This window comes from Camelus dromedarius, chromosome 35 (assembly GCF_036321535.1).
Source record: "Camelus dromedarius isolate mCamDro1 chromosome 35, mCamDro1.pat, whole genome shotgun sequence".
NCBI classification, from domain to species: Eukaryota; Metazoa; Chordata; class Mammalia; order Artiodactyla; family Camelidae; genus Camelus; species Camelus dromedarius.
This window is the reverse complement of record NC_087470.1, coordinates 8,855,884-8,927,972: the sequence shown is the minus strand read 5'-3', so window position 1 is coordinate 8,927,972 and position 72,089 is coordinate 8,855,884. Positions and strand designations below refer to the sequence as shown.

Sequence of the window (72,089 nt, the reverse complement as noted above, 5' to 3'; positions counted from 1 at the left end):
ATAAATCTTGAATTAAAAAACAGGACTGCCAGGTATCAGCAGCAGGTAAAGGCAGCAGACTGAGATCTGAGGAGAGCTAAGGTTTTCTCAGATGTGCTGAAAGTCCATCACACCATCTGTTTCAAATACTGACATTTAATAATGTTTTTGTCTCAGCCTTTCCTCTCGTGCAGTATAGTCAAGGGTCAGGGAAATGCAGTGGCTGCCCTGAAGTATAAGAGCAACCTCATTCATCATGAAAGGTACTAAAGAGTTTTAGAGATAAAAGACTCAGGATTCACCACACTTTCTAGTGGGTGTCATTATATATGAGTTGAAATTGACCTGGTTCAAAATCACTCAGTCATATTATGAATTCCTAAAAACATCCCTGATGTCACATTATGGAGAAAGTAAAGGGCTTAATAGACAGGTGTGGAGTGGGCAGTCCTGAAATAGTCCAGAGATTTAGTCTTCAGGTTTTCAGGTTTTTTAAAAATATAATCCAATGTGTAAATCTATATGCTGTGTGAAAAACAAAAAATTAGGGTAGGACTTTCCTTTTTCATTAACTACAAGCCAAGTAGTCTATGTCCTAATTGAAAGGGCAGTTGCCTCAGGATAAGGAAGATCTTTGAATCCCACTTCTGTATCTCTACTCACTGACCTCGTTGCTAAAGGACTATTTTTTTTTCCTTAATTTATTGTTGTATCCAGTCAATAAACAAAACACTTTAAATCTGTTTAGGTTCTTACCACAATCATTAGATATAGGTATTATTCTCATTTTAAAGATGATAAAACTGACATAGAAAAGTTAACAACAAACTTGTCAAAGTTAAGTAGTAAAACCAAAAACTGACCCAGGGGCTGCACTCTCCACTCTGACTTATGACAAAACTCAGGCTTTGGACTATTTAGAAAGAAGCCCTCACTCAGATTCTGCTCTCTCTTTCTGTAGGACCTTGGGCAAGTTACTTAATCTCTATAAGCCTAAATTTCATCTTACAAATGGGAATAACTTACTTTTTAACATTTTTCAAATGATATGCTGTAATCCTTGTAAAGAATCTGTCACATAAGAGACATTTAATAAACAGTAGCTCCTTCTATTTTTCCTTCATTTACATCTTAACTATCTGTCATCTTGGGTCAATGTGTTGTCATAAAATGAGGAAGCTTTTTTTTCCCCATGTAATTGGTTTTAGAAGCACAAATATCAACTTAAAATGACAAGAGAAAAATGGATGGAAGTTGGATCACGTTAGTCTTTGTCCCAGTCCTGCCAGTAATCATGTCGGATAAGTCCCATAATGTCTCTGTACTTTAATCTATTCATCAATGAAATAAGGGCTATTATTTACACCTCATCTGTCCTTTTGGTTTGCTCAAATAAGCGGTAAATAAATGTCTGATGTTTGAAAAGGCCTGAATTCTCCTTTATACATTAAAAACTTTAGCCAGTACTAAAAACATAGCAAAAGTAGACATTTCAATCATACTATCTATAAATAGACTGCAAAAATCTTATGAACTGCTGTTTTCTCTAATCAGAAATGAGTTGGTAACTACTGTACTAGGAGTTATAAAAGGCAAAAATTAGTGCAGATGTGGTTAAGATGGAAGGGATCAGAATGAGAAAAACCTGAAATTAAATTCTGCTTCTTCCACACTCAAGAAAAATCTCAGGTGACATTTTTTTAAACAATCTGTGTTTAAGACTTAAGACTTGGTGTGTAGATGTGTAGATGTAGATGTAGATATCGATGCATATATAGATGTTCTGACTTTACTGAGTTGACATGCATAGGGAGATAAATTAAATGCAAATATCCTGTATTACAGGAAAACAAATCAATAAATACAAGAAGAGAACTGCAGACAAACTGCTGTGGGCAGTCTCACCTGAAAGGCAGCACCTCCTCTTGGGAGATCAGGGAACTTTATGGAGGAGGGGGCATGTGAGTTGTTTTTGAAGAAAGATCCAGAAATTAAACAGGAAAGCAAACCAATAGGGAATGCCAGAAGGAAGAAACATAGTGAAGAAAGGTACAGAGGCTGGAAACCATGGGACTGTTCCATGGGGCATTTTGGCCAGCTGTCCAGTGGGAAAGTTTGATGGTGAAGCTGGAATGCAGCTCAAGATCTGGCACCAATTTAAGGACAAGGGAATTTGTAACTTGGGGAGGAGGGAGTTTATCACTCATGAATTCTGGAGACAATTCCTCTTTGCTCCCTGAAGTCCTTTCACATATCCATCCACAGAAAGACCTTTGGAGAAACCAGTGTAGCAACACAGCCTTTAGGTGGGTAAATCCAAGTAGACATTGGCTACTTCAGATAGGTTTAGTGGCATAAGATTGTGTGCTTTTCTTAATAAAACTTGAATAAAACTCTTACCTTTAGCCATAATTACGTGTGGTCTTCTCCCAGGGGAGGAATGTAAGCTGAAGTCTCTCCCTTCAATTTCTGCCATAGAGAGGCTACCTGGAATAATTAGGGTCTAAGATTCCTTGTCCTATTCCACAGTTACCCCTATTCCCTAACACAGAAGCTATAAAATTGCCAAAGTCCTTTGCTTGGCACTCCAAGTCCTCTTCCTTAAACACTGCATGGTATTATTTCTCCCTGATCTCTTTGTGCAACAAATCCTCCTATAAAACTATTTCTTGAATGGTCTTGACATTTTTCTACCTCTGTATTTTTACCAGTTCTCTCCTCTTTCTCCTCCCTGCTTCCCTGATTATCCCAACTCCATGTCTCAGAACATCCAAACTTGGCTCTTCCTTCAAGGACCAGCTAAATACTACTCCTCCAGTTGCCCTCTTTCTCTGACCTACTGGGCTGGTAAAAAAAACTTACTCTTCTGAACAGCAAAATCATTTCATTTGTAACTTTCTTGTGATTGTGTGTGGATGTTATAGTTATGCACATACACGTGTAAATGCCTAAAATGCAGACACTGTGTGAGATGTACCTGGGTGTCCCTCTCACAACAATGAACACTTAAAGAATGTTTATGAAAAGAAAGGAGTGAGATGAAATGTTTGGTGTCTAGATTGCTTCAAATAACCAGACACCAAAAATGTGCAACCAGTGAGGGGCTTTGGAAGCTTGTGTGTTGGTATCTGTGTGTTTAGCTCTGTTAGGGCAAAGTTAGTGAGAATAATGAGCCTTGTTCTGGAGACTGGAATGGGAGCCCATGATGAAATCAACACCATGAATGCCATCCATAGATGACATCTGAAATTCTACATTTTCAGCTTCATCTTAGTCATTTCCTTCCACACCCCACCTCCCAGAAGTTCAAGTTATGTGGAACTCAAGTACACCTTAAACTTCCTCCCTTTGCATACTTTTGCTTATATGAGTCTATGCTTCAAACACCACTAAACCACCTAGAAAACACGTTCTTCTGCTTTATGTCACAAATCAACCATCACTTCTTCTAGAAATCATTCCTGAACTCACTTTCCAGGTTTTCCCATCTGTAAAATGATACCAGTAATGCCTACAACATGGGGTTTCTGTGAGAACTAAGCAACAGAGTGTTACCATGGCCAATGGCCCCCTTGCTTAGGAGTTTTTGCTCATTGTCCTGGGATAAGTATCAACAGTGCTACATTTCACTCTCAAAAGTGCTCTAATCCAGATATTAAAATATGAGAAAATCCTAAGGCATGTATTCAAGCGCTTTGGGGCTTAATTAATGGCAGCTGTCCTTTGGGCTAGATTCACACGTAAATCCGCTATAACATTAAAACATATGCCCCTTATGAGTATGATAACTCACTTCTGCTGAGCCCTAGTCCAGTGTTCTGTAAAACAGGGAAGTGTGCAACATGGTAGAAAGTGGCAGGCACAACTTGAACTGGGGAAGTGATTAGGGAAGCTTTGTAAGTGTCTGGCCCATGGCCGTGTTCAGTCTGATGTTTTGATTAGTCAGGACTTAGACGGTGTTGTGCTGTGAAGCACTTGATGGAAGACTCACATGGCCTGTGACTGTGGTGAGCTGATTCACAGCAAGTTCAAATAGCCTAAAAAGGCACTATTATAGGAATAAATGAAGACAAGAGGTAAAACAGATGATAGCAAAGAAGCAGTTCAGCTTTCAGATTATGCTGGAAGAATGGTACTAATGAGAAATAATTAGCTTCACTGGGACTTCCTTCCTTTTCAATATTTTACAATCCTCATACTTACTAACTGGAATGCTGAATTAGTGTTTTTCACTTTAAAGGGAAAGACACCCATTAGAAAAGCTGGTAACATAATGTATGGTTGTAGTGTTTTTCATATCCTCTATACCTACAATGATGAGATTACAACGTTTCAATATTGCATTATTGTCCTTAAAATTAATCAGCCATGTCCAAAAAGTGAAAGCAACTTCTGAAGAAATTCTGACAGGTTTATAATATATAAACTTTATCATCAATTCATAATAACTCTATTCTAGAGAGGATAGAGATGTCTAGATAAAGATAGATGATTGATTGCTTGCTTTTTACATTTTAAGTCAATTCTAAACCAGTGATGTCTACATTACTTATTTCATTAAGGAGACTTCATTTATGTATTTGCAGATTGTATACAACCTTTGTATGCAGTTAGAAGAAATGGTGGCATTTAATTGTTGGATATCTGCAAAAGGGGAAATATACTTTTTATTTTATCTAAATCATGAAATAAACAAGTGAGAAAATTTTAGGAATTGCTTATGTCTAATGTAATAATTTAGTCAAAGGCCATATTTAAGCTTATTAAGTAGACTAATATGAAGTTATATTTTGCTATTCTCTTAATTTGAAGAATAACTCTTTACTAAAGGTACCACTGGTTGAAAAGCTTCAAAACAGAGGAAATATTTCTTTCCACCCATTTGTGACACATAAATGTATATCTGTCTCCCACACAGCATCCAGGAAAACCTCTCAAAAACATAAGTGGTATCATACCACCCTTCTTTATAACACTTACACTTTGCTGAGAGTACATCCCTGGTCCTGACCATAAGCAGCTTTGTCCTGCATGGTCCGTCTCCTGTCTGCCTCTCCAGCCACATCTCCTGTTTCTCAAGAGTTTCCTTTATTCCCTCAAATGAACAAACCATCTCACAGTTCCAGTCTTTGTCCACAACCATGCTCCAAACAGAAGCTCTTCTCGATCTGACTCCTACCTCTCCTTCCTTTGTGTGCAGCTTCCTCAGAGAAGATCATCCTTCCTATTATTGTATGTCACCACACCTTGATAATCATGTCCCTTAATCCATTTATCACAATTTGTCAATGGAAGTGTGTATAGTATATGTATATTACAAATATCTATATATGAAGGAGTTATTTCTATTTTATTTAAAGTTCTATTCTATAGCCCTTAAACAATGTGTAGTGAATGAATTAGTTAATCTATTAATACTTGACCAAATCTTCCACTTCTGATCATTGCTATCCCCTGTCCATACAATCAGCCTAAGACCACCAGGAATAAGCCTACAGTCACATAAAATCAGATTTATTGATCCATTGCAAAGAAAAATACCACATACTAGGATTTGGGGGGAAGGGTGGAGTTAAGATAAAATTTAAATGAAGCAACATTTTGAGAGATTCATTGCAAAGCAGGGCTATATATAAAGGGGTCAAAATTAGGTTTAAACCACAAAGTAGATGCAGGGTCCTGTCTCCTTGGAAACTACAAAACTAAGATCGATGCAGAATGTTGCAACCAAAGACCCTTATGTGAAGTTCTGCACCTGAGTTGAATGTTGAGAATGCTTCTCCCCGCCAAAGTGTTTTACATCCTTCAGGCAGGAGTAAGATGTTTCTTCTTACTGATATAATTTGAAGCAATTAATTTCAGAGAGTCTGTGATTTTAGAGAACCAAGATTTCTCAAGGAGTGAGAAATTAGTAGTCACTCAATAAAGGATGTTGTTCTGAAAGTTATGGTTTGCCCTTAGGGGAGACATGTTTCTTGTTGAGTCTGCAGCTGGAACCAAGTGTCTTTGATGAATGATAGGGCAGATGCTAACTGTCCCAGCTATTTTATATTCTATCATTTCATATTGGAAAGTCCATTATCTTAGGTTAACAGTTAACCTCAGTGTCACACTAAGAGCTGTCATGTCCTCTGTTTCACAACAGCTCTCCTTAAAGCTCCTTTTACATCTTGGTTCCTTAGACTGTAGATCAAGGGTTTGAGCATGGGTGTGACCACAGTATAGAACACCGCAATGATCTTGCCCCCAGCCCTGGAGGACTTTGACTGGGGTCTCGTGTACATGAAGATGGCAGTTCCATAGAATAAGGCCACCACTGTCAGATGAGAAGCACAGGTGGATAGTGCCTTGTGCCTTCCAGAGGCTGATCGCATCCTGAGGACTGATAGAAGGATTCTGGCATAGGAAACAACAATGAGGAGGAAAGGAATGAAGACAATGATGACACTGAAGATAAAGACAACCATCTCAGTAACTGAGGTGTCAGTGCAAGCCAACCTCAGGATGGAAGGAACTTCACAAAAAAAGTGATTCAGGACATCGGGCCCACAGTAGGGCAAACTCAAAGTGAGGATGTTGATGACCATGGAACTCAGGAAACTACTGGACCAAGAAATGGCTGCCAACTGGATGCAGGTGCTCTGGCCCATAATGAGAGTATAATGAAGGGGATGACAAATAGCTACATATCTGTCATAAGCCATGACACCAAGAAGAACACACTCAGTCATCCCAAAGGAGAGGGAGAAGAACATCTGAGTAGCACAGCTGGAGAAGTGGATGGTCCTTTTCCCCACCATGTTGGAAAGCATTTGTGGGACATTGGTGGATGTATAGCAGATGTCCAGAAAGGATAAATTAGTGAGGAAGAAGTACATGGGGGTTTGGAGAAATGGTTCTATCTGGATAATAATGATAATAATAACATTCCCCACCACCGTTAACAAATAGAAGAACAGTAACATAATAAAAAGAATGAGCCTTATCGTTGGCTGAGATGAGAGCCCCAGTAACACAAATTCAGTCACAGTGAAGTTTGTTTTTATCAGATTCATTTGTTGGTCACCTCCCTCTCATAGAACCATTCACTCACCTAAAGAAAAAAAATCAACTGCCCTATACGTCACAGTGCTGAAAATTCAAGATAAAAATAAGATAGCGAGGAGATTATATCATGAGTATCTGAGTTGTACTACAAGCAGAAAGCTTTCTCTCTGCTATTGAAGGGATATTCCAAAAGAATATTCAAACTCAAACACTGATTAAATTAAACAGATATTCTAGTCTTTACTCTGAGGGGAGGCCCTCTTGGCTGCTCATAATCTTTTCAAATCATATGCATTCTTCAAAGCCTTGCTCACGCTCACCTATTCAGAAAGATCTGATTATGTCTTTGTTCTACACCCAACACAGAACAACTCAAGTAAAAGCCAAAAAAGACACTGTTTGATGTGCTGTTCACGAACCTAAAAATAAAGGCCAGAACATCGGCTTGCACTTCTGTATCACCCTGATGCAACTTTCTACTTTCTAGTGTTTAGACATCCTGAAGCCCTAAGAACAAAGACTGTGGACACCAACAACAAAACCCATGAAAGGTCACCCTAACTGCCAATTCTTCCAGCTTCACCACTTCCATGCAATGGGGGTCTTTGATGGGTTTATTATATTTACAATAAGAATAATGATGGAACCATTTTTTGAGGATTAAATTGAATAGTGTGTATAAAGAATTTAAGGCAATGCTTACACATAGGAAACAACCCACAAATAACAACTATTATTATAGCCCTAGTAACACACAGTATTCCTACCCTTAGCCAGAATTCACTTCTTTGATAAAAACCAATTCAGAGAAAAAAGATTATTAAAAAAGATCCAGACAAGTTACCAGGTCTAGTCACTGAGCACGTCTTAGCCCCCGCCTTGTGACTGCTTATTGAGTTTAGGGGCAGAGTTAACGTGTTTGGTTAACTGGCTTTCAGCAGATGAAAGCAGGACGTTAGAAGGACATGGGGTGAGGAAGAGTCCTGGAGGCAGGCAGAGCTGTAAGGGCAAAATGAAGCTGCTGATCTTTCATCCATTCATTTGTCCATTCTTTTTTCTTTCTTTCTTCTTTTTATAAACTATATTTTTGGTAATCTAGTATGTACCATATGCTGAGCCTGTTCTATTAAACACAACAGACATTTTGATACTCTCATAAAACCTCACAGTCCAGTGGGAAGCTGAGATGAAGGAAGCATTCTGATTCCTGAAGGAACAGGGACTCATGAAGAAGACATTTGAAGAACCAAGTAGATGCAGGTCATGAAAAAGACTACTTCATGCAAAGCATCATTTTTCAAATACTATTAATTTGCATATAATATATTTTAGACAGCTTCCTTATCTTTTGACTTAAACAGGGATTTTTGAATCAAATAAATCATGAACTGGTAAACTAAGTGATCTAAAATATGAAGTCCAGGAGTAAAGGAGGAATGAGCCTGGAGACAGGAGAGAGGAGTTAAGTCACAGTCCTGTTTACACCAAGGGTAGGAAGGAAGGGTGGTTACAGAACTCCCTTCCAGGCCCTCCAAACAATGGTTAGAAAGTCCTGCTGAAAATAAACTGTTTCAGTAATGTTTAGGGGTGATTATGATGACAGCAAAGGACATCCACAGTGAGTTTCTGAGTTGACAACAAGGCGGCACACCATCAGATCATGGGACTAGTGGGGAAGCACGCAGAATCTGGAGAGCTGAAATCACATGCCTAGTTCCACCACATGCCAGCTGGGAGGCTTTCCTTGCACAAGTCACATGGCCAGTCTGTGCTTAATTTTCTTTATCTGCAGGAAAGGGGCAAGAGTGACATCCTCATACGCAGAGTTGATGGTCGAGGTAAATGAGGTAATACATGTAAATCCCAATAACCTAAAAATAAAGATCCCCTTCATTAGTGGATCTTTGTTACATGTGCAGAACAGGAATTATTGGCACTCCTCATCCCCTTCCCAGGCCAATGATGGAGACACTAAGACTTTAAGACAGTAAACAACTTGTCCAAAATCACTTGAAAAATTTCTGAATATATATGCAAGCACCCACAATAAACATGTATATAATATATCTATATTTATATCTATAGTAGTAAAACCAGGACAAAAATAAAGTCTTGGTTCCAGAGGCATGCATGCTTATGTAGAATTTGTTCCCATGAAGGAACATAAATATATTGGTTCAACATTTAAACACTCTGTAGTTTGATGACTCAATCAAAAAGATAGTCTCATGGTTTCTTCAAATGCACAGTTTCCTCAAAGAGCATTTTTAGCCACTTTACAGCTGAAACTCCTCAAAGCCAGCTTGACTCTATTCAATTGTCAGTTTTTCAGGATATAAATGTTTTTGTTTCTATAAGAACACACAGAACTTCATCTCCCTCATAAAGACAAGAGGAATAAAGACACATTTGTAAATAAATATAATGCCCATAGTACAAAGCAAACCCACCAAATTAAATATGGGTTTGCAGAAGCCCTGGATGTTTTGTAATTACCAGTAGATTCTATATAATCATCTCAATCAAACAGGAATCACTGAGTAAACTGTACACCCTCCATTTCACTTCACAAGATGAAAGCCACTGTTGCCACATGCCTTCTTGTCTGTCTGGAAAACTCCTAATGAATATTTTACATACTAAGCATGCATGACATCCTCTTTGAAACTCTCCCTCATTTAACTCACCCAGAGTTAATCAGAGTCTCCTCTGCTGAACCACTTCCATCCTTTAACATACTCCATTGTTGCACATGTGGGTGTATGTGTATGTGAATAAAAATGTATTAGCCGATCTTGCCAATTGACTTTGGGTTTCTAGGGATCCTGTAGGTCTTATTTATATTTTTTGCATTCCTTAGTACATAGTAAGCACTCTGGACAATGACAATCAGAATATAATTCTGACTCCATCATTTCTCTGCTGGGTCAGTTTGTAAGTTTCCAAACTTCTCTAAGCCTCATTTTCTCACATGTGAAATGGGAACTCTATTAATCCACAGAATTATCTTGAGGATTACATTAGAAAGTACATCTAGTAATTTACCACAGTATCTGACACATAGTGAAAATATTATAGTAACAATATTACATAAATGTCACATTATGCAGTTTGCTAGAAATATACTTGTGCTCTAAGAGCAGAGGAATATTAGACACAATCACATCAGCAGTACTTGATGTATCACTGCAGAGGTGTTCAGAGCCTGCACAAACTCACACACTCCATATGCGTGTTTAGTATTGCCAAAGTTTGTGATTTCATTGGTTATCAGCTCATCAATCAATGAAACTTACTGTTAAAAAAATCAACGTAAGAACTAAGAAGTTTAAGGACTAAGAGTAAAGAGAGCATAGGGATGATTCTGCTCCCTCCCTTACTAAGGAAGAATAATTGGTAAGACTACCAGGAAGACCCTAAATATTTTTCTAATGAATCCACCTCTGAGTTATGAAAATATGCTAGAAAAGGGATGACCATTTGAAGAAAAATACCACTTACAGTGTTTATAAATTGCCAATGTTCATAGAAGCACTGTTTATAATAGCCAAGACATGGAAACAACCTGAATGTCCATCAACAGATGACTGGATAAAGAAGCTGTAGTATAGTTATATAATGGAATAAACTCAGCCATAAAAAAACAAAAATAAAATAATATCATTTGCAGCAACATAGACGGATCTGGAAATTGTCATTCTAAGTGAAGTAAGCCAGAAAGAGAAAGAAAAAATATCATATAATATCACTTATATGTGGAATTAAAAAAAAAAAAGCCAAACTTATTTACAAAACAGAAACAGATTCACAGACATAGAAAACAAACTTATGTTTACCAGATGGGACGAGGGTGGGAAAGGATAAATTAGGAGTTTGAGATTTGCAGATGTTAACTAATATATATATAAAATATAAACAACAATTTTATATTGTGTAAAACAGGGAACTATAGTCAATATCTTGTAGTAACTTCTGGTGAAAAAGTATATGAAAATGAATATATGTACGTTCATGTATGACTGAAGCATTGTTCTGTACACCAGAAATTGACACAATATTATAAACTGACTATATTTAAATAAAAAAAATTAAATTGCACCGTAGATGATAATGTACCACTTACTGTGAATTAGTTTCACAAATCCTCTTGAACAAAAGATTGGGATCTGGTTTTAACAGCACATGGGAGAGAAAGAGGAAACTATGACAGCAGGGGCTCCTGGAAGGCCCTGCTCTAAGAGAGGCCAACAATGCCATGTAGCAAAACATAATAAAAGTTAATCAATTCTGATGCTTAGTAGAGACAATAAAATCATCTTTCCACCCTCTCATCCCAAGAAAAAACCTTTCTCTGTGGAAAGGAAAAAAAAAAAAGTCACTAAAAGAAATCAAATGCTACCTATTATAATTCTCTATTACATGACAAAGGTGTGTAAATACTTTGCTGGTAGTAAATCACATCTTTACAATGACTGCAATGTATTTATATCCGTTTTAAATATGAGAAAATTGAAGATCCTAGAGATTATACACCTGTCTCAAAGTCAGGACACATGGCAAAGCCATAATTTCTACTTGAGTTGAACTTTTTCCAAAATGTTCTTTAGTTAAATAACTGATAGTTTTATTTTACTATTGCTGTTGTTTTTGTAATATTTTAGTAAGCAATTGTAATCATAGGCACAAGAGATAAAAAATACCCTAATGTCATAATGATGTGTAGAAATAATCTGTTTCATACCTGTCTTTACCATAGTCATGCAAAAAAAGCCCATGAAAGACAGAATAGACATGATATCCACATGCAAAAAATATATAATTTCATAGAGATACAAATAAATCTTCTCCTATAATAACCACAAATGAGATACTGCTATAATACAACTCAGCCCTTTTATAGATTAAAAAGAGAGTTAATGAATGCATACACAGTAAAATCCCTAAGTCACCTGAGTTTCCTCATTTTAGGATGTTAGGCTGAATTTTAGATTGCTGAGGGACAATGTCCCAGACCAGTAATTAAAATGTAATGAGTTGTTCTGAGGGATTCCTGGCTGATGTGGGTGTTACTTGCTCCCTCTCTTCTCCCTCCCGAGTGTGAACCTTCGCCATGATTAAACCATGCCTTCCAAGTGACCTCAGTGTTCTCATCCTGGAATGTAGAGATGTTTATGATCCTTGTATATATTCAATTGTCCACATAGCAAATTCAAACTCTAGGGTCTCTTCTCCCCAATCACAGCAAACTCTGGAACCATCTTCAACTGCATAGCTAGAAAACACAAACTTTTTATAAGGAAACAGTAAGGCCAGAAGGGGCACTACCAGTTTGGTGAGCTCATACATATCATGTCACTTTCATAAGCCTCGGTTTATTCATTTTTCAAATGGGTGTTAAAGTATCTAGACCACTGCATTGCGCCCCTGTCGTGGAGCTCAAGGGAAGAAAAGGAGGAAGAAAGGAAGGGAATAAAAAGCAAAAGGTTAATATTAATTAAGTCTTTTCAATGTACAAAGAGGCAGCTGAGTCAAATAATGCATCCAAATGACAGTGTAACTTAATCTCAATATTCTAAAATCCTGGATGCAGTGGAGTTGGTTGCTATCCCTTATTTATTTAATATCAATGCCCAGGACTTATTCTGAGTTAGAATCTCTGCAGACAGAACTCAGATATATGTATTTTCCCAAAGCTCCCCAGGGGAGCCCTTGAAACCTTATTTTCCCAATATTTCTACTGGAAAAGGACACAATTGTGGATTTAGACAAACCTAAGACCCAAATCTGTATTCTTTTAAGGAGTTCCATGTTGTTACTTCCATTTTTTCCCTACCTTATTCCAACTTTTAAGAACTGTTGTGTGAAAACAATCTAAAATTTACAACCTCCACCAAAGCCTTTTTGGAACATCCAGTTCCACTTTGCCTTCTTCACGAAGCTGAGGACTCCAGGACTGGATCCCCACTGGGTGTCATCCCCCTGAGGCTGCACTGTAGTAGGAGCTGCTCAGTGGGCAAAGGAGAAACAGCACATGGCAGACATGGCATCCTGTAAGAGACGCTTTCTCACATGAGTCTCACAACTCCGGGAAACAAAGGGGGCTCCGCTAGGATGAGATCTGATAGGAGCAGATCACTTGGCCTGTTCTGTGTCATTCATAAATCATGTGAAAAGCACATAAACACTGGTGAGATTGCCTTAAACTAAGAAAACATCTGCACGTCTCAGACTACCCTTCTTCTGTGTTAAACGGAGACGACCCATTGCACTCCATGAGGTGCTGCAAGTGCAAATTTGGGTCCTTAATCTGTATCCCTAACACTACTCACCTAAAAGAATAAAACATTCTTGGAGGACAGCTCAATCCATGTTTTTAGAGTGAGAGGACAAATAGTATGTGCCTAAATATTCTGTTGTGTCTAGAAAACATGGATGCTTCTACAAATGATAGAGTCAGAAACAAAAGAAACTAACTTCAAGAGTCTCATGCTGGTGACCTTGTGACGTCCTGGAGATATATATATATATATTATTAATTAATATATATATTAATCATGATAATAACCAAAATAATATTTTCAGTTATAATATATTGAACCAAAAAAAAAAAAAAAAGCCAAGGATGTCTAGGATTCTCAAAAAATGAAAAATGTACACAGACAACATAAGAAAGGTAAATATAGTAGATCATTTCATTTTGATTGCATTTTTAAACATTTTTTATTGAGTTATAATCATTTTACAATGTTGTGTCAAATTCCAGTGTAGAGCACAATTTTTCAATTATACATGAACATACATATATTCATTGTCACATTTTCTTTTCACTGTGAGCTACCACAAGATCTTGTATATATTTCCCTGTTGACTGCATTTTAAAAGTGTGTTTTGACTAAATATATAGTGCAAAGAAACAGAAACTCAAATAAATATAGATACATTAATTTTTTGGCATAAGCAGCAAATCATAAATATAAAGACCCATTTTCCAAGCAGTTCCAGTAAAATTGGAAGCTCTACAAAAAACAAGAACAGTCAACACTGACAAATGCTACTACTAATAATAATCAGTAACGGTTGTCACACAGAAGAGCCAAGTTGAGACAAAGTTATTAGATAATAGTTGCTAAATGAAAGCTAATTATGCGGACTCAATTTCTGATATAATAGATGAAGATGGAATACACTTATTAATTAATTAGAATAATTAATAAATTATTAGAATAAAGTTCTACAATTATAATAAAGTTATTACAAGATTAAATTATTCATGAGTAATTCTCATGTATTAAATTAATACAAAATAGTAACATAAAACAGGTTTCTTAATGTTGGCTGAGAAATAAAAAACAATTTTAGTGGGAGAAATCATTATTAAAAAAAGCAAAATTTTGTTTACAGTGGTGGATATAAAAGTCAGATAGACTTTATAATTTTATTTAAAAAAATTTAACCATTTGATATATTGCTCCTGTTTTATTTACTTTAGGAAGGCTGTTTGATTTTCCAAATAAGAAATCACTGCTAGCCTGTGAAGATTTTTACTCGTTTTTATCTTGTAAGTTTACCTCAACTACAGGGAAGGTCCAAATAATATTACTAAAACACAAAAAGATTACAAATAAGCATATAAATATTCTTAGTAAACCACAACAGTAAATAGAGGCATAATGAAGAAATTAATTAAGCCTATGGTACTGATGTTATCCACATGTTTTGCCATCATTTCATCAGGGATATTTTTCTCTTCAGTCAGTATTAAACAGTTCAAAAGAATCAGTCAGACTGAATGCTTAATTGTAGTTCTTGAGGACACACAGTGAATTCCTGAATCTCACATGGGTGCACCTGTGTTGATAACCTTGGTTTGAATAATCCTTATATTTCATTCTCCTTGGTTTACCACTTTTAGAAGCCAATCGCATGCTTTCTAGATTCTTACTAATAGAGATTAATGAAATCTCATAACATTTTTTAGTGTGTATTTCCTCTAAGAGCAAGTATTTGATTTCATCATCTGGGCTAAGCAATACCCAGCTTTCACTACAGAGGCAATGTGGAGGGGTGAGGGTGGGTGCTGAGGAGAATCACGTGAGTTCATAAGGCAACTCCCTGAGTACAGTCATTAGAAGAGTTTTGTACAGAGAAAATCTGACTCTCTGAGGTGGGGGAAGCTAGGAACTGCCTCTTCAGGCAAAGATTTTTGTTTTTAGCTCCATTCTTGTCTGCCTCATGTCCCTAACCCGTTATTTTATGACCTCAATTCTTCCCTCCATCAGTTCCTTTCCCTTACCATAAACCATGTGGTGATGTTTGGAGTTTGATTGGTATTGCTTGTCTGCAGTCCTTATAATCAAGCCCTGGCTTGGACCTCAATCATATCTTTCCTAAGGGACCTAAGGAGATGAGAAACTCCTTCAAACCTACTGCTGAGGCTTTCCAAGTGCCCTTTCATGTTCGCAGAAGGATAGTCACAGTTTTCAATTCAGAAGACCCCGTAATTTCTACAACCAGTATTATGGTCACCATCAGTGCTACAACGAACTCATCTTTCAGTGATTGCTCTCCAGTTGCAGACATGCTATGACGTTACTAATGATCATTTAAATTATCATGATTCTACCACTTGCCAGGGCTCCCCAGTGTCCCATTTCTCTGGCAAGTGATATATTTGCTCATTCTTTAAATGTGCGAGCAAACTAATCCCAGAGACCCAGCTTAAAGGTTTGATTCCAGGGCTACAGCTAATGCTAATTATGTCACCAGTCAGAGGCCAAATGGCCCACTCAAATCGGGCAATCTGAGAATTTAATAAAGGGAATATCTATAAATATGTGAACAGAATATGGGAAAATGACAAAGGATAGACTCATTCTTTGACACAACATCATACTACATCTAGGCCTGAAGGGAGAAGGGGAAACAGCAGTTACCAGAGCCCAGAGAGAGAAGGAGAGTCTGCAGTGAGAGAGACCAGATAAAAGCCGGGACGGTGGTCTAGGGATTAATGGGGCCATCACCACCTGTGCAGGACAGAGTCTGGAAATAAGTTTTCCAAACCCAGCGTTTTCTCTCATTTTCGTTCTCTCTCCATTGTCCATCTTAAGTAATACAGTTCATTTGGGTTGGTTTCCTGGAAACCAGAGAACAGGTTGGCAAAGGATGGCAGCTTATCTAGAAGGACAAATGGAAGATATCTAAGCACCTCACAGATATATTGATACCTATGTGTTTTTTAATATTCATTTATACATAGTGAACACATGCCTTCTATATACATATTTGGATTCAGCAAATCTCAATACAGAATGTGAAGGAAAATTATGGTTGAATATATCTGTCACTGGGGAAATCTCAGTCTCCAAACAAAACCTGTCTGTCTTATTAAGTAAGATTGACCTGACTTTGTCAATGCATAGTTTTGCTTTAATTGCCTTTTTGCCATTCCCCCAAGCTACAAAACCATGAGGAATTCCAAGAATGTAAAACCCTTGGGATCGACTGTTATCAAAGATTCTGGAACTCACCGATTTAAATATTAGAATGTCGGGATGAGGTCTTGCTACAAAGCCTGGTAAGTTGTGTGATTCAGATTTACTGTTGGCACAGAAATCTTTGTTTTACTCCCACAAAAACTCAACAGTCATTTCCATTCTGTTATGACAGGAGCCTCAAAGCTTCCTTTTTATACCTCACAATCATTCTATGGCAGTTTCTGAAACTGAGTAAAAAGGGAGACTGGGCTTTCCCAACTATTTGTGGTGAGAAATGACAACTTACATTAAGGGGAGGAATGAAAAATAAAACTATAATTGACACAAAAAATGCAAAAAACAATTGCCATTGAGAACTATTTACCACAGGAATAAGCTTTTGTGACTAACACAAGAGACCTAGGGGACAGCAAACTAAAGAAAGCCATCTACACTCAGGCTCAAAATAATGAAAAGTCCAATTAAAAAAAAAAATTTATCCCAGGGGGATAGGAAGACAAAAGATGCATTTAAAATGAATGTTGGACAGCAGCTTAGCATTACTGCCAAGTGGTCATAGCCTTCCAGTTGAGACTGACTGGGAGAGAACTCCTTTCTTAAGGTAAAACTTTTAACCTGTGACTTAGCATCCATGTTTAAGCCTAAAGGGAAACACGGTGAAAATGTGTGCACTGTTTCATTTGTGTGTGTTTTTGTTGTGGACTTGAGCATTTTCAGCTGAGATCCACAGAATTCAGGATTAGGGCCTGATGCTTAAGAAATCAAGGGTTATTTTTCCCTTTCTCTTCAAGATGTGACTAACAGCAAAAATACCTAAAAGGAAGGAGGATTTAAGTCATGGAAAGGGAAAGGCTTAGGAGGGATTTGCTGTGGGAGAAAGAACATAGAACGTGGAGTCAGAGGCACCTTGTCTCAGACTCAGCCATGCCACTGATTTGGTTTATAATCGCTGGTGGCCACTTCGAGTCTCTAGGAGGGTGCCTCTTTCTTCATCGCCTAATCCTGACGTTGGCAGGAATGGAGTAGAGTGTCTAAGCACTCATTAATCAGCCTTGCTCTGCACATGCTGATGCCCACAGTGGTAGCTGCCTCCCTAACGCCACCAAGATTTTAGCCACAGCCCCTGACACTTCAAGCATCTTAATGTTGGTCCAGGTGAAGACGTTGCCTTTGAGGATTTTGTGAATGTGGCATGAAAATACCTCTGAAGTCTCATCTAACGTCATGCCAACAAATACGCTGCATACTCCTGATGGATCTGATGGACTTTGACAGTTCCTCCAGCCTCCATTCCATTTCCAGTTTCAGTGCCTTGGCGGCTGTGCCTTTTGGCAGAAACATCTTCCTCCGACGTGGTAACTGTCCATGCATCTTCAAACTCATAAACATGTTTCTCCCTCCTGTGAAAAATGTCTCATCACACACACAACACTTCCTTCTTTGCCCCTAGCAAGCTCTCCATCCTGGCCTGCCTCTCACTATCTGGTACAACAGGTAGTTCCACCATAACTTGTTGTGTTTGTTTACAAAGATGTGGTGCCTCCCAATAAACTCCACCTTCTTAAGGCCATGCCCCATACTTCAGTTCTATCACTTTCCACAGTACCTGGCAGAGTATCTGGAACAGAGTAAATGCTGGATAACTAGGACGATCTGGGGACAGATGATTAGCACAGAAATAGCTTTAATCTTCCCTGTACGAGTCTTACATTTTGTGACTTTGAACAATGCATGTAGAATCATTTCTATGTCTCATATAGCCCACATCTAAAATGGGCATAATGATCATATTTATTTCACAAGATTACTGTGAAAGTTAAAATGCAATGACTTTTAAGCACTCAGTGTGGTGTCTGATGCATACTGAGTACTCAATAAATATTACTTATATAAATAATGGAGAAACTTGACAAGTTGCTTTTAAGGACATTAGCCAATATGACAGGCTTCTTGCCATTTAAAAGTTGGGCAATGAGTTGAGGAAGAGTGAGGCCGGATATGCTTGGTGCAGAGCCTGTGTTTATAAACGCTCGGGGTAAGTGCAGTCCGCTTTTGAAGCACTATTATCTCAGCTGAATGGAGACTCAAGCATTAAGTCTCTGAGGCACATTTGGTGTAAGGGGAAGACTATGAATTTTTTAATCAGATCACCTTGGGTTCAAACCCTGACTGCACTTCCCTGGGCAAGTTAATTAACTGACCTGATCTATTTCCTTGTCTGAAGTAGAAACGGCAATTCATTCTCCATAGGTGTTTGACAACTAAATAAAGACCCCAGGAAGATGTTTTACAAAAAGTAGTTTCTCAAATGTAGTAATTAGCATCATCAATTTTTTAACGCATTCTCTTCATTGGCACTGAGGTTAACACACTTTTTGGTTAGTTGCCTTTCAGAGACTTTCCAAGCTATGAAACCCTGAGGTGCTTAAAGATCAAATACACTGGGGAACTTGAATAAAGATAAGTCATCCGGACCCATGGTGTCCTCCTTTGTTGGCTGTGACTACGACAACTGCCGGTAAGTGTTCCGGTCCTGGGAGAGGTGAACAGAATGTTTCTGTACTTATAGACAGGACTGGCGGTAAATGGAAGAGACACAGGACTCTGACGGAAGATCATTTGGAAGCCATGAGTAAGTGTTTATCTGATGCTACATGTGTGAGGTGCTTACCTGTGACAGCATGAGTCTCTCAGAATTATCCTACCGGTTTTTAGTTAGGGTGTTGTAACCAAAAAGAGAAGGACCCACGGAGCCCACAAACAACTGTTACTCTAATGTCAGATATTAAGGGAGGTGACTTAGTGGTTAAGCGCCAGGTCCCTGGAGTAAGACAACACCACTTACTAATTGTGTAATGACTAACTACTCATGAAAACTCAGTTTGGGCCTCTGTAAAATTATTTCTGTTAATCCTTAAATATACCCATGATGGACAAATAAAATAATGGGAATAAATAAACTAATGCCTATGAAACATTGAGCTCAGTACTTGACTCAGAGTAAAGTATTCAAAATGCTCAGATATTATTTTTATGTGTGATAACATTCTAGCACAAATGCGAGAATCATAAAACAAATGGAAACAGAAGTTATTAAGTTTAAGGTTCGGTACAAGAGTTTTCAACTTTTTCTCACAGGAAACCCCTTTTAGTTCTCCTGGGTCCGTGTTTTCAAAGACTGCTCCATCGCCAAACTATTCTCAGTTTGTATTGACGTTACTCAACTTAGAATAAACAGCCCACAAAACGTCATAGTAAATGTACAAATTTAAATGAGATAAACACTGAGCTGATACACATTTTGCATCAAAAGCAGGTGGGAAAGATGATATTCTACTGAAGGGGAAAGAGAATACATTGAATTAACAAGAAATATGTAATACTAGAGAGTGAGCAGCACTAGGGAGAGTAATAAAGTAGAAGGGGGTATAAGAACTTCAGGGAAGTGGAGTGCACCATGGTGATCAGGGAACACCTGGAAAGGGGTAATGCGAGTGGCAACTGACCCCTGAGAAAAGGGAGGGGATTCTCTATAAAGACACCGAGGAAGGGCATTCTATCCACAGGGAAGTGTAACTGTCAAGGGCTCTGAGTGAAACCAGTTTATTCTAGGAGTTGAAAGGAGGGCAGCATTGCTACTAGGGTGAAGCGGAGTGAACTGTGAAGGAGAGAACAGGAGGGGCTGGGAGCAGAAAGCTAAGAAGCTTGTACATCTCTGTAAGGATTTGGACTTTTACTCTGAATAAACTGTGAAGTCATTGGAGTGTTTGAAGAAGAAGACTAACGTGATCTAACAGGTGTTCTCACAGGATCACTCTGGCAGTCTTGTTGAGAGACTCAGCAGGGTAAGGACGGAAGTGGGGAGGAAACGGGAAGACCATCACGAAGCTCTGCAGTGATGCAGATGTGAGATAACAGTGGTTCAGTGCAGGGCTGAACCACCGGAGCTGGGAAAGTGGGTCAGGTTCTGGGTATATTTTGAAGGTAGAATCAAGAAGTCACTGATTAGTCAACTACAGAGCAAAAGACAAACAAGGGTCAAAAATATCCACTGATTATCCTTAAACTGACACGATGCCACTTACTACAGTGGAGAAGTCTGAGAGCAAAGCAGTCTAGGATGGACTATTGGAAACTAACTTTTTCCTGACCTTCCCAGTGGACATCGTGTAAGAGATGTTAAGCAAGAATTTGGATCCATGAATCTGGAGTTCAGAGAAGAGGCATGGTCAGGAAGAAACAGATAGACACACACACACACACACACAAAGCAGGGGGAGGACCTCACATGTGAACAGCACTTAAAGTCATTAGACTAGATGGTCCACCAGAGTGACTGTGGATGGAAAAGAGGAGAGATTCAAGGGTTGATTCCGGGGCATTCCAAAATTCAAAGCTAGAGGCCATAACAACAAAGCTACTGGAAAACAAGTAGCTTTAGAAGTAGAAGAAAACCCGGGCAGGTCTGATGACCTGGAAACCAAGTGAAGAGAGTGTTTCTAGCAGGAAGAATGGATAAAGCACGTCAAAAACTGCTGGTAGATCAAGTCATATGAGAACCAAAGCACCAACACTGAATTCAGCTGTGTGTGATTTTGAACCCACACAGGGACCTTTAGAATAGAAGTGGTAGCAAAGGCCTCAGAGGGACAGTCTGATAGAGTCCTACATTTTACTCAGAAGTAGGTTATAGTAACACTAATACTGAGTCTTGGACAAACAGTGTTTTTATAAGTTCAAGATGGCGAGCATACACATCACTGTCATATTCACTGAAAATTTTGTTTATTTAGCTACAAAACAACTTTGGTTGGTGGGAAGTCAGTGTGACTGGAACTGTTCCTTCAATGCATGGATGCACAGACACTAGATGTATTCCTGTCTATCCACTTCAAGAGCACAGCTGGAGTCTACGTGCAGGGAATCCTGAAGAAAGTGAGCACATTTCTATGTCATTGGATGGAATGCCGAGTCTTGTGGTCATATCCTAAGATATGTAATTTTTTGCCTAATTGTTATTAATATAAAAATTCTTGATAAAAACATTATAGTGCATTAAAAGTTTTAAATAACTTGTAAGTTAATTCTCCTATAATGCTTACGTACTACATATGAATTGCTTACATCTAAAGTTGACTATTTACATACAAATAAAAATAGATTTTAAAAAAGTTTATTCTGTATAGCACAGGTAACTATATTCAATATCTTGTAATCATCTTTAATGAAAACTGTGAAAATGAATATATGTATGTATATGCATGACTTGGGCATTATGCTGTACACTGGAAATTGACACATTGTAACTGACTGCTTCAATAAATATTTTTAATAAAATAAAATAAAACTGGCTATTTAGATTATTGTCAAATATATTTTTATTGATAGAATAAGGAAAAAATAGTTAATCCTTTGCCTTTTATAATCCCATCTTTGTATATTATTTTCCTGCATACATTTCCTCCACCAAATTGTATACATTCACTTTATATTCTTATAATCTGAGTATTCTCTTATCCCTATAATTATTATTATGACAAGAATTTATAGGGATTCAGGGTGTCACAATATGCAGAAGTGCTAAAAGAAAAATGCTTGATTTTTTACAAAATACATTAAAAATAGGTGATGTTCAGAGTTCCAGATACAAACAAGTAACACTTTAAGCTAAGAAATCACACATTTAGCAGTAAAGTATACTGGCATGATGAAGAAGGCTAAAATACAAGAAAATAGAAATTATAAGTACATCCTTCCTTTATTTGAACAATCATTCCTAAGGTGGAGGGGGGAACATTAACCAACTTCAGACTTTTGGAATTGCATATCTAAAGTCATTAAACAAGTGAGCCATCAGACTGAGGTGGCTCTTATTTATATCTTGATAATGATTGTAAGCAAAATAAAACATTAAGCCAGAGTTAAGGACCTTGAATCCCAGAAAATGAAACTTAAGAAGCACCAATCACAAAGAGCCAGCTAGGGTTTCCCAAACTTGTCAACCACTTAATCTATAGCCAATCAAATGATTGTTTTGCTTTGATCTGTGTCTTTTCTGTAAAAATATCTCTCCTAGCTTTTCTCCTGGGGTACTCAGAATTAATTTGATAGCTGCCTGATTCAAATAGGTGTTGGCTCAAATAAACTATTGAAACATTAATGTACCTAAATTTATCATTTAACAATATATATAATTGTAAAGTCTAAGTGGTTTATTACAAAATGAAAATGCTTTCTAAAATGAAAAATTACACTGTAGGTCATAGATTATTTCACATATTTTCTATGTATACAGGACAGTGATTTAAACTGAATTCTCATTTTTTCTCTTCTTAGGCGAGATTCCAATAACCATGGAGAGAAGCAATGACACAGTGACTGAGTTCATCCTGCTGGGCTTCACAACAGACCCTGTGATGCAGCTGGTCCTCTTTGTGGTGTTCATTGGTGTCTACTTTGTGACCCTGGTGGGAAACATGATCCTCATGGTGTTGATCTGTAATGACTCAAGGCTGCACACACCCATGTACTTTTTCTTTGGGAATCTGTCTTTCCTGGATCTCTGGTATTCGTCTGTCTACACTCCAAAGATCCTGGTGACCTGCATCTCTGAAGACAACAGCATCTCCTTTGCTGGCTGTGCAGCTCAGTTCTTCTTCTCTGCTGGGCTGGCGTACAGTGAGTGTTACCTGTTGGCTGCCATGGCTTATGACCATTATGTGGCCATCTCAAAGCCACTGCTTTACTCTCAGGCCATGCCCATTAGGCTGTGTGCATTCTTGGTAGCAGCCTCATACCTCGGTGGCTTTATTAACTCTTCCATCATTACCAAAAGAACTTTTACCATGAACTTCTGTAATGACAACATCATTGATGAATTTTTTTTGTGATCTGCTTCCCCTGGTGAAGCTGGCTTGTGGCAGGAAGGATGGCTACCAGGCTGTGCTGTACTTTGTCCTGGCCTCCAATGTCATCACACCTTCTGTGCTCATACTGGCTTCCTACCTCTTCATCATCACCACCATCTTGAAGATCCACTCCACCCCGGGTCAGCTCAAAGCCTTCTCCACCTGCTCCTCCCACCTGGCCTCTGTCACCTTGTACTATGGCTCCATTCTCTACATCTATGCTCGTCCACGATTGAGCTGTTCTTTGGACAGGGACAAAATAGTTTCTACATTTTACACTGTGTTGTTTCCCATGTTGAATCCCATGATCTATAGCCTGAGGAATAAGGATGTGAAAGAGGCTCTGAATAAACTCCTCAAATAAATCAAGATTCTTTCCTTTTAGGAGATCCAGAGACAATATTTGGTCAGGTTATTATATTTTAAGAAGAGCTGCCATTTTGTTCTATTAGGAGCAAGAATTCTTACAATGCCAGTTAAAGAATTTGCACCCTTAATGCATGACAATTCAAGAGAATTAAAAAGAGAAAATCAGGGCAATTTAGGAGATAAAATTTAGGTATAAAATATAAGAATTTGTTTTGAATTTCATAGTACTCTAAATTAAAAACAACCAAAAAAACTTAAAATCAAACCCTCTTCTCTACCTTCATAAAGTGACAGAATAGCCCTCTCTTTAGCATGAGAGCATTTCTGACTGACTGGTATATATAGAATAGTATCCAATAGAAATAGGAGAATGCTGAATTAAGTTTTAATATTTTTATATGACTATTAACTACTTAAAATCATCACTTTCCATTCCCACAACAGAACTTCTAAAGCATTTTTACATGTAAGTTTTTTCCCCAGAGGATTTAGCACAAAAGCTCAGAGACACCCATCAAATATCCATAAAACTATAATCAGCAAGCTTAATATCTCCAATCTACATGTCTCTTAAATATGTTCCTCAATAAGGAAAAATTGGTCAAGTTCCCATGGACACGATATTTGTGAATCACTGTATAACTCCCTGTGCTTCTCTTTTATTTTATAGGAGTGAATCTACAAGGACTTCTACTTTCAAATTGTGACATTCATAACATCAAGATTACAAGAATAAAATTACAATAATATAAAATAAGTATAGTGAGGTTGAACAACTTAAGAAATAAGTCTATGAGTACACATTACTCAGAAGAAAAATTTATAGATGGATTTTATACACGTAGTGGTCAAATAGAAGAGGAAACATGATGAGATGCATATAATTTTGATTTTTAAAAGTGAGACAATGTTAATGTAATTTATATCAACAAAAAGTGAAGAATGCCCTTTTTCTATTTGTATAAAAAGTAACAGTAACAACAAAAACATTCAAGAAAGTGAAATTTAAGCAAGTATTCCCCCAAATTGTAGGAGATCCTCTCAGAGCAGGAAAAACTAATCAGCACTGGCCATGATACATATTAATCTGAAATTAAACCCACGGTGTATAATCCCTAGTAGTTGTAACACATAGTAACCCAATAGGGACATGGCCCAATGGTGTAATTGGAAGATGCTTGGTTTAGACAATGTTTTAAAAAGAAAGCTATTAATGCCAACTTAGATTCTCATTTTCTAAAATCCCTTTCTCTATTTCCCACTAATAATAATGAAATTCCTATAAACTATATTCTTTTTAAGTGGTTAACAGATCTAACTGCTGTAGTACAGTGACAGAAAATCAGTTATGTGATGTTGGTTAACTGAAAGTAGAAAATTCATCATTCTGGAGGGAAACATTAGTTACAAAAGGTAAAAGTGATGTAATAGACCTATTCTTGAACATCCTAGTATTACAAATTCTGATATTTAACTACAAAAAAGGATATTCAACTACTGATGAAAGTTTTCTTTTCTAAAATAATTTCATTCTTTTAAGACGAACAACAAAGTCCTATTCTCAAAAAATTATCAATATACCCAGATACCATAAGTTTCACTGGTTTAAGCATATAATCATAATATTTTGTGTATTGACAAGTGATGTTAACTCCAAAATCAAGTCTAACATTACCAGGACCCTAGTTAGAAGGTAAAGTACAGCTGATGATAATCTTAGGAAGACATGAAAATACACAGTAATAATAAAACTATATTTCACATGGCACTGAAGTTTTAGAAAATGCTTTAGAATATGTTTAAATGTGGGATCAGTAGTAAGTTTTTAAAGTGTTGTTGGCTACGTTTCATATGTAGTTTATAGTTATGAAACATTCTGAAGACTCTTTCATATTAATTTAAAATTATAGTAGAAATTCTTAAAGGCATTTTATCAAATCACAAATGAAGTTAAAGTGTTAGAGTAGCTTCTAACTATGTCTTTCAGTATATGAGTATTAACAAATATTTTTAAGTACCTATGTTTATGAGCATTCTCCATGCAAAAAATGCCTCAGATTTACATGTTTTATTTTTAAAAACAAACACATGGTGATCCTTCACAGCATAGATGATGCCAGTGGGTACTTCCTACTAGTGGGACTTATGGTATCTCCAAAATTATACTATAGGGTTTTTCTATTCACATTCAGTCTTGTTTCTAGGAAAAAATAAGGAAAAAGAAGTGCAGTAACAGGGTCTGTACGGCTGAAATGTACAAAACTAACTACTATCATAAATTCTACTGCCATCGTAACAAAACAAATCTCTCTCTCTACCTCCCTTCTTGCATGGCTCTAGTCCCTTCACACTTTCTCAGCACCTCAGTTGAATGAGAATTACCCAGTAAGTTGTCCAAATTATGTTATTGTTAGAACTGGGTCTTTGATTATCTTGTTTTTATTTGTTTGTGGTACTTTTCCTTTGACAGAGAAGGCTAAGGGGATGCTAGGAAATGTGCTGCTGAATCCCCTGGGTTCCAGCCATGATACTTCTTGATCTCATTTTATAGCCTCCAATAATTTTTCTCTGGTGATTGGCATCAATAGCCCTGCCCAGTAGAGTGACCCCTATCAGTTCAATGCAGGAGGAGCCCAGCATGACCAGGGTACTTCTTGGATTCCAACTGGTCAGAGCACCTGAGGGTGTTTTGCTGGAGCATCATTCCGTCCTTGTGCACATAAGCTTCCAAATATACTGAGTGTGTGGTTATGGGCAGGGAAATTAAATTCCTATTGGGATATTTCATATAACAGTAAAAGAGACTGTGTTAGATGGATTCCTTTGGATCAGACACCAAAGTGGAATTACATATGCATGAATAAATATTCAGGAAAATAACTGACTGTGTAAGAGAAAATGGAGAGGGAGCCAGAAGAAAAGAATGAATGCCACCAACATGACGCAAGTCTGGCTGCAAGTGAAGAAGAGATGGAAAGAAGGATGGGCAAAAACATCCTGGGTCATTGTTCAGACTATAGTCAGTTCAGCAGCATCACTGGAAGGTCCTTGAGGTAAAATCAGTGATCAAGCGCGTCCACTGTCTAACACAATGGTCCTGCACTTGTATGCCTGCTGTACTCAGTCATTAGCTGGGAGGACCATGTGGGAGGCGTGACCTTGATACAAATTGGGGGGATGTATATCAGAGGTCAGCAGCTAGGTCCTTTGGACAATTACACTGTCTGTACCTGGATCTTTGGAAGGCTTATTTTCCTGGTCACTACAGGGGCCATTCCCATCTCATCTCTTGGGGTTATAAGGATAAACATTCTCAATAAGGGAAAATGAATGATACATTTGCTGCTCTTTTTAAGCTTGTAGTATGCTTAGCAGACACCTCCATAACCATGACTGAACTTTCATGTGGCCACTCCATTATTGCATCGGGGCAGTTACCTCTAAATAATGATGTAAATAGTAAAACCAATTATTTCTGCAAATCAGGGGGGGATTGTTACCATTCCTCTGCCATCCAATGTATTTCTTGGTACAGGTAATGCTTGGTGGATACCATGGTCATGAAAAAGGTGTTATGTAAGTCTACATCTGTTGGTGCTGGCAGGAAAAATAACTGGCAAGAAAATGAGTATGTAAAGCAGATAAGTCCCCCAATAGTGATTATTGCAAGGAGGAAATTCATTACCTCTGCAATTCTGAATAGCCGGAAGTTGTCTAACCCAATCACTGTGCTACCCAAATGGTTCAGCAATCTCCCAGAATGTGAAGGCATCTCAAGTACATAGCGGTGGCCTCTGCCATTTGCATTTTGAACACCTAACAGCAGTGCTAGACAAGTTTGCCTTAGTGAGAAGACAGTGTTGTTGAACCCATTCCAGCTGCTACGGCCACTCTGTACAATGGCCCATTGGACATGAACTGGGGTGTGTGGGGAAAGAGGATGACTGACATTCACAGAGCATGTCACTTCAGCCACCTGATTAGCAAGAGCCTTCTATGTATGCATTTGTGACTAGAATCGAGTACATTGTGGACATAAGGGATTTAAGACATCTTCCAGTCTATGACTTTGAAGTTTCAATAAAATGTGGCAGTCTCTCAACCTCCTTTACAAACTTAGTGACCTCAGAATGCATTCTTTATCCCTCAAAGGCTGCAACTGTTTAACCCTAATGTGAGTTAGTTCCATTGTACAGTTTTGAGGGACACAAACTTGTTTTAACTCCAAGATGAATCCCTCCATTTTATTTCCCAAAACAAAAGTTATTATTCCTACAGCCTTTCTTTAACTTGCTTACCTGTAAACCTTGTTCACTCATGATCTCCACTTTGAAGACCATCAATCCTTTCCCCTCAGACAAAGAGATGAGTTAAAATTGATGAATTGGGACAACCAAACTTGCATCTTCAAATTTAATGAAGGCACTGATGTTTGCACTTCTCCCCAAGGATGCAATACTGCATTTTGCTTACCGTTGTGGCAGAGGATGCCTAAGGGGAGCAATTACAAGGGCTTCTTCTAGAACATTCCAACAATAATAACCCTAATTCCAAGTGCCAGGAACAGGGAACTAAAATGAGGATGCTATTTTATTCTGTGACATCTGTACCCAATATGATGTCTGGGTCTGGGTAAATAATGATCACCTGTAAATCTGGTCCCATTGCACCTACTGAGAGATGAACACCAGCCAAAAGTACCTTTCAAGTTACTTCCACTAGTCCCACCGGCAAGTGTGCAACTCTGGTGTTTTTCCATCTCTGGAGAGTACTGTCAGTTCAGAGTCAGTATCAGCTAAGCTACAGAAGAAGGTCTGGGTACTTCCATTTTCCCAAAATAGGATTACCTTTATGTATGGCTGCAAGCCATTCACAAGAAGGCTTGGAGGAATACACTGTATCAAAGGCTGAGTTTCAGGGTCCTTCCTAAAAGGAACCTGGACTCACCATCAGTCTATGGTTTCCATGGCTATAAACTAGCTTAGGTCAGAGAATTATAGAAGAGGCTGCATTTCCCTATTAGAACATCTTAAGCTAGTTTTTGCACAAGTGAAAATGAAATGTGGTTTTTTTTTTCTTTACATAAAAATATCACCTTAGTTGGTTTCGCATCTACTGCATTCTTCAGGAAGCACCCAGTCCAAGAGACATTTCCACAAATGTCTGATCAATAAAATACTTGGTTACTATTTAGAGTTAGTGATATGTTGGGTAATTGCTCCCATCCAGGTTCAGAGAGTTATATACTGCAACATGGCTCTCTGGCTGCCTGTTTGTTTTCTCAGTTGAACAGTCCAGGTTTAAATTTCAGCAGAAAACAACTCCCCACATGTTCCTTAAAATCTCTATTTCATGTATCTTCACCAAAGAAAACTGACTTCTCAGTGCCCTCCCTCCACCTGTCCTTCATGTCATGATGCCCTTGGTGATTATTTTAGTAAATTTAATGCCATTGGATACCACAGGTTACCACCGTCCCATGTACCAAATGATGGGTTTATATTTTGAATCTTCAAACATATGAATAATTTAATACCATTTGAATTTTATCTCTTGGGACTAAGATCAGTATCAGTTATAAACCTGGCAGGTAGCAAATGGCCACTTATACTGGTTAATTTGGGGAGGGTTAAATAAAGGGTTAATTACAAAGGAATGTGAGTGGTTTGGGGAATTCCTGGTATAGTATGATAACTCTAGAACAAATAACTTCCGACAGCAGTTACCTCCTCAGTTCCTGAAGGTGCATGAAGAGGGAGAGTTTATGTGAACTGGAGAGAGAACCTTGGAATGGGTCACCTGGCAGGACATGTGGTCGAGGTCCAGAGATGTGGCATCTCTGCAAGATAGGAGACTAGGGAAAACCACTCTGACCTCACTGTCTTCCCTGCCTGTGACAAACATGGGCTAAACACACTAAGTAGACAGAGAGCAAAGATACCTGAGAGGCAGTTAATACAGCTGAGCATCCTGGAGCAGAAAGTAGGTTAAGAGGGTAGAGAATGGATTTGGAAAAACACATGAAAGGTATTCAGCATGTACCAAAAATATCAGTATCACTGAATATTTGTGCTTTAATATGTAGATAATGCATATGAATATATATCGCATACATGACATATATGCACATTTATGCTTAGTCTAATTTCCATACAATTCAAAAGACAATGAGAATGGAAATTCTGACTGATTACATTTCACCAGGGAATTGCAGTCTAAGAAAAATCTCCAATACTAAATGATACCAGTTTGTCAACATGCAATTTTATTTAATTGTTTTTTTCATTATTTCCCAAGGTTATGAAATCCTAAGGGGTTGCAGGACTACATTGCTGGAGGTCTACAAACTGATATAAAAGATTCTGGACAGGCAGACTTGATCTCTGTTGAATTCAAATGGTGATGGTGTTGCTGAGAATTTTAGGTGAGTTGTCTAATACAGATGTTATAGGTAGATGGAAATTTTTACATATTTCTCACAATCAGCCCTAAGGTAATTTACATATTGACATACAATAAGGGCTAAAGAAAGGGGCCCTTTTCAAATATCTTCATTAACTTCCTTGCAGTTTCTGAAACTGCTGAGGGTCACAAGAAGTAGTATTTCTCTCTACTAGAGACAAACAAAAAGAGCAATTAATATTACAGAGAAAGACAAATGGGAAAATATAAATGCACAAGCAAGCAAACAAGGAAGCAACTATCTGGACCACTTACAAAAGATACAGCATTGTCCTCATCCCAAAAGCAACACAAGCAGCAGGAAGAAGTAGCAGAGATTACTAGATATTATTCCTCTAAAGTCCAAAAGATATCAAAAAAAGGTTAAATTTCTTTCAGTTTGATGTTTTTTATGAAAGCACAAAGACATAAGGTGCCTTTGAGATTTCCAGACAAGAGAAACTTATCTCTAAATACAAAAAAAAAATTGGTTGTATTAATTTTGGAAGGAAACTGCATTATTTAGCTTAAAACAGAAAAGCACAACCTTAGGAAGAATAAGGTGTTAGCTAGTTTGCAAACACAGCCAAATTACCACAGCGTTCTGATTCTGATTAACACAAAACTCACCTTCAAGTCAGTTTCTACCCAAGGAAATGTATGTCCCACCTTGTTTGTGTTGGCCTTAAAATTCAAAGTAGATCTTTATATAGCTCTTATTTTTCATTGCAAACATTACTGAACACTTGTTTACATTTTTTTTTACTCCTTGAGTCTTTACAACATTGCAGGCAGGACTCTTGTGATGAAGAAGAATAAGGATACAACAGATGTTTATTTCAGCATTTCACATGCTTGATCTACAGACAACCTGCAGTACAAGCCCTTGGGCTGCTTTAATGAAAGCTGGTTCCTGGACTCCACCCCTAGCCTGTTGAATTAGGAACTCTGGGATGGGCCAGGTGAGTGTTTTATGCACTGAATTTGAGAAACTCTTGTTCCTTGAGAGTCAATGATGTCCAAGCACTGTGCTTAGTCCTTCTTTGAGTTATCTCCTTCACAAAAACCTTAAGATGAGAGATTTTCTCCTCTTCTTACATGTAAAGAAATTGAGCCTTTACGATGTTGACTAGTGATAAAGAGTTGAATCCTTGTTAATTGCCTGAAAATCAACTATTTTCCCATCATACCCCAGTTCTCTAGTTTGAGTAGTCAGCTCTCATTTTTAAGGCATAATACCTATTTATTATGACATATGAGGTAAATCTGTTCTGACATTAAAAACACCTTCTACACAGACCTCCTACAGTTTGGCAAACAAATATTTGGTAAGGCTATTTTGTAGGCAGATTTCTTTGTTTCTTCCTATTCCTTTCTGCAAGGAACACAACTCCTAGTGATTACTCATGACAGAAAATGCATGTGAGATATCAAACAATTCCACTGGTGGTTTAAGGATAAAATGGCATCATTAGAAATCACCCAGAAAATTGATACTATTGATTTGTTTCTCTTTCAACTCATTCATTCATTTTTTTAATCATTTGTTCATTAAATATGTTTATGTGTCTATTATGTGCCAGGTAATATCTAGGCACTGGGCATATAGTAATGAACAAAGCAAACAAAAATTCCTACTTTCATGGAGTTTCCTTCCTAGTGGGATCCAGACTCTGCATCACCCGAATGACACAGTAAACCCTTAAAAAATGTAAATGAGGCAATACATCCTCAGGGGTAACCTTACTAGGGAGGGATATTGCCCAGTTATCTTTTTATTCCTTCATAAAATTCCTAGAAGAATATTATGAAGACTTAAAAAGCAAAATACAAAGCTTTGGGGTGAAGTTTTTATCAGGATGATAACATCCTTTGAGAAACATTTTTAATCGTGTGGTTGAATATCTGACTTTCATAAAGGTCAGGGATGCTACTGATGATTTAATATGTACCAGACAAGGATGAAAATGTTTTGCATCCATATGACAGTCCCATCCAAAGAAAAATGTCCCACCCAAAATATCCAATGTCTTGATGGATATGTATGCATTGAAAAAAAGATCTTTACAATTAAGTGAGTTTGAAACCTACTCCACTTTACAAATAAATGCAAAGTATATTTTGCCAGACTTTCCTAGGAATTCAAAATTGAGGGAAGATTGTCATTTGTTTTGTTTGGAGCTTTATCAAGAATAGTTCACCTTGTCAGAAAGATTACCAATATAAATGCAACTCTTGATATTTGAGTCACTAATACAGTCACAAAATTCTACATTTGTGTGTATCCATTTCACTAAGTATTCTAGTATTTACATATTTAAATTTACATTATTTTACAATAAGTCCTATAATTATTACCATATAATACTTGTATAATGAACTATCATTCTTTTTATCACCTTTACATTAGACTTAGAATATTTTACATACACATGCATACATATGCTTGAGGGAGATAATTGTGATGTTGTGATTTACAAGAGAAATAAATTTGTTGGTCATTCAAATGACCAAAATGCATTTCTCATATATATTTGGCCTTTCACCAGGGTTCCTGGCTCAGGGCTCCCCAAACTTTGAAATTTTCTAAGCTTTCACAGTGATAAAGATGTCTTTTGTCATGTGAGTGAGGTGACTTGTGGAAATCACCTAACATTAGGAGTGATCGCCAATAGCACCAACCATGTAATTACAGAATTAAAACTTTCAGTCCAACCATGGACTCCATGGGAGAAAGGCTGAAGCCTATTTATGTGGCTGATACTGCAATGGGTCTCAAAATGTTATATGTGAACTTGCATCAAAATCACTGGGCTACTTAGGATAGAGGAAGATTCTTGGGACTCTGACCTACTAAAGTTGATTGTCTAAAGAATAAGGCTCAGAGAGCTGGAAATTTAGTGGTATGTCAGGTGGAAAGAGGACAGAGTGTGGAGTCAGAGGGACTGAGTTTTAGATTATCCATGCCCACTGATTTGCTTCATAACATGTAGTGGTCAGTCTTTAGAAGGGTCTTTTTCCTAATTTTTGATACTAAATATGCATACATTCATTAATCAGGCTTGCTGTGCACATAATGATTTGAGCAGTGGTAGTTGCCACCCTAACACCACCAAGCTTTTTGCCACAAACCCTGGCATTTCAAGCATTTTAATACTTGTTCAGGTGAAGGCACTGTCTTTGAGAATTTTTTGAGTGTAGCATAAAAAACCCTCTGCAGTCCATCTAACTTCTTTCTAACAGATACACTCTCTATACTCAGATGGATCTGACAGCTTTTCTGACAAACCATCCATTCCATTTCCTGCTTCTGTATCTAAATAGTTGCAGTTTCTTTTCCTTTGCCAGAAACGCCTTCCTCCCACATGACAACAGTCCATACATCTTCAAGCTCACATCCATGACTCTCCCTTCTGTGTGAAACCTCTCATCACACACACACAACACTTCCTTCTTTGCCCCTAGGAAGCTCTCCATTCTGGCCCTCCTCCCACTGTCAGTAACAATAGTTCTATCACAACCTACTGTACTTATTTGTTTATAAAGGCTTGGTTTCTCCCAATAAACTACATTTTTTGAAGTCAAGCCCCAGACCTTTGTTCTATCACTTTCCATAGTATTTGACAGAGCACCTGGGGTATAGCAAATGCTAGAGAGGTATGCAGGCATTGGGACAAATGATGAGTGCTGAGAGAACTGGTCCTGAATCTTGGCTCTACAAGTCTCAAATTTTGTGACCTTGCATACAATCATTTCTATGTCTCATACAGCTCAACTGTAAAATGAGAATAATAATCATATTTATGTCAAAAGATTATTGTAAAGGTTAAAATGAGTTGAGTCTTTTAAAGCCATCAGTGGAATGTTTGATACAGACTAAGGTCTCAGTAAATTTTATTATGATATATGACACCTTTCTTATCATTTAAAAATTGGATAATGAGCTGAGGAAAAGTGATACTGGATATGTTTGTTGCCAGAGTTATCTGTATAGACACTAAGGATAACAGAAGGCCACTTTTAAAACATTGGAGTCATAGTTGAATTGATACTCAAAGATAAGTCTCCCAGAAGTACGCTTGGTGTAGGGGAAAAACTGAATTTTCTAATCAGATTGTCATGTGTTTAAATCCTCACGGCACTCACTAAGTTTACCTGGGCAAGTTAATTAATTGCTCTTAATCTTTTTTTTCTTGTCTATCATAGAAAACTCCAATACATACTCCATAGAGTTGTTTGACAATTTTAAAAAAGTTCCAAGGAAAGTGTTCTGCAAAGAACAGTTTCTCAAAATACAGTAATTAATATCATTACTTTTTCACTCATTCTCTTCTTTTACATTGAGCAAGAATCTCGTAAATAATGTCAACGCACTTTTTGGTGACTTGCTTTTTCAGAGTCTTTCAAAGCTCTGAACCCTTGTGGTGTTTAAAGTATCAAATACACTGGGAGCTAAAGCAGTTATAAATTACCTGGATCCGTGATGTGGTCCTCTGTTGGCTGTGACTGTGAGTTGCAGGTAAATGTCCAGGTTTCGGGGGTGGTGAGCAGAATGTTTCTATATTCATAATCAGGATTGGCCGTAAATGTAAAATTCAAATGACTCTGCCAGAAGATGATTTGAAAGCTACTTGGAAACATGTATCTGATGCCACATGTAAGAACCACTCACTTAGGACAGCATCTGATTCGCTCAGCATTATCCTATTTGTTTTGAGTTAAGGTATCATAACCAGAAGGAAAAGGACCTACGGAGTCCACAACCAACTGTCACCCTAATATCAGATATTAAAGAAGGTAACTTAGTGGTTAAGTACCAGGTTTCTGGAGTAAGACGGCATCACTTACTACCTGTGTAATTACTAGCTACTCAGTAAAACTTGATATGGACACCGGTCAAATTGCTGATATGTTGTGGGAATAAGTAAAATAATGCATATGACTCATTGTAGAGTAGTTTATCAGGTCTTTCTGTTGGAAACATTCTCTCCTTCTGATAAATCAAATCAGATGAGAAGCCAAAGGGGATTATGGATTTAGCTATGTGCGGTCATTGACCTTTGATGAGGATGTCTTTAGTAGAGCAGTAGTACCAAAAGTCTAAGTGGAATAATCATATATTGATCAGTATTTTACTCAGGAAAGAATTAATTTATTAGAATGGCATTTATTAACAATAATATTGATAGTCTTTTATGAACTAAGTGTTTTTTTAGATTCCAAGGTGATGGGGATACAAATAATCATATTCTTTGTTTTTCATTTAGTTACAAAAATAGTTAGGTTGATGGGAGTTAGTGTGGACAGAGTTGTCCTTTGAGTGTTAAATAGATGTACAGTTTGATATATTCCTGTCTATCCATTAAAATAGAATGGTTATAGTTATATGTGCAGAAAATCCTGAAGAAAGTGAGAGTTCCATGTTACTAAACACAACACTACATCTAGTGTCTTATTCTAAGACATCTATTTTTGCTTAATTGTTATTATTAAAGGAAAAAACTCCTTAATACTAAAAAATTATAAAAGCAATAAAATTTAAAATAATGTAAATGTTTCCAGTACAGTATTATTTATATAGTATATATGAATCACTTACATTTAAAATTGACCCTTTATCATTTTTTATTGTAGGACATGTATTAAAAAGTTTATCCTATACATACTTTTTCCCAAAATTGTGTATATATTCTCTTTTTTACTTATAATTTCATAAGTATTTTCCTCTATGTGTAGATACTACTATGAGATATAAATTTATAATGACTGTATGGTGTTCTACTATATGGGCACACTAAAAGAAAAATATTTCATTATTTTAAAAAATATATTAAAAGTAGGTAAAGTTCAGTACTTCAGATACAAACAAGTAACAATTTAAGCTAAGAAGTCACACATTTAATGAAACAGCAAACTGTCATTATGAAAGGGACCAAAGTACAAGAAAATAAGTGTCCATCTTTCCTTTAGTTGAACAATTGTTCTTCACTGGAAAAAATAATTAACCAACTTCAGAAATATGGAATTGAATATTTTTAAAGTCATTAAACAAGGAAATCATCAGACTTAGATATCTTTTTTACCTTGGCAGCCTGTGTAAGCCAACCAAACCCAAAGGCAGGCCCAATTCACTTGAATCTGAGAAAATGAAACTTAAGAACAGCCAATCACAAGCAGCAAACTAGGTTTTCCTAATGTTGCAGACACTTAAACTATGGCCAATCAAACATTTTCCTTGTTTTGCCTCCACATCTACTCCATAAATATCTCTGCCCTATCTCCTGTCTGTAGAAAAACTTCTAACCACATTTGGTTTAGAGCTGCCTGATTTAAATTGATGTTTATTCAGAGAAACACTTGAAAATTATAATGTGCCTAAGTTTATCTTTTAACAATATATAGTTGTAAAGTCTGAGTGGTTTTGTGGCAAAATGAAAACTCTTTCTAAAATGAGCATTTACATTGCTGGATCCTAGACTTCAAGAATTGGAAGTAATACAATGCTGTATATTTTGGTATATTTTCTATTTGGGAGACTCAGTGATTCAGGCTCATTTTCTCTTCTCCTAGGTGAGATTCCCTGTGGCCATGGAGAGAAGCAATCACACAGTGAATTCATCCTGCTGGGCTTCACAACAGACCCTGTGATGCAGCTGGTCCTCTTCATCATGTTTGTTGGTGTCTACTCTGTGACTGTGTTAGGAAACACCACCCTCATGGTGTTGATCTGTAATGACTCAAGGCTGCACACACCCATGTATATTTTCATTGGGAATCTGTCTTTTCTAGATCTCTGGCATTCCTCTGTCTACACTCCAAAGATCCTCATGACCTGCATCTCTGAAGACAAGAGCATCTCCTTTGCTGGCTGTGCAGCTCAGTTCTTCTTCTCTGCTGGGCTGGCATACAGTGAGTGTTACCTGTTGGCTGCCATGGCTTATGACCACTATGTGGCCATCTCAAAGCCACTGCTTTACTCTCAGGCCATGCCCATTAGGCTGTGTGCATTTTTGGTAGCAGCCTCATACCTTGGTGGCTTTATTAACTCTTCCATCATTACCAAAGGAACTTTTGCCTTGAACTTTTGTAGTAACAATATTATTGATGACTTTTTCTGTGATATCCCACCACTTGTGAAGCTGGCTTGTGGCAGGAAGGATGGCTACCAGGCTGTGCTGTACTTTGTCCTGGCCTCCAATGTCATCACACCCACTGCAGTCATACTCGCTTCCTACCTCTTCATCATAACCACCATCTTGAAGATCCACTCCACCCCGGGTCAGCTCAAATCCTGCTCCACCTGCTCCTCCCACCTGGCCTCTGTCACCTTGTACTATGGCTCCATTCTCCACATCTATGCTCGTCCACGATTGAGCTGTTCTTTGGACAGGGACAAAATGCTTTCTATATTTTACACTGTGGTGTTTCCCATGTTGAATCCCATGATCTATAGCCTGAAGAATAAGGATGTGAAAGAGGCTCTGAATAAACTCTTCAAATAAATGAAGATCCAGTCCTTTTAATGAGATGCAAAGACAATTTTTCATCAGGTAATTATATTTCAAGAAGTGCAGCCATGACGTTCCATCATGATCAAGAATTCTCACCATGACTGTTAAAGAATTTGCACCCTTGATACCTGGCCATTCAAGACACCTAAGGGAGAAAGTTAAGGCAATTTGGAGGATAAAATTTAAGTATAGAAATATAAGGATTTTAATTAAATTTCATGTTACTCTAGACTAGACACAAAGAACTTGAAACCAAAACCTACTTTCTATCTTACTACAGTGAGAAAACAGCACACTCCTTTAGCATATGAAGGTTTTTGACTGGCTGGTAATATTTAGATAGTTTTTCCTAGAAACAGAAAAAGAATGCTGAATTAAATTTTCAGTTTTTTCTATGAATATTAAGTAGTGGAAATCATCAGTTTCCATACCCATAACTAAATTTCTTAAGCATTTTATATAATTTTTCCCCTAGAATCATTAAGACAAAGATCCAGAGTCATCCATGAAATAATCAGTACAACTAGACTTAGCAAGCATGACCTCTTCAATCTACATCTCTTACCCATGTTGCTCAATTAAGGGAAAAAATCAGTCAAGTTCCCATAGATATGATTTTTGTGAATCACTGTGTAACCCACTGGGCTATTCTTTTATTTTATAGTAGCGAATCTACATAGACTTCTTCCAAATTGTGACTTTTTGAGCATCAAAACACAATCATTTTAATAAATAATAATAATAACTACAATGAGGTGAAAGAACTTGAGAAATAAAAGTCTACGTGTGCACATTATTCTAAAGAGAAAAATTTTATAGGGAATATGTAAAGGGAGTGATTAGGCAAGTGAGGAAATATGATGAGATGCATACAATTTTGATTTTTAAAACTGAAACAATGTTAATGTAATGCATTTCAATAATCCTGAAAATGTCCTTATTTCTATAGGTATAAGCAGTTTTAAAAATGCAAGAAAGTAAAATGTCAGCAAGTAGTTCCCCAAAATGTAGCAACTCCACTCAGAGCAGGAAAGACTAATCAGCACAGGCAGGGATATATATTAAACTGAAATTTAAATCCAACATATATCATCACTACTTGTTGTAACACGAAGTAATCCAACAGAAGCTAGGCCCAACAGTATAACCCTGAGATGCTTGATTTAGACAACGTTCTGAAACCAAAAGCTATTTATGCAGACTCTCATTTTCTAAAAGATATCTATTACCTACTAATAATAAAAAACTTTCTATAAAATATATTCTAACTACATCATTCTATGGGGAAGTGTCAGTAACAAAAAGTTACGTTGGTGTAAAAAACCTATTCTTGAAACATCCTAGCATTGTAAATCTTGATATTTAACTACAATGAAGATACTCAAACTACTTGTCAAGATCTCCTACTTAAATCCTTTCAAAAGGACAAACCAAGTCCCGTTCTCCAAATAATTTTAAATATACCCAGATATGGTAAATTTCATTGACCTAAGTGTATAGCCGTAGTATTTTGTATATGAAAAAGTAATCTCAACTCCAAAACCAAGTCTAAATAGCATTACCAGATCCCAGTAAGATGATAAGATACGGATAATGATGATCCTAGGAAGACATTAAAAAAAATGAGAAAGTAATAAAACTTTAATTAAATATATGGCATTAGTGTTTTAGAGAATGTTTTATAATATGTTTAAGTGTAAATTTGGCAGTCAGCTTTTTTTACTGACTGTTGGGAATGTTGCATGTGCAGCTTATGGTTGTAAAGCATTCAAAAGAATCTTCAACATTAATTTGAAATTACAGCATATATTTCTAAGAGACTTTTATTACTCAAATTACAAATGAAGTTCGAAGTCTTAAATGAAAGTAGTTTCTAATCTGTGTCTTTTAGATATATGAGCTTTAATAAACATTTTTGTAAGTACAAATGTTTGTGAGTATACTTCAGCATGCAAAAATTTCCTTGGATTTCCATGTGCTATTTTAAAAAATTGATACTTATGGTCTTTCACAGCAAGTGATGGCCAGTAGATATTTCTGGAGAGCAGGACTTTTGGTATCCCCAAAATCACACTATATAGGGTTTTTTAAATTCACATTCAGAGTTGTATCTGGTGAAAAAAAAAAGGAGGTGGGCAATAGGATCCATATGGCTAAAATTTACTTTAACTTCCCATTGTAATAATTACAAAGCAAACCTCCCTCTTTACCTCCCTTCTTGCATGGCTGTGGTCCCTTCACGTTTTCTCAGCCCCTCAGTTGAATGAAAGTTATCTGGTAAGTTGTCCAAATTATCTTACTGTTAGAACTGGGTCTTTGATTGTCTTGTTTTTATTTGTTTGTGGTACTTTTCCTTTGACAGAGAAGGCTAAGGAGATGCTAGGAAATGCACTACTAAATCCCCTGGGTTCCAGCCATGATACTTCTTGATCGTATTTTACAGCCTCCAATAATTTTTCTCTGGTGACTGGCATCAATCACCCTGCCCAGCAGAGTGGCCCCTATCAGTTCAATGCAGGAGGAGCCCAGCACAACCAGGGTACTTCCTGGATTCCAAAGGGTCAGAGCACCTGAGGGTGTTTTTCTGGGGAAGCATTCCGTCATTGTTCACTCATGACCTCCCCTTTGAAGACCCTCAATTCTTTTCCCTCAGACAAAGAGAGGAGTTCAATGTGAGGGACTGAGATCCCTAACCTGGCATCTTCAAGTTTTGATGAAAGCACTAATATCAGCACTTGCCCCCAGGGAGGCTACACTGCATTTTGTATACTGCCTTAGCTGAGGAGATCTAGGGGAAGCAATTACAGGAATTTCTACTTGAACTCCCAACAACGGTAATCCTCATTCCATGGGTCAGGGACAGGGAGCTAAAATGAGGGTTTGGTTGTATTGTATGTAGCTGTACCCAATATGATGTCTGGGTCTGGGTAAAAATAATCGTCTACATATCTGTTCTGACTGGGCTCAATGAGAGATGCATGCAAGCCAAAACTATCTTTAAATTATTTTACAAGACCCACTGTTAAGTGTGTACCCCTGATGTTTTTCCATCACTGGAGATTAGTGTTAATTCAGAGTCAATATCCAATAACCCACAGAAGATCTAGATATTTACCTTTTCCCCATATAAGATTACTCTCATAAATGGTAGCTAGCCATTCACAAGAAGCCTTGGAATAAGATGTATAGTGTACACATTGGCTAAGTTTCAAGATTCTTCCTCAAAGGATCCATGTTTCCCCATTGGTTCAAGTTTTCAGTGGCTGTAAACTAGCTCAGCCTGGAGAATTATCAAGGAGTGGCATTTCCCTACTGGACCATCTTGAGCTAGTTTTTATCCAAGTAAAGACAGATATTTTTTCCTTACAAGAAAAATATCACCTTTGTTGTTTTCTTAGCTACTTCATTCCATAAGAATCACCTAATCCATGAGACATTGCCATGAGTATCTGAACAACAAAATATTTGGTTATGATCTAGGGTTTGTGGCACATTGGGAAATTGCTCCCTTCTTGTCTCTGGAAGTTAAATATTGCAATACGGCTTTCTGCCTGCCTGTTTCTTTTCTTCCGTTGGATAGTCCAGATTTAAATTTCAACAAAAGCCAACTTACCAAAAGATATGTATAATTTCTATTTGTATCCCAAGAAATAGTGTACTAACCCTAGAACTAATAACTTCGGAGAGTGTTACTTCTCTATTCTTGATTGTGTAAGAACAGAGTGAGGTTATACGCTCTGGAGAGAGAGCTTGGAAATGGGTCACTTGGCAGGAGCTATGGTCTAGGTCCAGGGATGCAGACATCTGTGGTATCTTTGCAAACAAAGAGGACAGAGAAAAGTCACTCTGACCTCACTTACTTCCTCGCTAGTGACAACCACTGGTTAAACCCATTAAGCAGAGAGAGCACAAAGGAACCTACTGATACAGTTGACAGCTGATCATCCTGAAGCAAAGAGCAGGTTAAAAGTGTAGAGAATGGATTTGGAAAGACAAAAGAAAGGTATTCAACAGATAATAAAGATATCAGCATTACTGAATGTATATGCTTTAATATGCAAATATATGCATATAAATGTATAGTATACACAAGCGTGTGCACATATGTTTATTTTGCCTTCTACATAACTAGAGAGAATGGCAATGGAAATTGTGACATTACATTTCACCAGGGAATTGTAGTCTCAAAAAATACATATTTCCCATCATTGAATAATACCCACTTTGTTAACATGCAATATTATTTAATTGTCCTGTTAGTTATTAACAAAGCCTAGGAAAGCCTAAGGGGCAGCAGGAAGTACAATCCTCGGGATTCAGAAACTGGCATAAAAGATTCTGGGACAGGCAGATTTGAACCCTGTTGAGGTGATGATGTTGCTGATAATTTTAGGTAAGTTGACCAATTCAGATGCTACCGTTAGATGGAAAATGTTACCTGTTCCTCACAACCTGTCTTAAGATCATTCACATACTAAGATACAATATGTTCTAATGAAAGGGCATCTTTTGAAATATCTTCACCATCTTCCTACTGAAGTTTCTGAAACTTCTGGGAGTTCACAAGAAGAAGTAGCACTTTTCATTATTAGAGACAAAAATATCCATTAATACTACAGAAAAAGACAAGGGATGAAAGAAAAATAATAATAATGACATAATTACACCAGAAAAACAACAAGCAAGCTACTATCAGGAACCACTTACAAAAGAAGCAGCATTGTTAATATCTCAAGGGCAACTGAGGTAACTAGATGAAGCAGCAGTGATTACTAGAGGTTATTTTTCTAAAGGCCAAAAGACATTCAAAAAAATTCAAATTTCTTTCAGTTTAATATTCTTTAAGATAGCACAAAGGCATATGGCATTTTTGAGAAGAATTCCAGCTAAGAGAAGCTTCTCTCAAAATATAAAAGGTTATATTTTAATCGTTTTGAAAGAAAAGTGCATTGTTTAATTTGACACAGAAATATATCCTTAGTTAGGAAGCAGAACACGTCAGCTAGTTAGCAAACACAGCTGGATTGTCACAGTGTTCTGGCTCTGGTTAACAAACACAGAACTCAGTTCTTTGAGTCAGTCCCTGCCCAGGGAAATGTGTGCCCCATCTTCTCCTGTGTTGGTGTCAGAATTCAAAGTAGCTCTGTCTGTAGCTTCCCTTTTAAAATGTGAACATGTGACACATCTTTGCATTTGTTAACTCTTTGAGTCTTCACAACATTCAAATGGAGGCAGGACTCCTGATATGAAGAAAAACAAGGAAACAACTGATATTTATTCCAGCATCTCTCAGACTTGATCCGCAGACAAGCCCTCAGGCTGCTTCAGTGGAAGCTGGTTCCTGGGCCCCACCACCAGCCTGCTGAGTTAGGAGCTCTGGGCTGGGCCAGGTGAATGCCATGGGCATGACATTTGAGAACCACTGGTTACCTGAGTGTCTATGATGTGCCAGGCACTGTACTTAGTCCTCCCTTGAGTTATCTCAGTAACAACACACTGTAGGAGGGATAAGTTATCCTTGCATCTCATAGAAAGAAATTGAGCCTTTACAATGTTGACTAGTGATGGAGAAGTGGAATCCTTGTTAATTGCCTGAAAGTCAATTTTTTTTCATGGTATCCAAGCTGTCTCTGGTTTAAACAGTCAGCTCTGATTTCTAGACCAGGCTTCCTATATCCATCTTGGCATATAATGACAGAAAGTCTGTTGCTGACCTGAAAAGCTTCTCTTACACTGTTGATTGAAATAAAAAAAGCACAATGTGAGAGCTGTGAGTTTCAGTTTTATTTGGGGACTTAGGACTATTGCCTGAGAGACACAAGGGACACCCTCTTAGATGCCTCTGAGGAACTGCTCTGAAGACGCCAGAGGGGAGGTCAGCATATACGTGGTTTTAGAGGCATCGTGCAATCAAGCACACAGCTTGGTAGAAGGTTGCTGCTGGTCACAAGACCCAGACATCTTAGTGATCTTAGTGCTTCTCTTCCTAAGGGAAGATGCAGGAAATTGCATTCATAGAATTTCCTCCTGGAAATATCTATTTGAAGGCCTGTCCTGACAGTTTTCCCAGAGCACAGTGTCTCATTCCTCATCTCCAGCCTGAACTCTTTTCAGGGTGTGTTGAAGGTCGGCAAATTCAGTAGCTAATGACTTAACCCCCGTAGGGCCAGATGGTGACATTCTTTAGCTGACAACACAGACTCAGTCCATTTGGACAAATATTTGGTAAGGATATTTTGTAGGCAGATTTCTTTGTTTCTCCCTATTCCTTTCTGCAGGCAACACAACTGGCCAAGGGTTACTCGTACCAGAAAATACATAGAAGATTTCAAACAATTCTGTTGATAGTCAAAGGATAAAATGACATCATTAGAAGCCACCCAGAAAATTGATACTATGGACTTGTTTCTCTTGCAACTCATTCATTCATTCACTCATTCATTCATTAAATATGTATGTGTGTCTACTATATGCCTGGTAATATTCTAGTTACCAGGTGTACAGCAATGAACAAAACAGAAAAAAATTTCTACTGTCTTAGAGTTTGTTTCCTAGTGGGCTCACATCTCTGCATGACCCCAGAGACCCAGTAGACTCATGAAAAGGTGAACTGGGCACAATATCATCGCAAGTAATCTTACCCCTCAGGGATATTCTCCAGCTGTCTTTTTAGTCCTTCACATAACTCCTAGATAAAATGTTTCTCTGAGTTCTGGGAGTTCCTCTGGGAATTTAATCAAACTCAAGTTGGGGGCTCCTGGAAACCTCTGATTTATAGAAGGTTGTTCAGAAGTACAGGTAACAACCTGGGCTTGCAACTGATATCTGAAGTTGGGAGAAGGAGCAGTCTTGTGGGACTGAGCCCTTTTCCTGTAAAATCCAATGCTATCTCAGGGTAGATAATGTCAGAATTGTGTTGAATTCTTGGACACCAGCAGGGTGTCCAAGAGTATTGTTTGTTTTATGTGTGGAAGAACAACTGCCAAATGGGATTTTGGGTCTCAGAGGACCAAAATGTTATATTAACTATAAATTTCATTTTAGCACCATAAAAAAAAAAAACATTAAAAAATGTTTGTTGTAAAGTGGAAGTTTTTGAATGTGATAGAACTGAGAACTACCACTACAGATGGGATCAAACTGGGATGTGTCCTTTGTAGAATTGTACATGGCTAGTTATAAAAACAGGAAAACAGTGCTAAATCCTAGGCTTTTAGACCCCAAAAGAGCTTACAATTACTTTTTTTTTTTTTTTACTTGCCATAACCAGATGGATAATTTGCAGGTCTCCACTGTGACAGTTCACTCTAATGCTCAGTTTGATTCTCTCTCTGGGATTTATGATAAATGTGCCAAAGGATCCTGCAGAATAACTGAGGGGAGAATTTCCTCTATGATTGTGGAGGAAAACTGTGTAGGGGAGGCAAAATTTTACTTTAGGGTCTGGGCCTGAAAATTAGACTGACATAAGACAAATTAACAGGAGAAAAGCATACACATTTATTAAGTATAAGTTTTATATCACAGGGAAGCCCTCATGAAGAAATAAAGACCCAAAGAAGTGGCAAAATCTAAATGATTTCCACAAGTTGAACAAAGAGAAGCAATTGTGAAACAGTGACTAAGAATATATGTGTAGGCAAAAGGAATGTAAGAATTGTTGCAAAAGGAAGGACAGAGCTGGAGGGCTCAGACATCTCAATTTAAAAACTTACTACAAGCTACAGGAATTAAAACAGTGAGGCACTGGCATAAAGGCAGACACAGAGATCAGAGGAATAGAATAGAGAGTCCAGGAAAAAAAAAATGCTACAATTGTGGTTTTGGTAGGTAGGATAACGTCTTCCAAAACATTCATATTCTAATCCCTGGAACATGTGAATATATTTGGTTACAAAGGAAGTGGAAAGTAAGGTTGCTAATCAAGTGACTTTAAAATAGATTATACTGGATTATAGGCTGGACCTAACATAATCACAAGGATCCTTAAACATTGAAAACAGAGGCAGAAGGAGTCAGGGGGGATGTGATTGTTAAAGAATGGTCATAGAGACACAATGGTGCTGACTTTGAAGATGGAGGAGAGGGATCATGAGCCATGGAATGTGGGCAGCGTCTAGAGGCTGAAAGAGGCAAGGAAAGGGTTTTCCCTGAGAGTCTCCCAGAAGGAACACAGCCCTGCCGACACCTTGATTTCAGCCCTGTCGGAACCATGTTGAGCCCACCTTCTAACCCTAACAAACTATAAGATAATATATTCGTATTGTTCTAAACCACTAAGTATGAAGTAACTTGTTACAGGGACAACAGGAAACTGAAACAATAATCAACTGATTTTTGACAAGGGTGCCAAGATAATTCAGTTGGGAAAGAATAATCTTTTCAACAATTGGTGTTGGAACAACTAGATATTTACACTCAAAACAGTGAAGTTGGTTCCCAGTCTCACACCATATACAGAAAACAACTCAAAATGGGTCATAGGTCTACATTTAAGAACTAAAACTATAAAAATCTTAGAACAAAAAGAGCAAATCTTTGTGACTATGGGTTTAGGCTATTGGGCTAGATTATTTCTTAGATAAGACACCAAAAACAAGCAAGGAAAAAATACATAAATTGGACCTTATCAGATTTAAAACCCTTTGTTCATGAAAGTACATCACCAAGAAAGTGAAAAGATAATCCAAAGTGGGAGATAATATTTGCGAGTCATATTGCTGATAAGAGACTTGTATCCAGAATATATAAGAACTCTTACAATTGAACAATAAAAAGACAAAAAACCTAATTAAAAATGGGCCAAAGATTTGAATAGATATTATTCCAAAGAAGAAAAACAAATGGCTGATAAGCACATGAAAAAATGATCAACATTACTAGTCATTAGGAAAATGTAAATAAAAATCACAGTATTATAACACTTCAGAAACACTAGCATTGCTAACATTACAAAGGCAGACAACTTGTTTTGGTGAAAATAAGAAAAAATTAGAACCCTCACACCATGCTGGTGGGATTGAAAAACGGTGCAGCTAATGTGAAAGACAGTCTGGCAGTTCTTAAAAATGTTAAATATAGATTTACTGTGTGACTATGCAATTCTGCTCCTAGATTTCTACTCAAAATTTCTTCATAGCAGCATTGTTCATAATTGCCAAAAGGAAAAAATTAAGTATCTGTCAACTGATGAATGGGTAAACAAAATATAGTTTATCTATATAAAGGAATATTGCTAGGCAATAAAAAAGAATAAAATAATGATACATGCTACAACATGGAAGAAAAAGAAAAAAAGAATTATTTTAACAAGGTCTCTTTGTGCAGAATTCTTTTGGTCTCAACTTCCTGTCTTTGATAATAAGAATGTTTCTTTTCTCCTGGTATTGGGAGGGTGGCTCTCACATGAGAGTTTTTACTCTTGTTTTAAGGAATTAAAGGGGAGATCAAACTGTACTTGGGTATCTACTGTTTTTTTTTTTAATGCCATTAGTTTAAAATAATTCTTATGCCAAATTGGCATATTGGGATGATATATTCTACCACCCTTCATCTGTCACTACCTTCTAAACAACAGGTCCTTTCCCACATCTCACAGGCTTTGAATTACTTGTCCATTTGTAGCTGGGAAATGGGAAACAGATTTTTTCCCTCAGTGGTTGAATTTAATTAGCTCCACTCCCAGTTCCTCTTCACTTCATGAGCCAGTTTAATTTTCTAAATATCATCTAGCATTAACTAAAAATATTTCTATACTTTTTTGTTTATGTATTATGTATCTCTCCCTTCTAAATGAAGACTCCATAAGGGTCAACCTTATCAACCTCACTGCTGTATTTCAATGCCTAGACAGCACCAAGGGCTCAAGAAATATTTTCTTAATACAAGAATAAATGGCCAAACAGCATTAAGGCTTCCTAATACTAAATTCATTTTAAAGACATAAATATGTTGTGGCTCAGAAAGTTTCCATCACTTGCCCAACCCAGCCAAGATTCCTGCTCAGATCTTCCTTACTCCAATAACCATGGCCTTGACCATATCTCACAGATTTGTAACAGAGAATGACCTCCTTTGGTACTGGTTGCCGTAAACATCTCACTCTTTCATTTGTAGGTGAGGTCTCCTTAAAGCATGGAGAGAAGCAATCACACGGTCACTGAGTTCATCCTGGTGGGCTTCATGACAGACCCTGTGATGCAGCTGGTCCTCTTTGTGATGTTCCTTGGTGTCTACTCTGTGACCCTGGTAGGAAATACCACTCTCACGGTGTTGATCTGTAATGACTCAAGGCTGTACACACCCATGTACTTTTTCATTGGGAATCTGTCTTTACTGGATCTCTGGTATTCCTCTGTCTACACCCCAAAGATCCTTATGACCTGCATCTCTGAAGACAGGAGCATCTCCTTTCCTGGCTGTGCAGCTCAGTTCTTCTTCTCTGCTGAGCTCGGGTACAGTGAGTGTTACCTATTGGCTGCCATGGCTTATGACCACTATGTGGCCATCTCCAACCACCTGCTGTATGCTCAGGCCATACCAAGGAGATGGTGCATCTGCTTGGTTATCTACTCCTACACTGGAGGTTTTGTCAATGCAATAATACACACCAGCAACACACTCAATTTGAGTTTTTGTGGTGACAATGTTGTTATGACTTTTTCTGTGATGTCCCACCCCTGGTGAAGTTGGCATGTGATGTGAAGGAGACCTACCAGGATGTGCTGTACTTTCTCCTGGCCTCCAATGTCATCACACCAGCTCTGCTCATCCTGGCCTCCTGCCTCTTCATCATCGCTGCCATCCCGAGGATCCACTCTCCCCAGGGCCACTTTAAAGCCTTCTCCACCTGTTCCTCCCACTGGCCTCTGTCACCTTGTACTGTGGCTCCACTCTCTACATCTACTCTCACCCAGCTAGTCCCTCGAGAGGGACAAATTGGTGCCCACATTTTACACTGTGCTGTTCCCCATGCTGAACCCCATGCTCTACAGTCTGAGGAATAAAGACGTGAAAGAAGCTCTGAAGAAACCCTTCAAGGTAACATAATGTGAAGTCTAAATTACATACATTTCTCAAATCAGTGCTCAGTGCAAGTAAATTGCTTCAGGAGAGGCATATGGAGAGGCATTAATAAAACATTTGTTTATCTAGTCAAAGAAATCCAGTGAAAAATATTTTCTTTTGTTGCATTGCTTTGTTTTACTTTAATGATCATGCTATAATCTATTCTACAAAAGATGGATTCAATGTAGTATTAGTGTATTTTTCAAAGAACAACATCAAGGTTTAATGTGATATAGAATATTATGTATTGCTTCTGGAATCCCAAATGGTTGAATGTTAATTTACTATCTCCCCTGAGATAGATCCAATTTTTTCCACCTACTTAATGAGGTATTAAGGAAATGTGAAGAAAATATTAAATTGATTCTTGAGATTTGTGGAATATACCCCAGATCCTTCTTGTTCAGTACCCACAGAGTGTCTGTGGTAATGGAAAAGAAAGGAATGTGAAGAATATTGTGATGGAAAAAGAGAGGGCAGTGGCGTGTTATTTAAAAGTCTGCTAAGATTCAAAGTCAAACTATGTGCACAAAACCCTACCAATTCCTCTTTTCTCTTTCTAAAACCTCTCACAGATAATCCAGCTGATAATTTGTATGAAAATCGAGTACTGCCAAGAAGCAAAATACAACACTGTAGAACATCAAACAGCTCGGTATTTTGGATTTAAAATAGTTTAATCACAACAAAATAATAATAAATAATTAAAAATGGTTTGATCACAATGTTTCATCTTTTAAGTATAACCTATTGTATTTACTTGAAATGTTGCAACATTTACAAACATGTTTATAAGCCAGTAATGTAGAAAGTGCAATGAGAGCATGCTGCCAAAAGATAACCTTCATCTCTGGCAACTTCTGGTCTGTGTTGCTTTCCAGAAGGCCTCCTTGACATCTTTGTTTCTCAGGCTACAGATGAGAGGGTTGAGCAGTGGGTTGACCACAGTGTAGAACAGGGCAGCCACTTTGCCTTTCCCCAGGGAGTAGGTGGAACTTGGCCTTGAATACATGAAGAGCAAGGATCCATAGACGAGCATGACCAAGATGAGGTGTGACACACAGGTGGAGAAGGCTTTGCGCCTTCCTGAGGCTGTGTGGATCCTCAGAATAGCCAGGAGGATGTTGAAATAGGAAATCAGGATGGCAAGAATGTTGGAGAGGACAGTGAAGCCCACCACTCCCAGGATGACCTTTTCATAGACCTGGGTGTCTGTACAAGACATTTTCACCAATGGTGGTGCATCACAGAAGTGGTCGATGATATTTTTGCCACAGAACCTCAGTCAAAATGTGTTGGTGGCATGGGTGATGGCATTCAAGAAGCCTCGTGTGTAGGAGCCAGCAATGAGTCTGGTACAGAGAGAGCTGGACATAGTGCTTGAGTAGAGTAATGGGTTACAGATGGCCGAGTGGCGGTCGTAGGCCACAGCCACTAGGAGATGGCACTCACTGTAAGTCGCAACACAGGAAAAGAACAGCTGGGCTCCACACCCAGCCAGGGAAATGTGCTTATCTTCTGAGACACAGATGGCCAGGATTTGGGAGTATGCACAAAAGTGTACCAGAAATCCAAAAAAGACAGATTGCCAATGAAAAAATACATAAGTGTGTGCAGGCGGGAGTCGACGTGGATCAAGATAACTAGGGTCATGTTCCCTGACAAGGTGGTCAGGTAGAGCACCAGGAATATTCCAAATAGAATCAGCTGCCACTAGGGGTCTGAAGAGAGACCAGTAAGATGAACTCAGTCAGGACAGTGTGATTTCCTATTTCCATGTCCACAGAGGGGAAAGTCTGATAACGGTCATGAGGAAAAAAAAAAAATTAGTGATTTTTGTTTTGAAAGAATTAAAAGTATATGGATCAAGTCAACAGTTCATGAACTCCTTACTGTCTAGATAAAATGGTAAAAAATTCAGTCTGTGACTTGGAAATACCACTGGAATGGGAGTTGGGATCTGATTTTGAAATTAGGGCTTTTACTTACTAATTGTTTCATGCAGGGCAAGTCCCTTAGTCTCATCCAGCAGGTGAGAAAAATGATGAGCTATGACAGGTGGTCTGATGGAGTTAAGGAGACATAAAGGAAAGCATCCAGCCAAATGCCAGGCCCACGGTGAGAACCCAGCATGTGAGTGTCCCGTGTGTGTCAGTGAGTGTTTATGTGTCAGGCACATGCTGGTCGCTTTACAAATGCCAGTTCATTGTGCTACTCCTGCCACTGTTAATACAAACAGACTAGTACAAACATGACTCACTGTGCTCAGAGTATCCTCAGTTCTATACTTAACCACTTAATTCTTTCCACAATGTATATGGTAAGTATTATTATAATCCTCACACAATTTAAGAAACATTTCCAAGGTCCCAGAACTAGTCAACAGCAGCTGATATTTGAACCTCAAATTTTCTTTATGAAAAGTATGTGCTTTCAGCTTTTAAGCCACTTGCCTCTCTTATTAGTAAATATAGTTTCTCTTGTTCCCCAATTAAGGCAATCCTATAATCCTCTGACAACCTGAATTTCTTCACCTATGAAAATAGATTTTTTTTAAAAGTGTTTTTATTCCATGTTTTTCTCTAGTTAACGTGAGATTTATATACATATATATATACACACACACACATACATATATGTATATATGGTTTAAACATTTTTTGATACAGTAGGTGGTGAATAGTAGGAAGAACCAAATTTTTGGTGTTAAAGATATATTGAGAAACCATGAATCCTTCAAAGTTTGTATCTTGAACTTGCATGGCTCTCAGAGAGAAGCTAAGAGAAGGTATCTAATGTCAAACACTATAGAATTAGTGCTAATGCCCCAGTGACCAGCTTACTTCCCCCCAGGCAGAGATGCAGTGAGAGCAAACTAAAATTAAGAAGATTGTGCTTTACTTAAATGTTAAAACACTTATCTTTGAGCTAAGCCAGAAACAGTGTTATGACTAGAATGCAAATCCAAGTTTCCTACTTCAAGTTCTATTGTTTTCACTTGTTACTTTGTGAGATATCTCTCAGAGATTGGGTATCCTAACCTTTCAAATGTAGCTAATAGGTTCAGAGAGGATGTGACTTGACTGATGACACTGTGGTTAAAGAGGACCATTCCGTTTCTTTACAGTATCTAATGGATCACGTCTCATGAACACACAAAGCACAGATGCTCTAGTCATACATCCAAGGTTCTAGAAAGTGGCTTTAACTTAAACCTCTACAAATCTCTTCCTCACCACTTGTTTTCACCTACTAGAACTTCCACCAAACTACATCACTCACATGATTGATTCCCACACATCCCAGGAGCTCCCCAGTTACAGTACTATGTTGTTATTTATTTGTACAACTTCCTTCTGAATATGCTCAAGCTTGAGTAGAATTATCTTGGCAGGAATTTTTGGTTATTAAATTGGTAGCAGATAAAATGGTGGGTCATGGACATCACCTCAATGGTTACTGTAAACTATTTCTGCTATGTTATCACTTGTCTAAGGAATTTTTTAAAAATCTGGAACTTCTGAAGCTCATTTTTAATACAATATAATTTGGGGTGGGAACCTAAAATATCTGGACAGAGCCAATTACTACTGTAGTAGTAGTAGTAGTAGACTACTGACTTAGACAAATAACTGAAAAAAAATTAATGTTCTGGGTTTATGTGCATATATATCTAAGCTTAAAGTCTTCTCAGAAGAAAAGATGTATAAATTTGATCTGAAAAATGAACACAATACAGCCCATTGTTGGGGGGAATGAGAAGGGAGAGCACATCCATGAGAAGGAAAAACATGTATCAGATCCCTTACATGAGAGAGTCTGGAGAGTTGAAGATGCTGACAGGGGCTAAATAAAGATGGCAAGGAAAGAGGAACCACGATGAGCCATAGAGTTATCAGCTCACAAAATTCACTGGAATCCAGATTAGGGATTTTGGCCTTAAAACCAGCACAAAGAGTAGTCATCACCATTATGAGAAAGGGACACAAGCTGGTTAACATTTTCAAGGTTTACTCTTGCCTCAGATCATAGAATGGATTAAAAGAGAGGAAAATTGGTGGGAATATAGTTTGGTGCAGCCATTATGGAAAACAGCATGGAGATTTCTCCAAAAACTATAAATAGATTTACCATATGATCCAGCAATCCCACTTCTGTGTGTATATCCAGAGTGAACTCTAATTAGAAAAGACACATGCACCCCAAAGTTCACAGCAGCACTAGTCACAATAACCAAGATATGGAAGCAGCCTAAGTGTCCATCAGCAGATGACTGGGTAAAGAATTTGTGGTATATTTACATAGTGGAATACTACTCAGCCATAAAAAATGAAATCATGCCATTTGCAGCAACATGGATGGACCTGGAGATCATCATTCTAAGTGAAGTAAGCCAGAAAGAGAAAGAAAAATACCATATGATATCACTTATATGTGGAACCTTAAAAAAAAAAGACACAAATGAATTTATTTACTAAACAGAAACAGACTCACAGACATAATAAACAAACTTATGGTTACTAGGGGGATGGGGTGGGGAGGGATAAATTGGGAATTTGGGATTTGTAGATACTAACTACTATATATGACTACTATATATAAAATAGATAAACAACAAGTTCCTACTGTATAGCACTGGGCACTATATTCAGTATCTTGTTGTAACTTATAATGAAAAAGAATATGAAAATGAATATATGTATGTATATGTATGATTGAAACATTATGCTATACACCAGAGATTGACACAACATTGTAAATTGACTATACTTCCACTAAATTTTTTAAAATTAAAAAAATAGCTAAATTAAGAAAAAAATAAAAGAGAAGAAAAATCCCCTCTTACATACAAAACTTCTCTGAAATCCTTCATCTCCATGACCTGTTGAGGCCAGTTTCTGATAAAGGTAGGACAGATGTACTCAAACTCATTAAATTACTAGGGATTATGTAAACTGGGAGCTTATCCTGATAAACAAGACTCAAAGATTCTCAATCTCAATTTCTCTTCTAACCAGGAATGTGTATTTACACAGTAATTTAATGTTATACTAGAAAAATATTAAAGACAAGATCCCTTCAAAGGATTGGTTGGTAATGAAAGCATCCCCTGTGTATTTTGGTAAGAAAACTACAAGAAACTACAAAATCTTGAAAAGAGTGGATAAATAAAATTGATATGCCTTAGAACATTCTATTAAAAGCCTGAATCGTAGTCACCATTCTGACTTCTGTGTGAAACATAACTGTATCACAAATTAATCATATTATATTTGGTACCAAACCTCTAATATGGAAAAGAAGAAGTGATAAATTAACCACAAACCAATGATCTACATGATACATACTTCTTAAGTGACTGCAATTCTTCACTGATTTCATGATATAAGGGGTAGATCTGTTATGCTACCTTTCAATCTGGGATGGCCTTGTGACTTGCTTTGGCCAACAGTTGACAACATAGGCAGCACCATGAAGATGCCAGGCCTCAATCTCAAGAGACACTGAAAGCTTCTCTTCTCACTTTTGGAATTCTGCTACCACGATGTAAGTAAGCCTCGGTTCACTTGCTGAATAATGACACTTATGGCTGCATCCTTTTTGGGACCCCAGCAGACAGCAAGCTGGACCTGTGACATGAGAGTAGGGCCATTCCATTCTTTGTAATCCAGCCTTCACCGACCTTATGGCTAAACACAGACATAGCAGCAAGCCCAGCTGAGAGCAGACGGGGCTGCACTAGGCAGCCTTGCAGGGCTGACGGGGCTGGGATAAGCAGCCTCCCATGACTGCATAATTGAAAAGGCACCTGAGTTCAAATCCTGATTCTGTTCCTTGGTAGCTCTGTCACCTTGGGAAAGTCCTTAACAGCCCCCAACCCACATTTCTTCACCTTTAAAAAAGGTAAGAGAACTATCAGAGCTATGGATGTAACATGCTTGGGCTTGTGTGTCACCAGAAAGTATACCTAACTTATAGTAGCTATTTTTATTCTGAGAAAAATGAATTACATCTGATTTACTTTTAAAATCTGAGCTCAAGAAAAAACAAAACAAAACAAAAGGCCAAGTTTCCACCAAGAGACAGTTTAAGCCAAAATAGCAGTGTCCTTCATAATCTTTCTGCAATCCTGAAAGGTTTTTTGTTTTTGGTTTTTTTGTTTTTGTTTTTGTTTTTTTTTTTTTTTGCTCACCTACTCACATGCATTTCACAAGGAATTGACAGGCTTGGAAGTGCAAATTCGATCTGCCTTGGACTGAGGAGTCCTGTGATAGGGACAGAGCTAATCACCTGTGTGTTTTCTTTCCTTTTTTTTTTTTTATTGAAGTGTAGTTGCTTTACAGTATTGGTTAGTTTCAGGTGTACAGCATAGAGATTCAGTTACTTTTTCTGATTAGATTCCATTGTAGGTTGTTACAAGATAATTTCCTGTGCTATACAGTAAACCCTTATTGCTTATCTATTAGAAGTATGGATTAACAGCTACAAACCTGTATGCTTTTAAGAGTGCCACCTGTCTTCCCTGGAACACAGTCTTACCCACATGCCAAAGTGATTGATCCCTTTCCAGCATCCACCTTCTATGACTTCAATTTGTTAAAGCCTCTTAGAGAATCTATCATAAATATAAGAATAGATAACCTCACCTACAACAATACAGTGTGTGGAAGAGATTAATGACCCTCATACATGCATGCATCTTTGGAGACATCAGACATCTTGGTTGAAGTTAGAGAGGAAGTGTATCTTATTTTAACACCACGATTTGCATTGTCATCCTTGTTTCCATAAAAATCAATCATGTGAGCTGTGTACATACCTTAACCTCTTTACCAGGAAAATCATTAATTGCTCTGAAACTTTTCTACTGCTGGATCTCTTTGAAAACCTCACAAAAGCAATACATCTTCCCCCCAACATCCAAAACTGCACATAGGCTTAAGCACACAAAATTTTAGATGGTTCAACAAATCCCCAAAATTCTATCCATAATTTCTGTGGTTATGATTTGCAATTAAAATTTCTACCACTATAAGACACCCAAGTTAAATTCTATAACTATAAGAGATAAGTAATAAATACTTCTAACTTGACACATTTACATCTGAACTGTTAATCTTCAGTCCCCCAAACTGATCTATCTGCTCATTTCTCATATTAAGTAAGAAATTTTACTCTTCTTGTTTCTCAAGCCACTAACTGGGAATCAATCAACTCTCTTTTTCTCCCACCTTCTCTTCAACCTTCCAAAAAACCCTGGTGCCCTTACCTTCAGAACATATCCTGAATCTTAGCACTTTTCATCATCTCCACTGATACAACTGTGGTCCAAACTACTACCATTTTTGCCAAGAACATTGCAAAATCCTTCTAGCTGGTTTGTACGCTCATTCCTCTGTAGTCTATTTTCAATATAATAGTCCATGCAGTCCTTTACAAACACACAAACAAAAAGTAAGTCATGTCACTTCTGCTCTTAAAACAACCCTACAAATCTATCAATTTATTCTAAGTTAAAGTTAAATTCCATACAGTGGCCTCAAGTTCCTCTATGAGCAAACCCTCTATTACCTACAATTCCTTATCTCCTAAGACTCCCCCATCCTTCAGTCTCTTCAAGCCTTGCTGACTTTCTGTTTATCAAAAACAGCAGCCCTGCCCCAGCATCAAAGATATTTGAACTGTCTTTTCCCCTGAGACACTCTTCCCCAGATATTTGCCAGTTTCACACTCTCAGCTCTCGCAAGTCCCAACCAAATGTCATTTTCTGACATTTCTGCCCACTCTCATCACCCTATTTTAAATTCCATATCCTCTTCCCACCAACCATCTGCATCTTTATTATTCTGCTCAGACCCTGCTCTGTTTTCCCCAAGACCTACAGTAATCTTCTAACTCTTGTTTATTAAGTTGTATATTATTTTTCCCCACTAGAATGCATTAACCACGGACCAAAAAGATTGCTTTGCTGACTGCTGAACACCAAAGTATAAAACTGTTCCTAACATCCAATTGGCATTTAATTAATATTTCTAAAGTTAGTTAATGGTTAATTACTTTTATCACTTGAGGCTCGTTTTCCCCGAAGTATCATCTACTTCTATCCTAGCTCCAACTGTTCAGGACAAACCTTCCTTCAAGTGGTCACCCTGGGTCAGTGTATGACATTGCCAACACACTAATAAGAAGGGAGAGTAAATAACAGAGAGGACTCATAACCACTAAGATGGGAAGATGGGCTAAAATAATTCTTGAATTTGAAATGAATTGGAATTAAAAAGTGAATAAAATAAATGACAAAGAAGATGTCAGAGCCAGTCATGCTAAAGCATGCCATATAGAATGACGTCTCAAGTCATGTGTCCCCTTCAGAAATGCTGTTCCTTGCTCCCTCCACTGGAGCACTTAAAATTCTAGGGGAGAGTGTGTCCCTCTAGTACCAGAAAATCAGCACCAAGAAGTGAATATGACACACTAGCAGCTTGGACAGCTCAGAGGACCAGAACCACTAGTCAAAAAGCACGTCACCATTTTTGTCCTCTTGTTTTCTCCACTGTGTAAGGAAGTACATGATGTCCTAGGGTTAACTACCGGACTGAGTTTGAATTCTAGGTGAGGGTTATATATATCATTAATGGAATTCTTATTAGAAGACTGTGTGTGTGTGTGTGTGTGTGTGTGTGTGTGTGTGTGTGTGTTTGGTATAAGAACAACCCTTTGAGAGCCAGGCCAGATTCTGTCTGAGGTCACAACTCAGATCACAGAGAAGCCAAACCACTTAGCTGCCCCTGAGCCCAGCTGCTTACCTTGGTCAGGAAGGACACTCCAGGAAGTGACACCCTATGCCCCCTCTTCTGATGTCTTGGCCTGCTCTGTTGGACCCAATATATGTATTTCCTCAGCAGCCCTTGGGGACCCCTCCCACAGAATAGCCCAGAAACAGACACCTCAGTCTCCAAAGACACAATTAAAGTTCATTTGGAGTATGGGGATAATATAGTAATTAGGATATAATGAAATGAGGAGTATTTCATTAAAAGTGGACTCACAACATGGACCTAAGTCACAGTGTAATCATATATGTAGTCACATGTATCTGACAATAGAAACTCCAAATTGTGCTAATTAGACTTTTCTAGGGATTATCTGGGGAGCCGTACGGTTTTCCCTGCCATATGTGCCTCTGTCTGTCCAGGCCATGCTGCCCTGTCTCACTTTTCAGGAAACCCCTATCAACCTTTGGTGCAACAGCCTCCGTTGTAACCCTCCAAAATCCTCATGTCAAAGCCCTACCCTCCAGTGGCCTGGGAGGTGACTGCATCTGGGGACAGAGCCTTTACAAAGGTAACTGGCTTAAAATGAGGTGGTTAGGATAAGCCCTAGTCCCATCTGAGTGGTGTCTTTACAAAAACAAAGATCAGAAACTTGGACACACAGAGAAATACCAGGGATTCTTGTGCACAGAAAAAAGACCCTGTGAGGATCAAACCAGTAGGTGGCTGTGTGAGTGCAGCGGGGAGAGGCGTCAAAACAGATTGGCCCTGATGGCCCCTCATCCTGGCCTTTTAGCCTCCAGAACTGTGAGGAGTAGAGTTCCTCTGTTTATGACACCAGCCTGCGGCGTTTTGTTATGGCAGCCTTAGCAAAATGATGTACAGCTTATCAGCATCAGGGCCTGTTTATGTTGGTAAACTCCACATTTTATATGTATAAAGACTACTGGAATTAGGAAATGTGATCCATCAAAATAAAGCATCCTTTAATTTTTCATTAAGTCATACATAAACTGAACAAAGAAATCCAAACATTCATGTGACCTTGTATCAATGATTGGTTTAGCTCATAGAGAGTTTCACTCTGAATTCTCTCTTTGATGTAAAGCTTTTTGAAGTCTGTCTCTCTGCTCATCTGTCTCTATCTATATGTCCATTTCTGCCTGTTTCATACAGCAGTTCTTTTGCCCTTGGTTCTTTTAATTCTTGGTGAAAATATTCTTTTATTGGAATCCTTCAGTGACTCTAAATAAAGATGTTTGTTCTTTCCTATGTACATTGTCAAGGAAATCTTTGTATCATAGCAAGCAAAAATATGAAGATAAGAAAAGAAAAAATAAGTGTATTTTGCAGGGCATTTTAGAGTAGGTAGTTTACTTATGACCTCATAAGTACCTCTCCCTCCTAATGAATAACTACATGCCTCTGGAGCCAGAAGCCCTGGGTTTGCTTCTTGTCTTCTCACCCATGAGTTGCTTGACTAGAAGCAAGCCATTTCATCCACCTAAACATGACAGTGAGTCCATAACTAGAATCAGTATTCCATATAAGAGATTGAAATATTATACTCACAAGCAGCTTACAAACTGTCAAGTAATATTAAAAACTGGAAAAAAAAAACCTTTCAACTTTCCCAGAATCCCAGTAGTACTACAGACTGTTCCCAGCTAGCATGCATAGCAGTTTTCCAGCAGTTGCTTATTTTATTTATTTCTGAGACCACAGGCTCTTATCAATGACATAAAGAATATCCTAAAAAAAATAATAATAATAATAATAATAATAACAATAGTACAGCCTTAGTTTACCAAAGCCTTTGTTTGAGAAACTCAGCTCTATCTATCATTTCCCTCAGGGCATCTTTAATGTCTTTATTTCCTAAGCTACAGATTGAGGGATTCAACATGGGAATCACCACCGTGTAGAACACTGACACTGCTTGATCCCTTTCCAGGGCATAGCTAGTACTTGGCTGGGAGTAAATGAAGAGAATGGAACCATAGTACAAGGTGACAGCTGTCAGGTTGAGAGCCACAGATGGAGAAGGCCTTGAGGCAGCCTTGGGTGGGGTGGATCTTCAGGATGGCAGCAATGATGAAGAGACAGCAGGCCAGGATGAGCACAGAGGGAGTGATGACATTGGAGGCAAGTATAAAATAGAGCACCGCCTGGTAACTCTCCTCCACATCACAAGCCAACTTGACAAGTGGAGGCAAATCACAGAAAAAATATCATCAATGAGGTTGTCCCCACAGAAGCTCAGGGTAAATGTTTCACTGGTTATGATGGCTGAGTTCAGAAAGCCACCAAAGTATGAAGCTGCAATGAGACTGGCACATAACTGTGGGGACATCTCCTGGGAATAAAGCAAGGGGTTGGAGATGGCCACATAGTGGTCATAAGCCATGGCGGCCAACAGATAACACTCACTGTAGGTGAGACCAGCTGAGAAGAAGAACTGAGCTGCACAGCCAGCAAAGGAGATGCTTTTGTCATCAGAAATGCAGGTTACCAGGATTTTGGGGGCATAGACAGAAGCATAACAGAGATCCAGGAATGAAAGGTTTCCAATGAAGAAATACATGGGCATATGGAGCTGAGAATCAGCACAGATCAGATAAATCAGGGTGATATTCCCTAAGAGACTGAAGATGTAAATGATGAGGAAGATGCCAAAGAGAACTCTCTGTAACCAGGGATCTGTCGTGAACCCTAAAAGCATGAACTCCTTCACTGTGGTGGTTTCTCTCATCCATTGATTTTGGGTCTCTTTGGTTCCTTCCTGTGAAAAGATTAGTTAACATGTCATGATTTAAGATACAGCTATGTCAGTTCCCCATCATCTGCCATTGTAGATCACTGAAGAACTCAACTGCTGCAAACACATTTTTCATTATAGGACATGTTTATACTGAGCTGGGTGTCATTTTTGTCAGATAACTGAGGATTATTCTATGCTGTCTTGAAAGATATAGTCATTATGCACAGAACATTGTATGTGTCAAGCATGTATTTTTAATCTAATTGTCCTCCTTTTGAGAGATGGTGACTTGTTCATCTTCTCTTCTGTTTGCACTTAGGGTGATTGGGGACCATGTGGAAGATATCAAAAAGGGACTTTGTTTCCTCTTCACATCCTTGAATCTTTTGTCTTTACTAGAGAATTACATGGAGAAGCATACTTTTATTATTCTAAACATATTCTGGAATATCCTTGGAAGTACATTTACTATAATTTTCTTGAAGACAACACTTATATTTTATTCAATATTTTCTCCACAAAGTCAAGAAGACAGCTATACATAAAGTCAAAAAAAATGTGTAACTTGATAATAGATTTTCTTAGATTATAGGAATTTGAGACCATAGCCACCAGTATGACACTCAAATGTATGCTGAAAGGAAGCAAAAATATTAATCCATGGATAATTGTGTTCAAAATGTTGTTGAATTGCCAATAGAATCAGAGGTTTAAAATAAAATAAAATAAAATGGCCAAACTGAATGATTTAGGGGAATATGGTAGGCTGTATATGATCCATAAAGATATTTAAGTTCTTTTTTTAAATTGAAGTACAATTGATTTAAAATGTTATATTAATTTAAGATGTACAACATAGTGATTCAGTATTTTTAAAGTTTATACTCTATTAAAAGTTATGACAAGACATTTGCTATAATTCTCTGCTGTATAATATATCCTTGTTGATAATCTATTTTATATATAGTAGTTTTTGTCTCAATCTCATAACCCTAATTTACCCCTCCTCTTTCCTTTTCCCTGTTGGTAACCACCAGCTTGTTTCCTGTACCTGTGAGTCTATCTCTGTTTTGCATTATATTTACTTGCATTATTTTTTTAAATTCCACATATAAGTGATCTCATACAGTATTTGTATCTCTCTGTCCGACTTAGTTCACTAAGCATAATATTCTCTAGGTCCATCTACATTGCTGCAAATGGCAGAATTTCATTCTTTTTTATGGTTGAGTAGTAGTCCATTGTGTGTGTGTGTGTGTGTGTACGTGCACACACGTGCATGCAAGCATGTGTATACATCTTTTATCGATTCATCTGTTGATGGGCACTTAGGGTGTTTCCACATCATGACTAAACAATGCTGCTATGAACACTGGGGTGCACGTATTTTTCAAGTCCATATTTTCCTAATTCCTGGAATCTAGGGCTGTTACTTAATGGAGAGAGTTATTAAGTTAAAAAATAAGAGTTTTGAGATAAGAATATTATCAGGGTGAGCCCTGAATACAGCTGTAAATGTCCCTGTAAGCAGGAGGGAAGAGGGAGTTCTGACTTCAGACGCCAGAGAAGGAAGCAGTGTGACCACAGACATGGAGACTCGGTGACACAACCACGAGGAATGCCAGCCCCCACAGAAAGCTTGAGAGGGAAGAGGAGGGTTCTCCTGTAGAGCCTCTGGGTAGAGTGGGATCCTGCCAACACCTTGGTTTTAGCCCCTGATACTGAGTTCTGACTTCCAGAACTGTGAGGGAATAAATTTTTGTTGCTTTAAGCCACCAAGTTTATGGCAGTTTGTTAATACAGGATATATGGAATTCAACCTCTAACCGTCTTCCTTCCTTCAAAATTAGAAGCAGGAGACTGGACTGTTGCCTGCAATGGAGGAAGTACCATCTCTGCTTGTCTATGTCACAACCCACAGGGACCGTCCGGCCACCCAGCACAATCAAAAAAGGAGTAAATTACAATTGTCAGGGTTTTGAATATAATATTTCTGCTATTAGATCCAAGGCTTTCAAAATCTCTTATGATTGGGGAGAAAGAAAATATTCTTTTTACGTGATAGACTTAAAAGTAAGCTAGAAAAATAAAGGATTGTTCTCTTGGAACTTATCTGTTTGATGGATGGAATCTATAACTTTTAGCTTTAAAATAAATGTCAATGCTACATTTATTATCAAAGTAGAAATGATTCATAATAAGCAAAAGAAGACTGGAATAAGTAATGTTTCAAACCTTAGACTTTCAAGGCTGTCAGGGGCTAAGACCTTTTTTAATGAAGCACATTCTTAGAGGCAGCTTAAGATCAGGAGTCAATAGACCCAAGTTCTCATCTGAGTCAGATGCTGTCAATTTTAAATAAAATTATAACCTCTAAAACTTTATTTTCTTACCTACCTTGCTTAGTTCAATGAGACTTTTATGAGATCACCAATGTGATTATGCACTTTGAAAACTGGAAGTTAAAACTACATATTGCATTCTCTATAACTTCATGATTTCTTCATCTCTGTAACCTATCATTCAGCTCTATATACTTTACCTTCCAATGATTTTCAACTAAATCGATGCTACATCTCCCTAGTTTCATGTGGTCTTATGCAGAATCTCCCTCTTCTTTAATGCATGGCTTTTGTGCAAGCTGGGAAAATGCTGAGCTCACTTGCAGAACTGCAATTGGGAATGTAAGCTGCAAAAGATATTTTTTACCTAATCTGTCTCATTTTCCTCTACAGGTATTAAAACATGAAATAGACATACATGTGAATGTCTACATGTGTGGCATCTCTATCAATGCTTTTACAAATAAAAAAGGGTTGAAGATGTCTTAATGCAAGACACAGGGCATAGATAAATAGCGTAAATTTTAAAAAATGGAAAAAGAAAAACAAGCTCCAAACATAGTGTTAAGGCAAGGATAAAACTTACTGATCACCATCAGGTCCTACCCACTGCTCTGTGCAAGCCACAAATCTGCCTCGAAACTTTCTAGCAGCCCATGTACACAATTAGTAGCATTCAAAAGGCAAGCAAATCGACCAAAAGGTTGCTGTTCTTGATACCAACTTTGAAATCATTTCTTCCAAGGATCCTTGTAAAGAGAATGATCAAAATGTAATGAATAATATAATATATTCAATGGTAGTCTTATATATGTAGACACCAAAAAAAGAGGTTTTTTGAGCTACCTTTACTTGCCATTCATTCACAGATTTAAAGCTGGCTGCATGCCTTGTTAGATTCAAGAGACACTCAGAGATCCTCTCCCCACAGAAGATCTCTCCTCTTCATCTCTGAAACATCTCCCTTCATCAGGAGAACTTTTTAAGAGGTAGATGCTACTAGGAGTGGTCATCCAAAAGGATCTGATGTCTTAGTGATCTCTCAATCCTCTCCAGGCTTGAAGGACCTGCTGTCTGTGTCATTCTGTTTGATACTTTAATCAGATACTTCTTGAGTTATATATTAAGCATAATAGTACAGTATGACCCCAAGGACATAGCTATATATAAAATCTATCTATATCTATATTTTATATGCAAATCTTAGGTGTTAAAAAGTGACCTGTATAGACAGAAATACAACTGCAGAGATATATTATATACTGAAATAGATACAGATACTTAAATATATGCAAATAGAGACATAGAGATAAATAGATATAGATTAGTGGAGATACAATTGTACTCCTTCTCTTAAAGAGCCCTATCCCACTCATTTCTTAACACAGAAAAAGAAATATTTCAAAGTCATGAAAATATTGACCCATACCAACATTTCCACACTCTGACCAACCCTTAAGGACGAATAAGTTTGCGGCAAGATAACAGGAGGGGAAACAGTGGGCCACGCAGAGAGCTACACGTAACTACAGAGGGTTTGTGAGACTGAAAACATCTATCAAGTACACATCTAATTGTCTGTTTCACTGAAAAGGAGGATAAGAACGGAACAAAATACATTTGGAGACATTTCAGCTTTCTCCATCAAATATAATCACAGGAGAGAAAACCTTATTGTATTTCATGAAGTAGAATTATGTTATGGTTGGGTTATACTAAAAAATGTTTTGGTTTTGTCCATATGGTGATTTATTGGCCTTTTACACCAGGTTAATTATTAACGTAGTACTTACCTCATGAACATAAACAGTTATTTTATTTGAATTTCAACTCAAGTTCAGATTTTCACACAGTACCTTAGAATAAAAAGTGCCTTCTAAAAGAACCACAAAAATCCTATTTCCAAAGGCAACAATACTGGGAGAAAATATAAACCTGAGCATCCCGCTGGGATATGCTGCTAAAAGCAAAGATCTCCATGAGCTACTCTGGTGCCAAGTGACCAGTTATAATGCTTAGTTACCTTTCTGGAATGAAGTAGAGACAGATCATTCATCATGAATATAATTGGTCCAATTAACCTGTAAAGTCCTTTGGCTTTGAGTTTCATTCATGCATTTGTGATAAAAGAGAATTCGGCAGAAGGGAATAACCCACAGAATATCAGCACACAAGAGACGCTCAGGAATTATTTGCAGCCCATAAGGATAATGATAGTGATAATGATAAAGACCACACCACATCTCTCTCTGCTTCTAGGTCCAAAGACAGTCCTATCCAAGCAGGACCCAGGTGGAGAGCAAAAGGGCTGCCCTGGGAGGGCACGTGCACACACCTGAGGTGCAGTGGGACTGTGCAAAATTTCACTGCAAGGTCTGGGAAGTTTGCCAGGAAGGCAGACTAAGGAAGTTGAATAAAGATGGATAAACCAGGAAATAATAGCAACAGAAGTCCACAGTCAATACAGCTGAGATGCAAGACCGTCCTTTACACACTGTAAAGGAAGGAGTCTAAAGCTTGGGGAGGCAGGAATGGTGATGTAGTTTAAGTGTGTGCAACCTATTCAATCATCAGCTAAAACTGTGATTCTCAAAACTTTTGACCTAAGCCACCCTTTACACTCTTAAAAAAATTACTGAGGACCCCAAAGAGATGTTGTTTATGTAGGTTTTATCAATCAATATTTACCATTTCAGATATAAAAATAAGAAATGTTTTATTAATTAATTAAAAATAAAGAATATACCCATTTGCATATTAACATAAAATAGATTAATAAATACAGATAACTATATTCCCATACCAAGAAAAAAATGGTGAGCAGAGTTTTATATTTTTAATTATATTATATTATAATTATATTATATTTATAAATGTCTGGCTTTAACAAGACAGCTGAATTCATATATATGTTTTCAATTCAGTGTACAGTTGATCCTAGAACAACACAGATGTTAGGGATACCCACCCTCCCTGGAGTCAAAAATCCACATGTAATTTATAGTCAGCCCTCCATATACATGGCACCTTTGTATCTGCAGTTTCGTGTTGTGGATTCAAACAGGGGACTGGATTGTAGCATTTACTATTGAAAACAACCCACATAGAAGTGGACCCACACAGTTCAAACACCTGCTGTTCAAGGGTCAACTGTCTCAATGTACGTTGTTTGGGTTGAAGCATATGAAGAAAATTAAGTCTTAAACACACAGGCAATTAGAAAAGGGGAGGATATTTAAATTGTCTCCAGACAATTGTGATACTCTTTTCTGACACTATAACAAAACCCAAATAGTATTAAGTTAACTTCAATGTAAAATATACAGCCAGTATCTGTAAAATCACAGGCTCTGATGAAAATACTGAGCGTATGGACTCCATGAAAGTGTAAGACCACCCCACCCCCCGCAGCAAGTTCCCTAATCTGCACTCTGAGAACCTGTCATGAAATAAGCACAGGAAATGTGTGAGAGATGTAATTATAGATTTATGTAAAATGTACAGTGAGAAGAAAGTGAGAGAGTCAGCATCAGATTTATAAGGGAAATAAAAGTGCAATAGTCTGACAAGGTTTGTATAAAGGAAGAGAGATTAATTTGTGTTGAAACATCATAAACACTGATTGACTAGTAAGCTATTGCTTCTCAGCTTCAAGCCCACTCCCATACTGCGCTTCAGGATGCTTTGACTGGGACACTGCAAACCACAAGGCAGAGGGAGGCTGGAGGCCTGGAGAGGAGGAACAGACTTGCTCCTTTCTGCTTTCACTTTCCGTTCCATCAGTGTCACCCTAGAGATTTCTTCACCCCAGTATAGCAATGTTGTTCCTGCAGTAGCATTTGACACCAGCTTGCAGTCTTTCCAACACCTTGTTACAGCACCTCAAAGACAAATGCCTCAAATATATGGGACTCAAGATCATGTGGCAGGTGAGGAGTGGAGGGCCCCTGAACCTCCCTGAAGAGCTACAATTTCTCTGAGGTAGGTGTTTTAGCTTTTCAGGCTCTTCAAATTTTTTAAGTTTTAATAATCTCAACTTTTCCCCCTTTTTTTGCCCCAGCCCTACATGCTGTAGCTGCTTCCTAAAGTTGCTACTTCTTTCATACTCAAGTTTTCTTCTTGGTCTTTTCAGTGCTTCAGCCATTCGGATAGCAATTCTTTTCATTTAAATTTTCTCTGTCAATATAATTGCTGGGGTTTCTGTCTCCTGGTAAGACCCTCACTGATACAAATTTTTTTTTAACAAGAAAACCATAAATGCAAAGACTTGGAAGTATGCAAAAAATTAACTCATGAATGAATGAATTATAATACATTGAATCCTTGTAATACATGAGTCCTTTTCCTCAAAACCCTTAAAGTTTATCGGAGAGAAGACTTGTTTCAAAACCTGCTCTATTTTGTTAAATTTCTTAGCACATTCTGTCTTTTATTCCCCTGATTGGCTCCCACACAAATTAAGTCCAGAAAGCCCTAACTTGAGGCAGGCATGGTCATAACAATTCCTAATCTCATTTATCCTCCCTGGAATCCCATATCTACCACTATCTCCATGTACAGGTAGGACACTGGTTTAGGAAGCTTAGATCAGTTACCTGAGGCACCCAGATGGCAGGAGCTGGAACTGGGGATTTAAATTAGGCCCTCTGTCTGCAGACACTCTGAATAAAGGAAAACAAAATCTTCCTTGGAGATTGCTTTCATCATTGCAATAACAGTTTGTAATAAAATATGAAAAATTTTAAAATGGAACTACATTGACTTTCACGCCCCCAACTAAGAGGGATGCTGCTGGCAGGCTGATCCAATACCCCACTTCACACACACCAGACAGACTATTCACATGAAGACAGCAGGTCTTGTCTGATTTTCCCCCAGAGGTTTATCTCGGGTTTACCAGTTTTCAGTTCCTGTAACCCTTCCTGAACCTGCCGCAATGCATTATCTCGAAAACGTCAGCCCCATCTGGCTGCCACCCTTCCGTGTTTAGACTCCTGTGCCATCAGTGGACTTCTGGCCACTGGTTCCTCCTGCTTTCCGTCCTGCCTCCACACAGCTGCTCTGATGATTCTCCAATAACTTATACCATATTTTTACTCTAGTATCTTAAGACCTATCCTATTGTTTCCCCATTTTCTACAAAATTGAAACAGTTCTGTACATGGGTGAGCTTAAGCTGTGGGCCTGTTTTAATTCAAGTTATTTCAGGGGCCATAAGGATAGACACAAGTGTGGGTGCATAAATGTAAATTTACACACAGAACCAAGGAGCTTCCTTGGGCAGCGCTCAGCCTGGGGAAAAAGGAGTCCAGTTGTGCAGACTTCATCCAGGAGCATGGGGGCAGAGGTTATTTGTGGAACACTGTGGACTAAGTTGTTATTCAGCCATCAAAGAGAAGGAAACCTTTCTATTTGTGAAAACATGGACAAACCTGGAGGACACGTTGCTGAGTATTCTGAGGCAGAAAGAAAAATACTGCAGGAACTCAACTATGTGTTAAGTCAAAAAAGTCAAACTCCTAGAAGAGTAGGATGGTAGTTGCTGTGGCTGGGCAGTGAAAGAAATGGGGAAATGTTGGTCTAAGGGTACAAACTTTCAGTTTTAAGATTAAGTTCTGGGGGTATAACCTACAATGTGATGACTGTAATAAATAATACTGTATTGTACACTTGAAATCATCTAAGTGCTCTTACAAAAAATTATGGTAAATACATGAAGTGATGTATGTGCTAATTAGCTTAATAATCACAATCATTTCACAATGCATATTGAAGTATCATGTCGTACATCTTAAATATATAAAATGTTTTGTTTGTAAATTTCAAAAGCATTGCCTTTTGATGGAGTATGCAAGGATTCATATCTGAACCTTGGAAAGAAAAGGAAGAAATGATAGTATGTCGGTCAAAGTGCTGTATCTTAGAGTCTCTGTAAAATCTACAAATCACTCCTGCACCGTGACTTCAAGTCTTTCATCACTACAGGTGGGATAGGAGAGCACTAAATACAATTAGTGACACTGTGCACGAATGATATGTTTACAGATTTTACTTTTCTATATAATTATTTATGTCCACATGTGCACAGTCAAAAAGTACATTCCAACTGCATCCTAGCAAGGAAAGACACTTTCCTTGGAGAACTTTTCCACCTTGTGGTGTGTAAGAATAACGCCACGTGCAGAGTATCTGTACAAGAGGCACCTTCCACCAACCAGGCTCTGCCGCTCCAAATACTCACAGAATCCAAGTCCTTCCAAGTGTCCATGACCAAGAACCCCAATCTCGTAGCCCTTATCATGCTGAACAATTTACATGTATTTGCAGCTGTCTGTTTCCCTGCCTCTTCCCTAAACTTCAACCCCCAAGAAAGCTGGGTCCAAATTTACCTTTGCTCACCAGTGCGTTATACCCCTGCCCTATCCCGGCCCCCTGCACAGCACCCAGCATGGGAGCACGTGATAAATTCATGCTGAGTGAGTGAGTTAGTTAATATGCTGAAACATATTCATCTCTGAGTTATTGTTTAAGTTAAAAAAAAAACAATGCCACAGTGTGTACAGTATCTTCCCATCTGCCAGGGTGTGCAAAGATATATCCATACATATTCCTATAAATGGATACAAATCCTCTGAGAGGAAACACAGAACTGTTTATACTGACCCATGTCAGACAGGGAAGCAGGAGGTCTGGGCTGCAACCGTCACTTCTTATCATGTGCTCATTTGCATAACTTATTGGAATATTTACCGTGTGTATATTATTTTTAATGTAAATGCATAAACAATAAATAGTATAGTGACTGCTGAATGTAGACAACAAATTACTTGTACTTTTTTATGATGTGAAAGGGAGAAACTAAACCTCCACATCCTTCTTTTCTTTTTTTACCTGTATATAGTTAAGGTGTATAACATGATGCGTGGTATACATATACACAGTGAGATAATTATTACATTCCAGCTGATGAACATATCCATCTCCTCACATTATTATCATTTTTGGGGTATGGTGAGAACACCTGAGATCCACTCTCTTCGCAAATTTCCAGTATAATATGAAGCAACTATTGACTAGAGTCACCATGCCGTATGTTCAATTTCTAAAATTTATTCATCCTTACACAACTGAAACCTTGCACCCTCTGACATCCCCCTATTTCCCCCATATCTCTGCCCCCAGTAACCTCTGTCCTACCCTCCACCCATATGGATTTGACCTTTTTAGATTTCACATGTAAGTGAGATCATACAATATTTGTCTAAGTCTGGCTTATTTCACTTAAGATAATATTCTCCAGATTCATCCACATTATTGCAAAACACAAGATCTCCCTCATTTTTAAAGCAAATTATATAGGCATAGATAAATAGATATAATCACAATTTCTTTACCCATTTATCCATCAAGGACATTTAGATTATTCAAGGTATTGCTTTTATTTTCTTTGGCTGTGTACTGAGGAGTGGGATTGCTGGATCACATGGTAGCTCTGTTTTAGAGGAAGCCCTATACTCTTCCATAATGCCTGCAACAATTTACATTTCCATCAAAAGTGCACAGGGTTTGCTTTTATCCACACTTAGACTACACTTGTCTTTTGTCATTTTGGTAATAGTCATCCCAACAGGTTTGAGGTGATATCTCACTGTGGGTTTAATTTGCATTTTCCTGATGACTAGTGATGCTGAGCATATTTTTATACACCTATTGGTCATTTGTATGTCTTCTTTGGGAAAAAATGTCTATTCAAGTCTTCTGTCCATTTTTCAGTCAGGTTATTTGGTTTTTTTGTTGTTATTGTTATTTACTTGTTTTTTTTAATATTAATATATTTGAGTTCCTTATCGATTTTGAATATTAACTCCTTATCAGATCTATGATTTGCAAATATTTTCTCCCAACACATAAGCTGTCTTTACATAATGTTGATTGTCTTCTTTGCTGTGCAGAAGCATCTTAATTTGCTATAGTCCATTTTAGCTTTTGTTTTCTGGGCTTCGGTGCCATATTCAAAAAACCATTGCCAACACCAGTGTCAAGGATCTTTCCCCTACATTTTCTTCTAGTTTTTACAGTTTCAAGTCTTACATTTAAATCTTTAATTGATTTTGAGTTGATTAGTACATATGCTGTAAGACCAGGGTCCCCCATCTCTCTTTTGCATAAGGACACATGCCTTTTTATTGCAAACTTCTCATTTTTATCTTAAACCTTAGCACTGTAATGTCTATTTGGACATATGTCATCATTTCAGGACCCCCCTCCAAGCTAGTTTAAGGTTTGCTCTGTCACATGTTTGCTCTACTTAGTGTGTGTATGTGTGTGCATAGTATGTATGTGTGTATATATATGTCTGCACATGCCTTGCATTGGCTAAACTACATTTTCTGCATTTTTTTAACTTTTGAGTCAGAAGCATCTGACCAATAAGTATAAATGTTATATATATCATTATGAAAATAATATTGCTGTGAGGTAATAAGCCATATGTGAATGTTGTATTCAGCTTTAGGGTTTGCATTTAATTTTAAAGTGTTCACCTCCTTTCACATTTATTTACACTATATTCCTATTTACTAAGTGGGGAGGGGGCTTTTTTATATAGCATTTCATTGTTAATAAGTCAATACCTGTTCTGTTTCTGGGACGTTCTTTTTGTGAATTTTTTTTTAATTTGAAAGACATATATATTACCTATATTAAAAAAATAAAATATATTTGCATAGCTATATCCACTAAGAATATTATATCAATCAAATATATTACAGAGGAAAGATTCATTTAAAAAATTTGGGTAGAAAAGAGAACAATGTAAAGGTAATAGAGAACAAGTGTCATTATGTCATTATTCCCCTGAGTGCTCAAAACTATTTTCTTCTCTTTATTGGCTTCATCAGAAAGCACCAGGAAGCACTGACTTTCTTTTCAAAAATTCTTCTTAAATGCTCTATCATAAATTTCTAAAATTCCACAAAGACATGATTATCTTTTTTTTAAATAGAAGTTCCTTTGGGAATAGTCATGAGTTAATCATAAAACCTTTCATATTCCCTTTCAGTGTGATTAGCTATTTGAGTTTTCCTTCCTTCTTTCTTTCCTCTCTTGTTTTATGAAAAGGTACCAGGTACCCTACAAGGAATGATTGCTCTAAATATCAGGAGGACCAGGTTCTTAACCAGACTGAGCTTCCAGCTAACCCCATGACTCTGAGCAGATCTATTCTTTACTTCTTAGCAGATCATCTCTAAGGTAGTTTTCACTTCTAACATTTCTGTGACTCAAAAAAACAAACAAACAAACAAACTCTATACATGAGTTTGGAACCTGAGCATTCAGTAGTTAACTCTTCAGAGAAATAATTAGAGCAAAAAGCTGAAGTAAAATATGCCAGTG

The 72,089-nt window shown here is 37.7% G+C and overlaps 2 protein-coding genes and 4 pseudogenes across 2 annotated transcripts; 3 read left to right on the top strand and 3 right to left on the bottom strand.

The window, feature by feature from the left end:
* Positions 1–5,944: 5,944 nt before the first annotated feature.
* LOC135320012 (olfactory receptor 2G3-like) lies at positions 5,945–7,107 on the bottom strand. Its single transcript, XM_064482408.1, has one exon. The coding sequence runs from the start codon at positions 7,032–7,034 to the stop codon at positions 6,102–6,104; it is 933 nt and encodes a 310-aa protein (XP_064338478.1). The 5' UTR covers positions 7,035–7,107; the 3' UTR covers positions 5,945–6,101.
* A 15,686-nt stretch (positions 7,108–22,793) lies between these two features.
* LOC135320011 (olfactory receptor 9G1-like) lies at positions 22,794–24,022 on the top strand (annotated as a pseudogene).
* Positions 24,023–36,826: 12,804 nt separating this feature from the next.
* On the top strand, positions 36,827–37,755 carry LOC116155451 (olfactory receptor 9G1). The gene is given in 2 exon segments (XM_064482407.1): positions 36,827–36,848; positions 36,851–37,755. Coding segments are annotated over 2 exon segments (912 nt in total). The 3' UTR covers positions 37,741–37,755.
* A 10,128-nt stretch (positions 37,756–47,883) lies between these two features.
* Positions 47,884–49,087, top strand: LOC116155198 (olfactory receptor 9G19-like; annotated as a pseudogene).
* A 532-nt stretch (positions 49,088–49,619) lies between these two features.
* Positions 49,620–50,654, bottom strand: LOC135320010 (olfactory receptor 9G4-like; annotated as a pseudogene).
* Positions 50,655–59,394: 8,740 nt separating this feature from the next.
* On the bottom strand, positions 59,395–60,871 carry LOC105102205 (olfactory receptor 9G19-like; annotated as a pseudogene).
* Between the last annotated feature and the right edge of the window lie 11,218 nt (positions 60,872–72,089).

Excerpts from the sequence above, each read along its gene's own strand:
- LOC135320012 (XM_064482408.1), bottom strand. The coding sequence starts at position 7,034 with ATGAATCTGATAAAAACAAACTTCACTGTGACTGAATTTGTGTTACTG.